The sequence below is a fragment of the Myxocyprinus asiaticus genome, chromosome 1 (assembly GCF_019703515.2).
Source record: "Myxocyprinus asiaticus isolate MX2 ecotype Aquarium Trade chromosome 1, UBuf_Myxa_2, whole genome shotgun sequence".
Classification (NCBI taxonomy): domain Eukaryota; kingdom Metazoa; phylum Chordata; class Actinopteri; order Cypriniformes; family Catostomidae; genus Myxocyprinus; species Myxocyprinus asiaticus.
The window spans coordinates 48,624,560-48,696,648 of NC_059344.1; the positions used below are offsets into that span (position 1 = coordinate 48,624,560).

Sequence of the window (72,089 nt, forward strand, 5' to 3'; positions counted from 1 at the left end):
GTCCAAGTTTCTCCATAGGAAACAGAGAAAGGGTTTGTCCTCCTGCAGCAGACCCACCTGGTGGAACATTCCTTTTACATTGCTGCTAATAGCGACGGCATGTTCTCTGAAGTGCAGAAGTACTCCTAAGAGGGTTGGTCCAAGTGTAGGGCCAGGGAGGAGATGGTCATTTAGGGTTGTTCCTTTGGGCTTAAAGAGCAGTTGAAGACGATTCTGTGCTTTTCATTGTGTTGAACAATGTGGTGTGGTATGTACCATGCGCAATGGTTTCTCTCTGTCTCCTCTGGTATCAGCTTTGCGATGTAGCCCGCTTTTTCAAGTTTCTGCACTTCATAAATGTACACTGATGCAAGATCTGTGCTCTGCAAAAGGCGTTTCTCTGTGCTTCTTAAATGAGCTGTTACCGCTTCTTTAGCTGATTGCAAAGGTGGAAGATTTCTTTCCAGAGGAGGGGTGTTGCATACCTTTTATTGTCTCTGACTGCCACCTTGATTGTTTCCTCCTCAAGAATTTGCACTGTTTCTGTCTTGCCTTGATCTTGTGATCAGTTTTTCACTCCTATATGGGAATGTGTCCATTTGCCACAATTTCTGTACATTGTTGAAGAGTTCTGCTTCTGGTGACAAAGTGGATGTGAATAGACACTGCTGTGGTGAGAGCTGACTGGCAAGGAACTTTGAGGGCCCTACAAAGTCCACCCAAGTCTGGTTTTCACAGCAGCAGGACCACCGGGAGGTCCGAGACGTACTGGTTCTGTGGCCGTGATTAAATGTGGGTAATCTGAGCCGATAAGTAAAAGTGGTTGAGCCTGATGCAGTTGGGGAATTGGCAGACCTTGCAGGTGTCTGTATTTCTTCTGCAGCAGCTTAACAGGGTAAGTGTGTTTTGCGAGGCTCAGTTCTTTGGCTGTGAAAGCTCTTTCAATGGTGAAGGGTTTGGTCGGCTGAGATACAGAAGCCACTGAGAATGAAACAGCCGCCCCATGAACAACCCATATGTCTTGTCTCACAGTACGGAGGGCTATATCTTCAGATAGTCCTTCAAGATCAAGTTGCTGTGCTGCTTCATACAGTAACATTGTCCTCTCTGAACCATCATCCAGTATGGCGTATGTGTCAAGTTCCTTCTCACCATTTCTCAAGATCACTCGGCTGACCTTCAGAAGAACTTTGCTGCTTGCAGTTGGTCTGTCCAGATACAGAGTCTCCACTTCTGAATTCAAAAGACAACTGTGCTCTGCTGAAGCTAGTGTTCCATGTTTAATTTTGGCATTGAAGTCGTGCAGTATTTCTAAATGTCTCGTCACATTTTTTGCATTTGGCTTTAAGATTACATTGTGAGATCTGGTGATCACGGCCGCACTTAAAGCACTTCTGATTTGACTTCAGCCAGGACTCCACTTGATCTTGATTCAGCAGTTTGAAGTTAGCGTACTAGTTGAAGTAATGCTGCACAGTGTTGCAAAAGGGTCAGTACTTTTTCGGTTTCTCCTTCTTGACTGCTGTAGTACTTGCCTGTTTACCCTGTTCACCAGACAGTAGCAAATAATTGAACTAGCTTTGAGTTCTTTTGCTGGTCTCTCTGCGGCTGAGAGTAGGCTCTGCTTGAATTACTAGCATACTGTGACTCCTCCTCTTGTATTCTGAGCTTGTATTCGAGCCAGTCACTGAGTTCTAGCAGTGTTGGAACTGGTTTTTGAATGGGGTTAACAAACCTTCTGAAGTTTGCTTTAAGGTCATGAGGCAGTTTGGCAAGATGACGTGAAACATGTGACCCACATTTGAGTTCTGTCCATCCTTTAGCTCCAAGTTGGTCCAGCATTCCAACTATTGTGCACACTTTGAGGGCAAACAGTCTAAAAGATTGAATGTCTCCACTCTTGGTTTTTGGGCCATCCATCAATTCTGCAATTCTTTGTAGTGCGAGTTGATGTGGTTGCCCATAAAGTGCTGTCAGAGACCTCAAAATATTGGTATATGGGTACCTGCTGTTGACATACAAGTCTGCAATGAGCAAGGCATTCTCCTGTTTCAGATGATCAACCAGTATTTGGAACTTGAAATGTTCTGTGGCCTCAACAGGTAGCAAATTCTCCAGTGCAATTTTGAGTCGTGCAAACTCTCTGGGATCCTCATTGCAAAAATTAGGAATTTTACGCACACAGTATGAACAAAAATCCATTAGAAATTGGACCAGATCAGCACGGAGATAAATACAAAACTGCCGCAGAACTTAGCAACTTCGGTACATGTCTGGACATGAACAGTCTTTGATTGACATTCAGTTCTGCTGATTTAAACCAATCAAATTACAGAAATAATAGTCATGTGATTCAGAGATAATATATATGTAAGTGCAATACAATAAATGTCCAGCGAATGGCATCAGCATCATTAAAGCTTGGCCTTTTGTACAGCTATGTTCCCAGCATGCACTGCGGCATGAAGAATTTACTTCGATTTATTTCTATTTGCTGGTTTATTTTGATATTGTTTTTGTTGTAGTCTAAGTTACTTGTATTTTAATGTTCAGCTTTTACTTTTTTACGTAAAAGTGTGTTTGTTAATTGTCACCACTGTTGCGTTTTGTATGCCGAGAGTTGATATCTGTGTGTGTCTTGTTAATAACTCCCGTTATGCTGTGAGTTCATCAAAAATATCAAACACCCAGTTTGCTGATATCATATTGCTGAAATAACCTTTATTGTTTTTGCTTTTATGTGTAATGCATCACTATTGCCACATATAGTACCATTTGCAAGGTAGAATCAGATATTCAGTCTGACCTTACATAGTACAGTGTAAAAACTTGTGTTTTTCTTATACACATATTGACTGGCTGGAATAACATAATATAATAATACTGACAGGTTTCAGCTCAATAGAACACTAATCACCATAATGGTGACTTTAAACAAAACACAACTATTGATAACAAAACAACAACACTAATTAAACTCAGACTTCTATTAAGTCTGAATAAAAACTTTTGTAAATGTTTTTTGTTTTTGATTTTTGTAGCCCCAGTGCATTGCCAAAGCAAACATGCTTATTCAAGTGCAAAGGCTTATGGGTATTTCACCATTATAACCCACAATGCAGTGTTATACTGTTATTTTACTGTGTACAGGTTGTTGTTGTTTTTTGTTTTTTCATAAAAAATACACTGTTCAATCCTGGCAAAGTTGTACATTTAATATGTACATTGCTTCAAAGTTTGATTTTTTTTTTTACTTATTATACAGACAAGTGAAGGCTGATGTGAGATGATAAAGAACAGAGTTGGTCAGAAGCATCATGAACACTAACCATGTGCCACAAACTAAAATTTTCAAATGTTAAAATATACATTTCAAAATGTCACTATAGCTTTCGCCACGATGATATCACGATTTTAAATATTAATTTTCCCCTAATGCCTTGCATAGAACAGCTATTTACCGTAAAGCTAATCACTTCACAGTGAGCCTGCTCTTGATCTCCCAGAATGCAACATTTTTAACAGCAAACTACTGTATTTAAGAATCACAGTAGATTGCTGTAGGAATTTGGCTGTAAATTTACAGTAATTTTTCACAGCTGTTGTATTTCTGTATGTACTGGAAGCTTTTGATAAGAGGCCAAATTCCGTGTGTGTGTGTGTGTGAGAGAGAGAGAGAGAGAGAGAGACAGAGAGAGAGAGAGAGAAAGAGAGAGAGAGAGAGCACATCTGGGCAATAACAATGTGATTTCTGATGGTATCAGATGGTAATACCATGGTACTTTGATATACATCTATTTATGCACCATTCTGTAGTTGCATGGTGCTTCAAAGTAATTCAAAGTATACCATGTTACTACCATGGTAATTTGAAATATGATTACCATATTCATATTTACATGGTACTTCAAGGTAATTAAAAAAATACCATGGTACTTCGCTACATTACGACATTCATATACCATTGTATTAACATGGTGCTCCCAGGTAATGGTACATGTCTAAAAAACAGTGTTTTCGTGTAGGCTAATAAGTGTTTTGATACTCTTTTGGTTGGAAAATGTATTTAATTGCAGAAGTCGTTCTCAAGCTGCACTCGTATTGAACTTTAATAAAGACTTTCTTCATCACTGGTAAATGATAGGATGTATTTGCAGGTTTGGTTTCCATTGATTGATTGTATATCCACTGCAACCAGCATCTTTATTTGCCATGTTATAAAATATTCCATGAGCTTGTTGACAAGTGAGAGCGCATGCCAAAGATTCAGTAGGGCGAATTGCCCACCCTCACTGACGTAGAAACAATCCAGGGGGCAACCACTGACTGATGGTGACAGTCCACCCCAGACTGACAGCAGAATGATTCACCCCCCCCCCCAACCCACTCACCCAAACATATGTGCCCCACCAAAGATCGAATCCTAGTACCAGCCCTGTTTTCTTCTATAAATTAAAGTATCGTTACAGTAATGTTAATTTTATGGAGTCAGATTAACAATTAAACAAGCACATCATCCTTTCATGTTCACATCCTCTATTTTCTTTTTTTCTAAATTTAGTTGGGTCATGGGAGATGTGATCCTCACAAAGTTATGCTTCAAGTTGTGATGAAAGGCAAGATGTTCTCAATAGTATAAATCCCAGAGTTCAGAGGAGGCAGACTTGCCTTTGCTCTCTGCATGGTCCTTATCATATACATATTCTACGTTGAGGTAAGTCATTTAATATTAAAATTAGACAGGAAAAAACAAGAGCAGTGGGACAGCAGTATTAATAATTTAAAGCCAGCCTTGGTAGCTTAAAAAAAGTTCTCCTCTTGTCTTTCCTTTCTACATCTTGAAGTCTGTCCCAGAAAGCTGACAGGTTTCTGAATCCAAGCTAGCTGGCTTCGAACTGCATTTGTGTGAAGTAACGAATTGACTTAAGAATTAATGCTTTAGGTGCAAGAATGCTAGAGAGTCGCAAGCAACCCAGCTTGGAAACAACCAGACACAAACAGGCACTAGAAAATCACGGATTTTACAACCCATCTATCCATCCATGCAGCAGTTCACCCACATTTCTACCAATGCACCATATAGAAAATGAAAATCCTTACATATCTGCTGTTACAGTACCCATTGTTTACATTTTTATCAGAATATGAATTAATTCTGTCAACACATGCATAAACTACTGAATTTTAGAAAACTGAACCAGGTGAAGCTAAAAAACTAATTTTGCTTTTTGAAGATGAAAGTGTTATCAGTTTGAAGTACACTATCATCTGCCTTATTGATAATGTTTATATTGTCAATAGCTTTCTTTATGCGGTATAGTCTTCCTTCCCTTCACTCCAGCAGTTATAAGACCCCACTCCCCCACCCCTGCTAAAAAAGAGAATATATTTATACAGTATACAGCATGTTTACAGTATATGGAAAGAATATACCATAGTTGAGAAAGCATTTATTTCCCTGTGTATACCCAAGGGCGTTGATCATGGTTTAAATTGGGGGGGGGGTTGTACTTGCTTGTTTTGATTATTAAAATTTGGACCCGGTCAACACAACGGACTGATGTGTTAAACATCATTTGTTTTACCAACACATATAAAGATGCAAAACAATAAAAACATCTCAACATTCGTTTTGTATTAATAAAGAAAGGAGAGGAATGATGTTCCTTTGCAAAAAAAAAAAAAAAAAAAAAAAAAAAAAATGCCTACAGTGCTTTCCAGTAGGCTATTATTACATTTGCTTGGTAGATGGCTGGCAGAGAGCATACATGTTGAGAGGGCAATGCCGGTAGGTGGCAATCCCACATCAATATATGCCGGGGGGAAAAACACACGTACACTCACGCATATTAATAAATCCAACTTATAATGTAAAAATATAATGGTCTTTCAGGATTTAGGGGAAATGCGTAGTGAAAAGACTGCGCGCGCACAAAGTAAATTTGCGTGCATTCAGCAACAGATGCCTTTCAAATGCACACAGTCTCTTGTGATAAACGAAGGAATCGTCCGTCGGTTGCTTCAGGAGCTCCTGCACACATTCTCTTCTCCTTAGACACTATTTCAGACAAGGGCTCTTTCCGTGGGCTTACACTTTTTATCTAAATTTTCTGACGAAACCTGGAGCTGTCCGGCGCAACAGCTATTTATCAGCCATTCGCGAGAGGCAAAAAAACTGCAGCGTAAACAGAACGTTGCTTTGGCAAAACAAATAAGTAACATTGACTATTTTGAAGATGAGCTGATGAGATTTATCATCAGGGGAACGTATGAAGTTGATGTCGTGATTACAAGTTTATTACGCCGATATTAAAAGAAAGGATTCAATTCCACTTAGCAACACGCACAGCAACATTATTTCAGGATTTGAGACTCATGTATTGAAAAGAGTCGACGGTTCAACTTTGAGTAGTGCTCTGCAGTGGGCATCGCTAGAGAAATGCTCAAATATCCAGGCGAGAGGAAGGAGTCCGAGTGAACGGATGCTCTGAGGTGATGCTGTAACACATTAAACAGCATTCAGCGGAGTCAGCACGCTATGTTGAATCTATGGACTGCGGTTGTGGATGTGTGCAAGATTTGAGGAGCATGGGGGCCAGTATGCATTGAAAAACGGCGGTACATCGCAATGGTTGTAAAGGGTTCATCTCGATCAGAGACAGATCGGGTCCCAATACCCACCAAGTATTAACTCTGTTGGATTTTATCCAAAGGGAATATTGGACTAGAAAGGCTTCTGAAAACCTATGTGGTTCAGGCATTGCCCCCTTGGATGTGGATGCTAGGCTATTTTACGTTTCCAGTAAAACAGATCAACGTTGGTAGATTTATCCTCTACTTCTTTCCAAAAAAAAAAGAAAAAAAAATCTTTGCTGCCCCCCCCCCCCCCCCCCCCCTTTTTTTTTTTTTTTTTTTTTTTTTTCACCTGCTATGCTTTGTCAAAGCTCACCGACCGCTTTTAGAGAGCGCCTGCCCTTACTTGCATCTCCTAAAAGCGTGCATGGATTCTACATGAACTGGGATTGTGTGAGGGATGCAGTGATGCTCCAGTTTACTAATATCGTTTCACATCTCACATTGCTTCGGAAAAATGGGTAAGAAACCGTAGCCTAATCTAACCGTTCATATTTAAAATACCTATTTTTTTGTTCTCTCCGAAGTTGAATTGATGCATCTTTTTTCACGTCTGTCTGTCTGTCTGTCCGTCTATCTATCTATGTTTATGCTGCAGGGGTTTATGATTTGCATTATTTCTTGATCTGGTAGATTGTGCAATATTTATGCAGCTCTCTTGTCCCTTTCTGTTGCTCTACTTACCATTACTTTTGCTAGAATATGGCGTTGGGTCATTCATATTCTGTTCACATGTGCAATGCTGTGCTCTAAAGAGACAAGGGGAAAGAGGCAGTGTATCCATGATGGTCGACACAACTATTCCTCATTGCTTCTAATAAACCCCCAGTGACTTCTGAGGCTTCCTGAATACTACATTAGTAAGGATTATTAGTTAGCACATTGCAACTGCACCATGTGTCATAACTCTTTATAATCCATTTATGATTTGTGATTAGAAAAAATAAAAAACAGCTCACACTGGTTTGCATTTAACATTCAACCCTCAAATGGCTTCAGAACTTCACTGTGTATAGGTGCTGGAATAGACACTTATAGACAAGGCTGATTCATTGGAAAAGCTTGAGAGCCATGTATTGGTTTTTGAGAGAGCTTACATAATTTTAGGTGGATGATTCATGGGTTCGTGGGTTGTTGCTTCACCAGTAGTTGAGGTTTGAGGAGTTGTCTTTTCTGGGAAGGTGCTGAAAACCTTTGCTGTTTTTGGTAGAAGAGAACAATATGAGATTTGTATAGGCTGCGTTTGGGTAAATCAGATCATTGCATTAAGCTCAGTTACTTATAAATGAAAACAAACCAGTTGTTTTTTAATGAGGAAAAATTACAGTTGCAATCAAGAGTCTTTATCAAATGAGCTAATTTTAGGATAGCTTTAAAGAGAAAGAAAAACCAAGCTATTTTTGATTATGTAATTTATTTGAATGGATGCCCTTAATACATAATTTCAAAAGTATTTTTGTGCTCCGCATAAGCTCCTAAACTTAAAGAGTAACAAGAATAACAGAGTAGCCGCAACAGTTGACAAACTAATGTTTACAGATATAAAAGATCCCATATAAATATTTTGTGCATTAGCTAAACATACTAGATGGGCTTTAAATTGGTCTTTCATTGCAAATAATCCATGACAGATGTTCTGAGCATTTCAGTCCACTGTGGACCATAATCATCTTATCCAGCTTAAATGAAAGAATCAAATAGCTCAATTAAAGTATAAGCAAAATTAATTTTCTCAAATTAAATGTGTGATTAAAATCACACATCCATTGGGCTCACTGTTCTTATTCATTCATGTAAATTAATTTGTAATATGCAAGATTGGAGTGGAAAGATATTTCCGATATATCACCTGATAATCATTAAACAATGTAAACTTTGAAATATTCCAATGTGTAACTTTACTCCTTTTCCATGAGATTTTAAGATGAAATTAATTCTGTGGGCTGGACATTCCTTATGCCCAGGCTCTTGTCTGATTGATAATACATCACAAACAGTCCAAAGAAACAAGGTTCAGTGTGTAATGCAGGTTATGCTGTGCTGTCATGAGAATGAGTGTTAATTTATTGAATGTGTCAACTGAGCCAAAAAGATGCCAGATACTATTCATTTCCCCCAAGGCAAGGAGGAAGAGCCTGTAAACGAGAACATTTAGCCAATATTGCACCCATTAACCTTAGTAATCTCTGCCATTTAGAGAAAAATTAAGCAGTTGAAATGTTTCTGCTCAACCTGACGCTTCATAAAGACCATCTCTAATATGGGTCAGGCTTAAAGATCATCCCGTCATGTCCTGTGCAAAATTAAAAAGTTTAATGGATTGCATAAAAAATGCTAAAAGATGCACTAGAAATTGGGAAGACTGTAATGTAGCAAACTTGTAAATGCAATTTCCTCTCAGTGCTGAAGTGGAAATGCAGTGAGGCAAAATGAATGACTGCACTGCTGGTGTACAGCACTCAGGTCAGAGGAAGCGCTGTTAGACAAGATATAATCCAGCCAGCAATGAGCCTTTCTTCTGCCAAACACACAGCTACACTCCTTAAAGGTGATGTGTGTCATTTTTACAATATTAAAATAGTAATTTCTTTTATCACACCTTAATATACAGAGATTAAGCCTTTAAGTAGGCATTTATAGGTTGACTTCAACAAAAAGTGTAAACACTGTCCCTCAAAACATTGCTTTGTTTATTTGAAAGCTCAGACCAGCCCAACATACAGTAGTAACATTGGCTCAACCAACAGACTGACCCCACAGTGAATTCGGGAACAGCAGGTTGACTTTTCTTTAGCTAAAATTCGCAACATTGCCCCCAGTGGCCAAAGCGGTAAGTGTTATGGGCACGTTTTCTGGGTGAAATGACATCGGAGGGGCGCCAAAAGTGAGTTGTTTTGAGCTGTACATGCTGTATTACAGTGGAGAGGATTGCATATTTTATAAACTCTACCCAATCCCCAAACCTAAACCTAACCATTAGTGGAGGTAAGAATACAACCTCTGAATTGTGCTCATCACAGATTATGCAAACGGTACGTGATCCCGGGTCTCCCCTGACACAACGCACCATAAGGGAAGGTAAAGCCTTTGCGGTTTGAGAATCGCACTACGTCATATCACGTTTTCAATTTAGATTAATCGTCCAGCCCTAGCGTTTGTCAGTGTGTTGGCAAAATGTGTCCGATCCTAGGGTATTGGCACTCGCAGAAACAACATGTTGAGTTCCTGAGTGATCATGTTGCAACTAATGCTATGAGTTTGGGTGGGACTATCCGTTTGTCAACTAATGGCGATTGGGGGAATTGTTTGAAAACCTATTTGAAAACAATAATTTTTGGAATTTTGTTTGGTTACACTAGAGTCTTTACTTAAAGGAATTGTTCACCCAAAAATGAAAAATCTTTCTTCATCAAAACAGAATTTTAAGATTTTTAGGATTTTATTTCAGGCCTCCTCCTTTAAACAACGCAAGTGAATGTACTCGGTCCAAAATGCATATTTAGGGTGCATCAAAATAATCCACATGACTCCTGTCGACAAATAAAGTTCTTCTGAACCCAAATGATAGATTATTCAGAGAAACAAAACAATACTTATATACTTTTTAACTACAAATGTTTGCTTCCATACATCTCTGTGACACATGCTCATGAGAGGGATGACATAAGCTCGTTGGTAAGGTCACGTGTCACGTGGAGGAGTCAGGAAGCACGTCATTGTTTACAAGAGAAACTTGCACAAACCAAAGACCAAGCGCCGTTCACAAACCAAAACAGTCCAAAACAATTTAAAAACAATATAAAATAAAAAAATCAGTTCCAAATAATAATAATAAAAAAAACATTACTGCAGTAAATAACCATCCTTTATTTCGAAGCAATGCTGTTGCGTAATCCACTTGTGCTTTTTCTTTTGCAGAAATATATAGGCTATATGAATGTCAGGAATTCAAGCCACACAAGTTGTAGTTAGTGAAACCAAGTGTGAGAGCGTTTACTGAGATTCACAGGATTTACAGGGTTTACACAGTGAGATCAGTGGTACAGGTGATATCACACAGAAGAGAAGCTTCACAAACTTATTTATGCAGGCAGTGATGAGCGAGTGAATTGAGTGCAGGTGCGGTGAATTAGAAATCGGGTGATGAGCAGAGCGCTGAGGGAGGCGTAACAATGACAAAGTTTTCACACACACATGAGTTCGCTGGAAAAACAGCACGGGCACAGCCGATAAATTCAGATATGGTCTGAAATCCTCAGGGGTAAAATGTTTGAGAGAATGTAGGTGTGTACTGATATCCAGGTTCAGCGTGATAAGCCAGAGCTTCAATCGCTCATGATCATGTATAGGCAATCGATGAAAAGTTTATATTTTTCCCGGCGTGCATTTTCTTTGGGGTTTCTGAAGGTTGAAGCATCCAGGATACACACACCAAACAACCATTTTGAACAATACACTTATACAAATACAAATCAACAGCAAAGACAATTAAAATTTTGTACAGCGCTGCTCCTCTTGTAAACAATGACATGCTTTCTGCCTCCTCCTCCACGTGACGCGTGACCTTACCAACAAGCTTACGTCATCCCTCTCATGAGCGCACGTGACAGAGATGTACGGAAGCGAACAATTAAAAAATATAGAAGTATTGTTTTGTTTCTAAAAATAATCAAACGTTTGGGTTCAGAAGAACTTTATTTGTCAACTGGAGTCGTGTGGATTATTTTGATACACTCTAAATATGCATTTTGGACCATCAAAAAATGGAGTACATTCACTTGCATTGTTTAAAGGAGGAGGCCTGAAATTAAATCCTAAAAATCTTAAATTCTGTTTTGATGAAGAAAGAAACTAAAGTTCCTCTATAGCTAAAATGTTTGACCTTTAGACCAAGAATCATTGTGCTGGGGAGATGTTCTCGTATAATCAAATATATATATATATATATATATATATATATATATATATATATATATATATATATAAATAAAATAAAAAAACTGTATACAAGACTACAAGACACATGCTGGTAGAGCAGGTTTATCCTGTAACTTTCATCAGTTAACATACTCTATCTGATCTAGTGCCCATGAAGACTGAACTACAAATATAGTAGTCACAATAGCACAAGAGTGTTTTATTCAGGCTTTATACTTATGTTTAATAAAGTAGCAGATACCTGCTGATGATAATTCTGGAATCACTGAAAGCTATTGCTAGGTCATGTGGCCTCTGTGAATGCCTGTTCACATTACTCTTTGTGAATTTGCACTGTGGTTTATTACCTGCAGTATGTAGGTTGTCACAGTAGATCTCCCTTAACAATTTAAACTGCACTGGGGTGAATGTGCTGGTAGAGTGGCATAACCTGATTCCCTGCTCATTGCCTACTTGCCTGCCTAGTAATATTGGGGTCATAGGTTCAAACCTCACTTGGAGCCAAAGCAAAATTCATCAAGCGTACTGAATATGTAATTGACTATGCTAAAGATTGACACACACTAACAATTAAATTCATTCAAGATGTCAGTCATTCCATCATCTTATTGTTGATGTTTTTTTTTTTTTTTTTTTTTTTGGCTCAAACACATTATTCTGCTGTTTCTCTTATTATCAATCAATCAACTGTTCTTGTACATATCAATCCATGTAATTAGACTGCTTGTGGCCATTAAAAGGAGCAGATTGCCTAATGTGAATTACGTTAGCAAAAAGGTGACAAATAAGTCAGTGTCTTGGGGAACAGGATGAGGCCAGAATGGCAGATGAATGAAAGAGCGAACATGCTGCACTGGTTTTTAGTTCTGCAGCAGATGTCTGATGCCATATAACACAAACACTCTGAAAAAAACAAGGAAAAAAAAACCTTTCTGAGGGACATTTGGTAGACTGGAGAAGAGCCAGTGTGTTCATAGGTGCAGAGAGGTTAGAGTTCATGCATTTTAAAAATCCCTATGGATATAGAGCCTCTGAGCAGCTTATTAATCAAACATCTTATTTCAGTGAAAATGAAAAGTGACTTCCATGCCCTCAGGCCTCAGTAACTGTGATAAATGTCTGTGCATTTGAAATACTCTGCCTTTGCAGTTCAGTCAGACCTGCCATAGAGATTGTGCTGTCACACAAAAGTGACAGCCTCTGTGTTGATAGTTAATTCAGAAATCCTATGTCAACACTGTATCCTTTATACGATCCAACTGGCATAAATTGTACCATTCACTGAGATTAGTCAGTGGAGACAGAGAGGGAGGTGTTCTTTGCTCAGCTCAGCTTATAAATATCATTTTGCCTTGATTGCACTGTATGTTTGTCATCACAGGCATGAAAGGCACAGTACAAATCTGGGTTGCTCATTATATTGGAACCCCTTTTCAAACAAGCACCCCTCCCCTCCCCTGGAGGACGTCTTCTCCCAATCTCAGCATATTTCTGATATGGTAGAGGAACTTGAAGGCAGTTGGAGTTTTCAAGCCTCTCAGTACAGTTGGCCTGGTTTTGCAAAACAGAAATGTGTCAAATAGATCCATGTCTTAGAAGCTAATAAATCACAGACATCCTTGAAAACATGCTGCTTTTAACATCTCCGGGTTGAAACGACGACATTCCTTTAACTGACAAAACTAATTAACCTGTTGGCCCCTTTAAAATTGAATTCGGTTTATGTGTGGTCATAGGTCATTGTGTTTCAGCTGTTCTACATCAGCTTCAAACTAACTGTCTGTTTAATTATTGTTCCTAAAAATATTCCTAAAAAAGTCAGATGCAGTTCTTGCATCAGAAGAGCTTCATTCTAAACCACTGCACTAGGTTTATGCAGGAGATCTCTATCATACATTATCCAAAAATAATCCAGTTGCTTATATAGAATAAGAAATAGAAAAACAGAATGAATTGAGGTAATTTACAGGCCTCCTTGGAGAGTCACTCAGGGGTTTGAAGCACACTGGATTTATGTGTATTGGCATGCTTGCAGCTGAGTGCTTCAATCGGCTAGGCTTCATGCAGAGTCAATACTAATGACGGAGGAGACTATACGGCCACAGTGAGATTATAGCTTGGAGCCCCTCAGATGCTCCTATTGTCATCTCAAGCAGGGAAAGTAATGGTTACCACTGTTTTCCTCCCCTGTTCTCTTCTGCATTGTCTGTGTTGTGCAGTCATTAAGGTTAATGACTAGGCAGATATATTTGTTTTGAACTGTGAAAAACACAGCTCACGGGAAAATGTAGGTGTGCCGAATGGAACAGCACAGAGACTTTGTGGCAGAGTGCTTTCACACAGTGTTCTTCCACCATATCCCAAACAGACAAGGGAAGTAAACTGTTGTAACACGTTCCCTTCACCTCAGCATAAACACCAGTGGAATAAGCACTGCAGCTCCAGCATACACACAACAGGAAGCTCACATTGTAATTCATGTTTTTTGTATGTGACAACACAATGTCGGTGTGACAGATACCATGGCTGAGTCGGCACTTTAGCCACATCTCATTCCCGCAAATGGATGCCGTGTGTCCGGCTGGATAATCCCTCTGCTGACAGGAGTGCAAACAAATGAGGGCATTCCGTACGTGGCTAAATTAATCAAGCAGATTGTCACCACCACCAACAGCCCATCTCATTTGAAGACTTAAACACAAGCCTTGGTACATCCACAGAGAGTCTATATGCAAAGCGCCAGCCGCTATGTGGCATACTTTTCAGAGAGCTCAGTGGAATGTTAGTAGGTGTGATAATGACACTGAACAGGGCCTTATCGATATTGAGTAGGGTGGTTGATGAGTAAAACAGTCTCACTTGGATTAATTGACCATGGGGGGCCACTTAACTGAGTGAGACTGGCCACTTTCACACACTAAGGCATGTCAGTGCATTAGAGGAGCAAAGGCTCTTTGAGTGGATTGGCTATGTAATGCAATCTGTATGCATGGGATGAGCGCCATGCTAGCTGTGGCTCCTTCATTTGTGTCCAACCGGGAGGGTCAAGCCGTCGCCTTTTTCTCTCTCTTCTTGGCTGTTCTGTTCTTGCCTTCTACAATCGTGACGTTTAATTTAAACAAAAAGTGAAACACCGAGTTCTCATGGCAACAATGAATCTGCTGCGATTACCATCTGTAGAATCTGTTTGGTGGAACGTATTACTGTCAAATGGTTCTTTTCAGTGCAATAAAATCTTGATAATTATCGCTGTTGAAATTAAGACATCCTTGCTATGAATCTGATGCCAGAAATTACTTTTGGAGTTCACAATAGAAGCACCTACCAAAGTCATTTCTGTTTAAAACAAAGATTTTCTGTTTTAATTATGACACATGCTAACTTAGCTAGTGAATAATGAATGTGGCCCTGCACTGTATGTGCTCTGACTTTTAATGCACCACTATCACTCTTTGCCTCTAACAGTCTCTCGTTTCTGCTCCATCTTTCTCTATATCTTCCAATGGCAAAGCCAGAAATCTCCAAATGGGAAGTCCTTGTTGAAACAGGGTGAACCTCTATTCTGTGCCTAATTTCATTGTGAATATAATGAAGCGTACCCCTTTCCTCAACCATTATGAGTCAATATTCAATATTTTACACAGCTTAATACTTATAATTACTGGTACAATAATTATTTGTTTTTGAACAATTATTAAGTTTATTAATAGTAATTTACCTTAATATGTAAAAAAAAATACAATATAATATAAACGATAAGATGCTATAAACATTATTATTAGACAATTTTCAGTCCTCCTGCTGTGCACAGGTTTTGGCTAGTTTCCCGAAGATCGAATGTTTAATAAGGTTGACAAACTCTCTCCTTTGGATGACGTTCTGGGTTTTGTGGAGCTGCTGCAATGTTCTAAAATATTTATTTATAGCCTATTTAAAATAAGAGGTCTGGTTAAAAACGCAAATGAATCAGATGTTCTATTGAACAGCTGACCTACAGAGTTGGGGAATGTTACTTTTAAAAGTAATGTTACATTATTTTGCTATTGAAAATGTAATAATTGTTATAATCACTTTGTATGGAAAGCAGCACATTTTGCATCATTTTTCGTTAAAATTGCTTTTTTCTCACAATCACTGTACTTGGCTGGGAGCGCTCTCTTTCAGTTTTGGCTTTTAATGGAAAATACGCAGACAGAGAATGTATAACGACTCTAAAGAGCACATCAGTATGAAAAACCTAAGCCAAATGAATCTCGGACATTTTAGGCAATTTAGAAATCCAGGCCAGACGCTCGGCCAGTAGTCCAAAAAAAGAGGACAGATTCAGGAAAAAGAGGCGGGTGAATGCCCAATTTAATGAGCCAAATTTTTATTTTTTACCAGCCACTTTCATTTTTCAATATATATTTTAACAACATTATTTTAGAAAATAAAATGTATAAATACCAGGCTATTATTATTATCATAATGATAATTTTGCAACATTCAAATGGAGGCTAAAGAGTAGAAAAGCACAGAAGAGAAACTTCGTGTTCAAGTTAAAGCCGAACCACAGAAATGCCATGTCATCTACAGAAACATCTATCACACTGCCACATAAATAATAATAAAAATAATAATTATTGACTGAAATTAAGTGAGACAAAAGGTGGATAAATTATCTTGGTGCTGATAGGATCCGCGATTGGATCTGTTTTCAGGCATGACTTTATAGCGTTACGCAGACAATAAAACATGAGAGACTTGGTGATAAGTGCACCGCAACCCATTTCAGTTCACCATAATCATATCAAAGTTTTCTTAATTGAAATAAATACAAATTTTTCTAACTATATTTACAACAAAAATATGATGATTATTTTGCATGTGAGCTATTTTGCATGCAACCAAATGCAGTTCCTTTGTATTTGCAAACTATTGGGATATTTCTGCGGTTTTAATTGGGGGGACCAGAGCTACTCTGGCCTTTATGTGGCCTCGCCCCGGTCTCTTCAGTTAGATAGAGCTAGACAGAAAATAAATAAAGAATGGATATATCTTACCATCAACTTCCCAGGAAAATGTGGATAATAGTAGATCTTAGGGCTGCACAATCCAAAAAAAATACAATTACAGCTGCCACAATTAAGTTATCGTGAAAAGTATAAGTTACAGAATTGGCCTACAATCCCCTTTTTGTGGCGGAATAAAAGTGAGTTACATTTTTTCCTTTTGGACTATCAGGATTTAAGTTACAAAATTGCTTTTAGGTATATTCTAGTCGTGTCAAAATGGTCTATTTACAGTGTGCTTTTTTGCAACATTGAGCATTGCAGCCAATCAGAGACATATCTGTTGTGCACATGAATGCAATGATGATTCAGAGTTTTTAGATGAGTCTGGACTCACACAGAATCTGGTTTTTATTTTGTATTTTTTTGGCATTTTCTGTGCTGATTTTGTTGGAAAATCTACGAAATTTCATGAATTAGATTTAAATGTGGTAAAAGTATTGAACTGAGTTGAGAGTACTATGGTCTTAATGGAGGTTAAAAGGTATTATCAAATTAGGTAAAAAAAATTGTAAAAAATTTTAAACATATTTTACCTACCAGTCATAGTAAACTTGAATGTTGCTAAATTTAGCCCCAATGACAGCAACTTTTTCTAACTCTCATGGTTTGTTTATCTGTCTCCATATCCATCTGAATCTCTGTTTCATCTCTCTCAGACACTGAACACGAGAGATGGTGTAAATGGTGAAAAGGTCCTCAGGTGTGCATATGACAAAGTGTGCCACACAGAATCGTAAATTCCCACTGCTCTTAATGCGAGATGAAAACACTCTTCTATATACTCATAATATTCTCATACTGTATACTCATATTTCTGGTTGCCAGAGCAACGCTTTATGGACTGGCTGTGCAATAGATATAACTGGAAACACTGACAAGCACTTCAAAGTGGAACTGAAATTGGTTAATCTCAGCCATTATTAAAATACAATTTTGAAGATAAAGACCATAAAAACTGTAAACAACTGTATCAATTTGCTTTTGCAATTGTTTCGTAGTGACTGTATTCGCTCTAATGCAAACCCATGAATTATTCCTAAGCAAGCTGCCTGTGTGTGTGAGAGAAAGAGAGCTGCGTGTATATAAAGCTCTGAGTCACAACTGCTGTGCAACAGAATGGACACAATGTGGGGTCCAGTCATTGAATTATAATCACAGCAACTTGAAAGAGGAAAGCCTGCATTCAATGTAGGAAAAAAAAAAAAAACATGTCACAGGTCTATGAATAACCATAGTATTTTGTGTTTTTTCCACTTTGCGAGGACCCTTGTTCTTAAATCATACTAGCTTCAAACAGGGGCCACAGCATGGCAGACAGGGCCATCTTAGCCCCATTTTTAGTCTTTTTTTAGATTTTCAACATGTCGTTGTGTTATAGATATGATTGATGAGAACAATGACGTTAACTGTTACAAGGAATACTTATTTTAATGGACACAAAAGATTTTAGCCAGAGACATTAAAGGATGAGATAGGTCACTCATATAAAAACAGAATGAATGGGAGGAATTGTTGCCCTGAATATTGTGATAAGTCCTGCCTTACAGTTGAAAGAATATTCTGGGTTCAATACAAGTTAAGCTCAATCGACAGTATTTGTAGCATAATTATAATTACCACAAAAAAATAAATAAAAAAAATAATAAAAATAAAAAAAATAAAATCTGGGTTACAGTGAGGCTCTTAAAATAGAAGTACATTTTTGTAATAATCAATATTATGACACAAATGCTGTTGATTGAGCTTAAAGGAAAAGTTCACCCAAAAATGAAAATTAGCTGGCTAACACAGTTTGCATGTGATTTCAGTTGAAGAAGCACTATTTATTTAATAGTTGTCATATTTTATTGCTATTTTGGAATACATTATCTGAATGTAAACTTGACTGACCGACTTAGGGATTTTGGTCTTTCCTATGTAGATAGGAGCTGTACTTGTATTCAAAGAAAATAGTTGCCCAGAGGCCTTACAAATATGGTCACTGAATGACCTGACTTGCCTTGAAGGGACTTTGTTTTAGAAGACAAGAGTTGGTCTGAAATTAGCTATGCAAAATATTTTACACTTACTTGCAAATACCAGTACAGCCAGGTTGGAATAGGCTATATGACATTTGCAAAGCCTTTGGATGTTAAAGGTTAAAATTAATTCCCGGTCAGTACTACTGTACACATAGATGAGACAGCAACTGCCACTGTACATACTGTATGCATTCATACCTAAATATTCCTTGAGAAAACAATCATTCAGAATATTAGTACTGCAGGATTTTTTGTTTGTGCAAGTATGAGAATATCGTGAGGTCTAGAACAGTCTTGAAAGGTGAGTCTTGATTTAACATTTAATTTTTCATGAGGTACAGTTCCTCTAAACCCCTTGTGATTATGGATTAGCCTATTGCATTAGGGTCACTGCAGTGTGCTTTTAAAGATTGCTGTCTTCTGTGTTTTAGCATGGTCAGCATACTGCCTCCCTGATTTTCAATTTGAACACTGAAGTGAACTGAAGGGGCCAAGCCCAGGAGTGATCACTCTTTTCAGATAGTCTGGATGAAGAGTGTCTTGTACTATGCCACTCTTAAAGAAATTTAGGGGCCGTTTACATGACAACGTTTTCAACTAAAAACGGAAAACATTGTATGCGTTTTGGCTGTTCGTTTACATGACAGCAGCGTTTTGGGGCCTGAAAAACGCAAACTTTTGAAAACGGGTTTCAAAGTACAAGTTTTTGAAAACGATGCCGTTATCATTTCCGTGTAAAGATACAAAAACGCGAATTTGTGAAAACGATGACGTCATGCACATGCGTATTTCGTGTTATATAAAGAATGATGGATTGATAGGCATCAATTTGAGATGTATAATTATCATATGTCTTATATGAATACAGGTGTCTGTGCAAATAATAATAATAATAATAATAATAATAATAAACAATTTACTCATTTGGAGTGTTTTGTGTGGAGTGTGAACATTGTACAATAGGCAGAACCTGCAATTTGAAAATCTTGAAATTACTGTATGGATTCAGATGGGAAAAATGTATTTGTATTTTATTTGATGTACCTTTACCCTGCAATTCATTCATCCACCACTTATGTATATAGCCTATAGACAGATATGTGATGCCATGTATTCAATGATATGCTTAAAATGTGAAAACATATGAGGCAGTGAAAATGCATGTTAGATCCAGTGTACACAAGACCTCTCTCTCCATCAGAAGATATCTATATATCAGAGTTCTGTCTGATATCCGAAACCAGTCAACATCAACAGCTTCTTATGTTAACTTACTCTTCTACCAGCCCAAGAGTCAGCAGGGGGAATACAGAAGAAGGCAGGAGACGAAGTGATGGTAAAAATGAGCAGAGTTTATTGAATCATCTTGAGAGTTCAGTCTATAGGCATGCGCGCAAGTACTTCAAAACAATGCGCGAGACATTCAAAACTACAATGGCGGACTACTGGACTGTGTTTGTGCTGCTCAAGATTGAGTTTATTGACGCTTCTCCAGCAAAGTAATAGTAATAAAGCAACCTCATCGTCCATCCAGACAAAATTGTTTGATGCTTTCACCATCTTCATTGTTTGTATTCACCGCTCTGTGGAAGAATGCTTATGTGCGCAGGCGCGTAGTGTTTCTTTACAAAGTGACATCGACTACTACTGTCCTGGCATGCATAATACAGCGTTTTTAGTCATTTTTGCAGATCCTTTGAACGGGGATCATTTTGACAACGTTGTCGTCTGTACGCGAAACTTTTCAAAAACGCAAAGGAAAAACGTTTTCGTTTTTAGTACATCGTTGTCGTGTAAACGTACCCTTAGATGTACTTTGACTTGACAGCTTTTCGGGGGGACAGGGGGCACAATAAAGGTGTTAACTGAATGTTTGTGAAGCTAATTTCTTACCTTTTTTTCCTTGCACTGCACAGCAAAAACCAGGTTCCAGCTGGTTCTTAACTCTTAATTTCTTAAATTCAGTTTTGCTAAATTTAAGACCATAAATGTTTTTAAATGTCTTAAAGTAAAAAAAAAGTCTTAATTATCGTTTGAAGAGGTCATAAATTTGGGCACAGAAAGTCAGGAATTGCTATATGGCCTATTGTGATTACTGAACTGCAAATGTCACACATACATACATATACACACACACACACATACACACACACACATATATATACACATATATATATATATATATATATATATATATATATATATATATATATTACATATATATTAGTTTGCATGCACTGCTTACTTCAAAGTGAAGATGCGGCACTGTTACACAGACTCTTAAGCATGCAGGGGCTCAGTGTTTTGAGTGGTTTAGCATTTCAGTGTGTACCAGACATTTAGCTTTGACAAGTGGTCTACTGTCATTGATTTATTGCTCATATCTGTTATATGACAATGTTTACTTTGTACATTTTTTATTGTAATTTGGTGTAAATGGTGCATATTTTATTTCCCTTATCTGTTTGTGTGAGCCAGTTTATTTTAAATTTGCATACCCTGTTTTCCTGATAAGCTCTAAGGCCTGCAATGTGCCCCAGCTTGTTCAAGTAAAATAATCTGAGATAAATTATTCATTTTGAGATTGTGGCCCCTATTTTAAGTCTTAAGCACAGTGCTATGAAATACATCATACGCGCAATGTCAGTGGGCATAGCCATGAAGTTTTGATATTTTCATGCAAGCATACGCCAAGTCTAGGTGCAAATGGGTTGGCGATAAAGCGCACACAAAGCGCTAATGGGCTGGGTCAAGTACGATTTAATTCTGAGGTTCTTCTTTGGTTATTGCATCGTCTGCGTCCTATTATACATTCCATTTCCTGTCAAGTAACGTCGATGTAAATCAAGACAGCTCATTCATAAGAATTTGGTAGTCTAAAATGGGCGGCATGCAATGCATTAGAAGAACAGAAATATGAACTAGTTGTGTCTTACGTTTTTTTGCACAATAACTACATCCTTAGTGGGAAACCGCAGATGGGAAAAGCATTTATGGCACACTTATGCCCTGCTTCTGCACATAGCTGAAAGTAACACCTTTCACTCTTACGTCCCCTCTCCCGGCTAATTCTTACATGGTCCCAGGACAAGCCGCATCAGACATGCACACCATGCCTTTTTCAGGTCTTTCAGGCAAAATCCTGGAGGACGTTGATGAGCGGAATCCCGACTTTGCACTCTTCAAAGAGTTGTGCAATGCACCTCACATTTCACGCCATTACTGTCCAAGCCATTGGAGGATCACTGGACAGTTTGGTGTCTGAGATGTGTGAAGCAAACAAAGTAAGGCTTCCTGACACTCTGTTGTCACAGCTTAGCTTGTTCAGGGATGCGAATACACTTTCTTCAAAAAACTCCAAGATCCAAAGAAGCACTCGCAGGCTATGAAACTTTTCCTGCCTATTCATGCTGCAGCCACTGAAAGATGCTTCGATCATGATTTTCGTCAGGGGCACACCCTGCCAAAACCAGTGCTCCTCCAGCTTCAGCCCCGTCAATTGGCGCCAAACTGATAGTGCCCATGACCAAGACGCAAAGCAAAGCAGCCAGGCTCGTACCACCGGTCCAGCTAAAGCTCTCCAGATTATGTCAGATCGGCAAAGAGGAAACCAGAGCTCCAACCATTGTTTGACCTGGGCCAGAAAAAGGCTTGGTTCAACCCCGCAACCACTGTCGGGAGAGAGTTGAAATCATGTGCTCTTGCTAACATAAAACAAAAATAAGGCATCTTGAAACTGTTGACCAGAGATATAATTACATACACACACACAAAAAAAAAAAAAAAAAAAAAAAGAGGGAAAGGCCAACATGGAGCGACAGCGGGAGAGAGAAAAAAAAGGGAGCTCTTTTTCCTCCTCAACTGCTGCAAACCCAATCCCCACACATTCTCGGTCTGAAACCGAGACTCTGTGCTCTCTCTTAAATGCTTTGAGCACGTTACCAGGCATTTCCAAGTGGGAACCACGACGAACGGTTACAAAGTTCAATGCACGAGTCGGCCGCCTCACTTTAACACAATTTCGTCCTCCACGATTGAGTGCAGGATACGCTTATACTGTGTTCAGAGGTGAAGAACCTCCTTATGGGTTTTTACAGCTGATACTGTCAGCCGAAGTCGACTGAATCGGACCCTAATCAGGTTTCCGTTCAAAAAGTCTAGGAGATATTTTCTTGCACTAATTTTTGCACAGTCAGGAGCTCAGAGTGACAAGCAGAAAAACATTTTGCTTGCACATCTGTAACAACTGGGGTTGAGTCAACTCAGTGAAGAGTTCTCTCACTCAACGTGCATGCATCCACAGACGCACGTAGTTAATTTTATTCTCCATCACTTAAAAGGCTTCAAGTTAGGGAGAATGGTTCCTCTGAAAGTATTCAGTGTTGGGTCGGTGCGAGAGTGATATGGAATGCATGATGTCACAAAAGGATGTCTGTGTCTTCTAATGGCATGCCGCTCTTCAGCCGCGCTGTCTACCTGAAAAAAAAAAAAGCACTCGTTCAAATGATCAAACACAGTGTGATCACCACAAACAAGTTGGCATATAAAGTGCCTAAAATAACTGGCAGTACACTATATTGCCAAAAGTATTCGCTCATCTGCCTTTAGACGCATATGAATTTAAGTGACATCCCATTCTTAATCCATAGGGTTTAATATGACGTCGGCCCACCCTTTGCAGCTATTACAGCTTCAACTCTTCTGGGAAGGCTTTTCACAAGGTTTAGGAGTGTGTTTATGGGAATTTTTGACCATTCTTCCAGAAGCGCATTTGTGAGGTTAGACACTGATGTTGGACGAGAAGGCCTGTCTCGCAGTCTTCGCTCTAATTCATCCCAATGGTGCTCTATCGGGTTGAGGTCAGGACTCTGTGCAGGCCAGTCAAGTTCTTCCACACCAAACTCGCTCATCCATGTCTTTATGGACCTTGCTTTGTGCACTGGTGCGCAGTCATGTTGGAACAGGAAGGGGCCATCCGCAAACTGTTCCCACAAAGTTGGGAGCATGGAATTGTCCAAAATCTCTTGGTATGCTGAAGTATTCAGAGTTCCTTTCACTGGAACTAAGGGGCCAAGCCCAGCTCCTGAAAAACAACCCCACACCATAATCCCCCCTCCACCAAACTTCACAGTTGGCACAATGCAGTCAGACAAGTACCGTTCTCCTGGCAACCGCCAAACCCAGACTCGTCCATCAGATTGCCAGATGGAGAAGCGTGATTCGTCACTCCAGAGAACACGTCTCCACTGCTCTAGAGTCCAGTGGCGGCGTGCTTTACACCACTGCATCCGACGCTTTGCATTGCACTTGGTGATGTATGGCTTGGATGCAGCTGCTCAGCCATGGAAACCCATTCCATGAAGCTCTCTACGCACTGTTCTTGAGCTAATCTGAAGGCCACATGAACTTTGGAGGTCTGTAGCGATTGACTCTGCAGAAAGTTGGCGACCTCTGCGCACTATGCGCCTCAGCATCCGCTGACCCCGCTCTGTCATTTTACGTGGCCTACCACTTCGTGGCTGAGTTGCTGTCATTCCCAATCGCTTCCACTTTGTTATAATACCACTGACAGTTGACTGTGTAATCATGGCCCAGCCCTGCCCTCCTCCTTGCCACACTCCTCCCTCCTTTGCTTCAGGCCGGGAAGCCCCCGGCATGACGTACATCCACCCCCCACCTTTCTGGCAGGTCTTCCCCACCTTCACGGACCTGGGAGGGAGACAAGGGGAGAAAAAAAAAAAACCCACACTCGCCGGTCCTCTGATATGCCGGAACCTGGTCCTCGGTCACTCCTCCACCCTCTAGTGGATGACAGCCGCTCCGCCGCAGGTGGATCAGAGACTTTCCTCCGGCCCCTGGCAGATGGAACGCCCCGCCGTGTTTTGGTGGATGGTAGGGGTCTCCTCCGCCCCTGGCAGCGGTTCTACGGCTCCAGGCAGTGAGCCCCTCCCCGCTCGTGGATGGCGGTCTTATCTTTAACCCCAGCGCATTTTAGCAGCTGGTAGGGGTCTCCTCCGCCCCTGGCACGGGCCCCTCCTCCTCTCGCGGTCGGCGGTCGTTCCTCCGCTTTCAGGCGGCCAGGCTCCTCATTCCCCCGGCGGATGACCGCGGCTGCTCCTTTGGGATGGATGGTAGTGGCGAGGATTCCACTACGGCGCATCCCTCCTCCTTCCCGGGATTTCAGCACCAATGTAACAGGGTACAAGGGACAGGAGGAGGCGAGAACCGGCTTGACAATATAAATAATAATTTAATGATTAACTTAAAGCAAGAGACATACAACACAAACGCATACAGGGCAGCTGCCTGTAGCTCTCTCTCCTGAACTGCCATCTCCGGCCGCCTTTATCCTTCTCGTCGGCTTGATTGGCCTGATTAGGGTCCGGGCATGCATCATCACGGCCCCGCCCTCCTCCTTGCTACAATGTGTTTCCCCATTCGCTTGATACACCAAGTGCCAACTGCCTTTATGCACTAAAGTGGCGAGTCTTTTCAGACTGGTGTTCATCACAGAATGAAAACCCAGCATATTGCTTGGAAAAAGTGATGCTTCACTTCCTGCAAGAGCGCTTGGATGAGAGTTTCTTCCCATCAACGCTAAAGGTATATGTTGCAGCTATTGCATACATACTGTATTTTGACGAGCAAGCACGATATTTTCACAAAATGTTTACGTGGTGCGAGACGTCTCAGACCCTCTCACCCTATTACTTTACCAGTGTGGGACCTGGCTCTCCATCTGAGCCACTGGAAACAATAGAATTGTGCGCTCTCACGTTAAAGACTGCATTACTACGGGCCCTCGCTTTGGTGAAGCGCATGAGAAATCTCCAAGCTCTGTGAAAATTCCGGTTTAGATTTTGTTCCAGGCTTTTCAAAAGCCATTCTGAAGCCTAAATTAGGCTACATTCCTAAGGTTTTATCCACCCCCTTCAGAGCAAAGGTGATAACCTTAAAGACTTCCTCTCCCCCTCCCTTTCAGTTGGAGGAAGAAAGTTTATTGCACACATTCTGCCCATACAAGCGTTGCGCATTTACACTGAGCATACACGCCAGCTTAGGCTGTCGAGTCAGGTCTTTGCCATTTTTGGAGGCTGGTCCAAAGGCGGTCTCTAAACAGAGGCCGTCTCACTGGATCGTAGATGCTCGTAAAGTTAGCATATGAATCACAGGGCTTGGTATGTCCTGTGGGGGTTAAAGCTCACTCCACAAGTGGCATGGCTTCCTCTAGGATGTGAATAAAAGGCCTGTCCTTATCGGACATCTGCCAGGCGGCAGTTTAGGATTCCCCAAATACTTCGCTAGATTTTACAATCTAGATGTTTCCTCATCTTCCCAGGTGTTCTGTAAAGGGAGATTAAGCTCACATCACTAATGAGTAGCGATGAAACAAATGCCTTATTGTATACCCCCCCCTTGGGCTTGTTACAACATGAATGTCTCTAGAAGGCTTCGCTTAAAAAAAAAAAAAATACACATAGAAGGTTGTTTCTTGCTGGGTAAATACCTCTGGGTCGTTAAACATGATAGCAGTTTTAATTTTAAAAAAAACTCGTGACGTCAGTCTTTTTGTACAATACCAATTAGGTTAGTTAAATTAAGAAGTCATTTCGGAAAGTTAACCCCTTCCTTACCTTTTCTCTTGGAAAACACCTGTTGTAAGAGATCAATCCTATCTCAAATTCTGCAGCACCATTGTGTCTGTGGGACAGTATGTCCTTAGGTACATGTGTTAACTGCTTCCCAGCAGTAAGCCAGTTATCCTGTTCTTTTAATCCTAAAAATTAGGAAATGTTTTCTTCTGTCTATTATAAGGAAAGTGGCTCCCCCACGGGCAAGTCCTTTTTTATTATTACCTTCAGCTATTTTCCTTCATGGAAAAACAGCTATTGTAATTATTATGTCCCTCGTCTAGTGGGTGAGGGGGTAATAAAATAAAGAGATTTCAGCCAACCGTCAGACCAAGAACATGCGACAACGAAAAGTAAATTCTTCTATTATTTATCATCAAAAATTATTCTTTAAAGTTAAGAGCAGCAGTAGTCCTTTTTTGGCTTCAGGGTAACCAAAGGTCCAAAACAACAAACAAACCCATCCACAGGTAAATACATAACCTAACGAATGAAAAGAAAATACATTCCAATTAACTACACTGACAATAAACAAAGTCAAAATAGTTCTCAAAAGAAAAGGACAGGTTACCCCTACAGATTGCTGCATTAAACTAATAACATAAACGGGTTAACATAAGAAAATAGCATAACACAAATGTCGCTGTGGCTTTTGTTGATCTGCCAGTTGGTCTGGGAGTGTGGAGATATGTGACCATCCCGAAGTCACACACAACCCACTTCCAGAGAGCAGCTCTCCCGATTATAAGCCAACCATGTCGATTAGTCAGCCAACCGTAATCACTGAGGGGTGGAGCTATTCAATCCTTCAGAACTTCTTGTGCTTTACTGCACAATTTGCATTGAAGAAAGAATGGCCAAATCTGTTTGGGCCAATGTAATGCACTCGCTGAAATAAGAATCAACATCAGCTTCTCTAAACGTAGGAACTAATCGAATTTGTCTAATAATGTTGAGATCTGAATTTTGAACAGAGGTACCGATGTAAGAGAGAAGGAACATTTGTTACACCAGCCACAGACGAGACAGGAGTTTGCAGGAGCGGACAAACGCTGTGCATTTTGAGCTCGCACTGCCGAATACGCAAAATCTGTGTGCTATGCTGTTGTCACTTGACTTCTAAATCAAGCTCTTTAGGTCTCACTGCTAATTTAAGTCCCTCTGTACTCAAACGAAAGAAACAGTACTTCCAGCTGCCGACGTTCCCCCCAAAACACCTTCAACAGGCTGTGACACAGGACTGATTTAATCCTTTTAACCCTTGGCCCAAAATTCCATTCTGTGCCAGAATATGATATTCATATAACACACACACACCTTAACTGTATATACCATATTGAAGAGAACTAGGGCTTTCAAATGATATAAATGTATTATTTAAGGCTAATAATCCTTTATCAAAAAAATGTCACACAGCAATTTTTACAAAAATCTTCTCCAGCCACCATACTTCAGACAACTGCATTTAACCATTTTAATTACAAGCTAGAGGGAAACTTAGTGTATGAAATATACATCATTTTGTGGGCAATGTAGAATAGCAGACAGATTAGAAATATAATCTATTGTTAAAAGTTATGTCCAGTCTAGTGATCAGTGGGAAAACGGAATAAAACAAACATTTAGAATGTTAAGATACATTTCACATGACCACACCTCAAAAACTCCTTTTGAGCACCTGTAATAATAAATTGAGATTGCATCTGAAATTGAAGGACACAAACAATATTCATTGTGTTCAATAAAACACTTTGAGCATTAGGACTACACGAATTACAGCAAAATACAAAATCAAACTTTTGAACAGGAAATACATTTTTAATAAAGAGTGCAGAAACAGAATACACTACCAGTCAAAAGTTTTGAAACACTCGACTGAAATGTTTCTCATGATCTTAATCTTTTGATCTGAAGGTGTATGCTTAAATGTTTGAAATTAGTTTTGTAGACAAAAATATAATTGTGCCACCATATTCATTTATTTAATTATAAATCTAAAATTTAATAAAATAAAAGTTTCTGAAATTGATGACTTGGACCAAATAATAAAGAAAAGCAGCCAATAAGTGCCCAGCATAGATGAGAACTCCTTCAATATTGTTTAAAAAGCATCCCAGGGTGATACCTCAAGAAGTTGGTTGAGAAAATGTCAGAGTACATTTCTGAAAATTCTAGGGAAAGGGTGACTACTTTGAAGATGCTAAAATATAACACAGTTTTGATTTATTTTGGATTTTGTTTAGTCACAACATAAATCCCATAGTTCCATTTATGTTATTCCATAGTTTTAATGACTTTACTATTATTCTAAAATGTGAAAAATAATAACGAGTAAGTGTTTAAAAACTTTTGACCAGTAGTGTATATAGATAAATTCATAAATACTCAACTGCAATACCTGTGGAGAGAAGGGAGGGAGAAAAGAGGGGAGGACAGCAACACCAGTAAACATGGCTAGGGATCAGGTTCCATCTCATCCTCCATCTCCTCATGTTCTGGGTCTTCCTGTTGTAGTTCCTGGTCCAGCAGACCTTCTTCCTGTGTGCTCATGCCCTAATGAGCCACGTCCTCCTCTGCTATGAACCGAAGCTCAGTCAGCTGCCTCCTCCTCTTGAGGGTGCTGAGCAGGGAGCCATAGTCTATCCATCTCAACAACAGAAAAAATGAGAACAATTGGTAGCCAGCAGAGTGTTCTTCACAAATCCATACACTGAATAGTCACCAAAGGCTTGCAGACTAACCAGAATGTCCAAATGCAGACAGCCCTCTCACACTTGCCTTGTGAACAGGAAGCTACACACAACCTATAATCATGTCTGTGTGATGGTTGGGTAAGGTTATCTGCTAAATTATAGAAAGATATCTACCATTTTTTTTTTATAACATGGGAAAATCAACAAGCTAGATAATCTAACTAGCAGGCCAGTTTCCAGGCAGGTCTGAACAGCGTCTGCTCTCTGCCTCATTACTTCAGGCAGATTTTTCACAAGTGAAAAAATTGGCCAAAAAAAATAAATTATTGATATTTAGTTAAAAATGTACATAGTATTGCTAGTTAATATTTAGCAAGTGTCACAGAAATTTGCTTAAAAATAGAGGCTAGCTGCCTGTGTGATGAACGCCGACGGTCATGTCATTTTTTTCCAGAAATATCTTGCGTTACTCCTACAAATAAATGCTTCATAACTAAAACGTTTTGACTTTCAATAGACAATATTGACAACACATGTTAAATAACTTGTCTTACCTTGAAAGATCACCTCAGTTTTCAATTTGAAGCAGCAAGTCCAACACTTAAGGTAATCTCCCAGCACATCCTCTCTAGCTCAGTTTAGGCAAATGGAGGATGATACATTTATTATTCACACCAGTAACCTCTTAACCAATCATATGTGCTCTTAGCTTATATTGTCATGAGTATCTGGCAGTTTTCAGAAATAAAATCGGTGATTGGATGGCAAAGATATTGAGACAGGAATCATGGGAATAATTGTTCCCAAATTTGAATGCTCTGGCTGCTAAGGATTAATATTCCTTCTCAACAGCTTTTCCTGGATCGCCTCTCTGATAACCCGCTTTGTATCAGATTTAGCAACAGGTACTTCATAAAAATCAGCTATCAGAAAGAAATCTGATTTTCTACAAGTCTCTAGCACCTGCCAATTTGGTGACTTTCTGAACACCTCGATACTGAATTCCATAACGAATCTTAATTCTTCACCCTCCCTTTACAAGCAAATACTGCCATTCAGAAATAACAAAAAGGTACTCATCAACAAAGAAGCACACACAATTTTTGCCATTCAAACCCCAGACAAGCCCCCAATTATTACATCCCTTGTCTATGGGGTAAAGAGATTTCAGCCAAATGCCAAACCAAGAACATGCAACAAAAAAAAATTCTTCTATTATTGATCAAAAATGATTCTTAATGTTATGAGCAGCAATAGTTCTTTTTTGGCTTCAGGGTAACCAAAGATCCAAAACAAACAAACCCACTTAGAAAAGAAAACAGGTAAAAACATAACCTAACGAATGAAAAGAAAATACATACCAATTAACCTAACTACACTGACAATAAACAAAGTCAAAATAGTTCTCAAAAGAAAAGGACAGGTTACCCCTACAGATTGCTGCATTAAATTAATAACATAAACATGTTAACATAAGAAAATAGCATAACACAAATATTGCTGTGGCTTTCGTTGGTCTGGGAGCGTCAAGATATGTGACCCGATTATAAGACAACCGTGTCAATTAGTCAGCCAACCGTAATCACTGAGGGGTGGAGCTATTCAATCCTTCTATCACCGAGTCAATCAGTGATTCAGTCCTAAGAAGTCACATAGCACACACACAGGGGAAAAAGAAACACATTAGAAAGGTAAACAAAACACAACACAACACTGGATCGTAACAGTAATCATTGTAGTCTAGTGATTTATTCCTAGATTCAGGACAGGAATTTTCCCTTCCTGTTTCTCATATTAAAAAGCGCTCCCCATGGGCGAGACTTTTTCCTTAATTGCTTCCCAATATTGGTAAAACAGTTATTGTAATCATTAATCTAGTGATTTACTCCTAGATTTCATATAGGAAGATTCAAACTCTTCATCAGGTTGGTTTAGGGTGCCCCTGCGGGCAGCTCCTTTTGTAACCATGATCGAAGAACTGTGAATTCAGTCCTCCCTCCAAACAGTTCATCACCTCACCTGACGTGAATTCTGTGGAGAAAATTGACTATCCTCGGACTATTATCTTGCCTCCTTTTAGGGAAGATATATTTATTCAGTGTCACTGATGTGTCACTCACTGTCCTGGGCTCTTCCCCACTTAGGTGCTAGTGATGGGTCGTTCATGAACGATTCGTTCATTTTGAATAAATCTTTTATGTGACTCAGAAGAACGAGTAGTCTCAGAGAGTGATTCGTTCATTTTGTGTTGGCCGCGCATGTGCATTTCACAACCTCCGTTAGTTTGTTACGTGAAAACCGCATAGGCGCTGTACAGGAAACAGAAATAATTAGTTCACCTTTCAACTCTTTTGGTCCGAGTCGTTCGTTCTTTTGTCAGCCGTATACGCTATGCATTGCTCACACAGGAAACAGAAATGATTAGTTCACCTCTCGAGTATTCTGGTCTGAGTCGTTCGTTCTTTTGTAACGTGACAGCTGTATACATTATGCATTGCTCACACAGGAAACAGAAATTATTAGTTCACCTCTCGAGACTTCTGGTCCAAGTCGTTCATTCTTTTGTCACGTGACAGCCGTATACGCTATGCACATACGTTTGTCACGTGACAAAAGAACGAATGACTCGGACAAGAAGATACCAGAAGTGAAATAATAATTTCTGTTTCTCATAGTTTGTCCTTGGCTGCATTATCAATTTTCCCTTATTGGGACTATAATCAAAGTTTGCGTAAGTAGACGTGTTGGGGGGATTTGGCTATTGAAAATGTAACGTTTTAATTTAAATCTTCTCAGATGAACGAAAGGATTTGAATAAAGATTCATTCAATTTGCTGAATGAGACTCAAAGATTCAAGTCAGTAAAATGATCCGATCTTCCCATCACTATTAGGTGTGTGTGACCAGGAGGAGGGCGTGGCCGGACCATGATGGAGCACGGCCGGCACTGAATCAGCTGATCAGCGGGAGAGCGAGATAAGGGGTGGCCGGGGACGCCGGAGACGCCGGTTCTAGAGAGGGACGCACGCGGCCACATTGCATGTGTGTCTGTTTATGTTTGTTTTAAGTTCATTTACATCATTAAAGTTTATGTTTACTGTTCAGCCGGTTCCTGCCTCCTCCTTGCCCATACTTAGACTGTTACAGTGTGGAAGCAGGCTTTCTGTGAACTTTCTACCACATTTTTGGTAGCACGCGCAGCCAAATCAGTATTGTGGGGCTGTGGTATATGGACTATATGCACTGTACATGCATTTAATGTGTTTTCTTTCAAGCTGCTTTTGGTGCAATAAACTTATAATCATAAGTATTTTGTCTTTTTCTTGCCCAAGACACAGTGGGTGGGGGGGAGGTGGGGTGATTTGAAGAATCCCATAAATGAAAAAAAAAATGCAGAATCTAATCATTAATCGAATTGAATCAAATTTCATTTTGAACTGTATCGAAGAGTTCTGAATATGCAAATAAATCATTTTGAATTGAATCAAATACCTATGAATCATGAATCGAAGGTTTTCACCCCTTATATTTGTTATGTTTTTCTGGTTAATGTTTTATGTTTAATTTCTGTACCACTTTCTTGAGCTAAGGAAATGTGCTATACAAAATAAATTTATTATTAGCATTATTGTTAATCACATTGATCTACTGACACACAAATCATGGCTTGTATTAAAAATACAATAGCTCTTTTTTTATCATCTGAGGGTAGAATCCCTAAACTGCAAATGCAGGAACTTATTTTAGATTTTGCATTGAGATTATACATAGTTTCTCAGTAAAATACGCTGGCACGAAAATTTAGCTTAGAATTAGTGCTCTCACGAAAACTAGAAAAGATGCAGAGCCCTGTGTGTGTTTGTTCAGGTATGGATATACAATATTAATTCTAAATTTGTTCAGGTCTAAACGTCTCAAAAAGTCTTAAATTTGAAATTTAAAAACTCTGCAGCAACCCTGAAAAACATTTCTTACTCAGTATTTTTTCTTGTTTTCCAGTAAAAATATATCAAAATACTTTTTTTTACCTGAGAAGCAAAATGAAACAAGATATTAAGTCTTGCTTTCACAGAAATCTAATAAAATTTTCTAAGCTTTGCTTAGAATGCTTACAAGATGACAAGCAAATTTGTTTTGTTTTTTCTTGTTTTAAGCATGAATATCACTATATTTTGTTAAATTTCTCTGAAAACAAGAATTAATGTCTTGTTTCATTTTGATTCCAAATGTATCTTGTATCTTAGGATGCTTAGATATGTTTTCTTCTTTTTGTTTTTTTTTTTACTGGATACAAGACAAATACTGAATTATGTTTTCCATTTACAGTACTTCTCACAAACAAACAGCAAGAGTTCTAAACCTTTCAAAAAAATTCTGCCCAAGCACAATGAGGGAATATGCAAGATCCCCCTCATCCCCCCAGCTGTGTATTTCCTGCGAGGCAGGCTCCTGCCAAGACTCTCTTTGTCTTGTAATTGTATTCTTACTCAACACCTTAGCCCATTACAATATGGATTTTCTCCCAGACATGTGGTTGGAAAGCAGCATATGAGTTGTATGTACACTTCCCCTCAGAAACATTATCTGCAACAATAGTCTTTTGTTATGAAGATGACTAATGTCATTATATGTGCAAACCTGATGAAGTCCTGCTGTTTCCCTTGAAGAGTGCTCTGAATAGCTAGACAGACATTTCAATACGCAGCTATTCTCAATGCCTCAGCGACATCAACTTATCAAAAGCGACTTTTGGTAACTGTGTTAACTGGTGCAACAGTGCTGTATACAAGCTTTAGCTTCATTTAATTTTCTATGGCATTACAGTTTCAGGATGAGAATATGATCAAGATGTAGATGAAATTTTCACTAACCAACATTTTTCCCTCTCCCAGCAATGCTGTGGGATGCAGTTTTGTCCTGACAGTTTAAAATTGCAGCAATATTTTTGCTAACAAGGCCCTCAAAACATCAGAAAACACCATCCCACAGCCAATAAATTACCCTCACGGCTTGATGCTGTAAACACTGCTTCTGTAGGACAGTACATGCCATATCTCATGGATAAATGATTAAAGTCAATATTTAAGGCCATTGCAAGACCATAAAACAGACTATCATGATGGGGTCTTCAAATGATTTACCAACTGGCTATAAATATAGACAATGGATTTTATTTAAATCAATATCTTTAACTCAGAGTTTCCCTTTGCAGAGCTGAGTGTAAATGGTGATTTTCCCTACGTTGTTCATTCATTGTACGTTGAAAGCTTTCCTTTTGCTGTGAATATAAATAGGTGACTAAATTAACTTTGGAAGGTCATAATTTCCCAAGCGAGGGTTGCTAATATGTTTACGAGCAATGATTGCAATTTCATTTTCTTGATTTAATAGGCACGAGCAAAATAATTAAATAGCAAGAGATTCTCTCTGTGTTTGGGCTTGTTTTTTTTTTTCAAATTCAAATTCTTGAAAGTTGCTCTCAGCAGAATGCCCGAGAGAATCTGGGCTGAGCTAATGACCAAAGGAATTCAATATAATGACCAAATATACTGTAAAAAAAGAATCGTTGAGCAAACTTAAAGATTTTACGCAACATGATGCAGTAAGGTTTGTGGGTTCTCTCAATGACTGTTTAATAATTGTCCTCAGTAACATTGCTTTGTTTAGTCAATGTGAATTTGTTTGTTCACTAAATGTAAAAATTCTTGTTTAGAGAACTACTCATTTCAATTTCAGCCAACTAACACCTCGCAATATGAGAACTTTAATTTTGCCACCATTTAAATGACTTTTATATGAAGTTACCTGCTATCTTTTCCTCTGAAGAGAGAGATTTGTCTTGCAAAGCAAGGCAGTATGTACAATAGTTTGACATAGACACACAATAGACCTCAACCCTATAACACACAAACTTTAATAACAGTGACAATCAACAAACCTCATTAAGTTAAAAGATGAGCTTCTAACTTCACCACACAACTATTAACTTACAGTGGCAACAAAAAAACACAAAAAATAGCATAAATAAAGTCTGCAAACAGCAAAAAATTGGACTATAACACTCACCACATAATTAATTCATGTTGCAATGCATGCTGGAAACACACATCAGCAACACTGTTCAGTATGAAATTATTCATTCAGACAACTCCGTTTGACTAGTTGGGACAACATTTGGGGGAATATTGTTGGTCCAACATGCATTTTTATATAGATGCAAAGTTATTTACATTTTGAGTTTCTGTGACTCAAAACCCCCCATAAGCTGGATAAAATGCAATTTCATTTTTTTTTACAGTGTATCAGTTGTAATTAATTACATGAACAAGGGCTAACTTGTTATTGTAGATATGCATAGATTTCTAGGAATTGTACCTACCATAAAGAGGACAGGAGATTCCAGTGCTATCCTTAAGTGAACATTGTAATGCATGGGCATTAGAGGTATTTGGTGGGAACATTAGATTGACAGACAAGATCTCTGTGCAGCCTGATCCACCCACACAGACGGACACAAGCGAGGGGGAAAAAGTGATTACAGCCATTTTATCTGATTATTCATCAGTGTCATTAAGATAATGGACGGAGCATAAGTTAGTTTGTCACAATCCAGTGATTATGGAGATTATACCTGGCCCTAGAAGGTGAAAGTATGGGCTTCAGTCTAAATTACTTTACAGACTAAGACTGCTATTGGATGTGCAGGGGAACTAGAAGAGCACAGGAAGATCTATGTGGGAGTGATTTGCATTACTCTCATTTTGTATCTATTTTCTCTGGCTAAACTGCTTGAAAAGCCCTTCTAAGAGGCAAGTAAGTTATTGATTTTTACTTGTTTAAACACACCAGTAGGATAGGACTTCGATCATTTGAAAGATGTGCATCACTCTGTTTAGAACACTGAAGCTTGAAAACTAAATTATATTATATACCCTTTTGAAGCTTTAATACTAATTAAATTTTATATCATGTTTCCACTTAATAAATATACTGTATTTTCATGTCCTGCCAGTATGCTGTTTAACGCAGAGGGATATAACACAGCATGAGATTTTGGTTTTATTTACTTGAGATAAAACATTTGAATCATTTTATGATTACAGAAGTGTGTGTGAAGTAATAAATAGCAAGGATCATCCTTTTTATTATATGAAACATCACACTCTTTCAAAATAAAATGGCAGTATTATCCCATTGTTTAATGTTACTGTCTACTCAAGGTGAACATGACATGTACTTGTAGTGCACTTCAGTCTTTGTAAATTTAAATAGAGGGCTTCCATTTGTAAAGTCTCTGCCTTGGCTTCAACACAGTCTTCCCATTTAAGTAAAGGCATTGGCAGGCATCCAAAAAGCAGAATCCTCTCTGTTTACTATTGTTTCCTGGTCCTGAGGAGCCAACATCATGTCTCAGGCAACTCACTTTAGTTTGTTGTTTGTCCTTTTATACTTCTTGGGCAAATAAGCAGAGCACACTCCAGAGGATTGCATTGTGTATTTGAGGGTTAACAGATCTGATGACAGATTTAGATTTAGTTACTGTAATAACTGAGTTCAATTTGATGTTGCCTCTAGCCCCAGAAAGAAAAAAAACAAATTATGTATATAGTTTGTATAAATGTATATAATTTGCAGTTTTTAACAACATGCAACATTTTAGACATTTTATTACATTGCATTACAGTAGGCATTTGTTTGCAGTGATGGCACTGTGTGAGATGCTTACTGTTTTGTACTAACAAGACAATTGTGACTTTGGGTTGCATTTGTGTGTGTATTCTTCCTTAACCTCCTGAGACCCCTGCGTGACTGCTGTGTGCATTTTCCATTTCCCTTTTTGATTTGCAACTAGTAGGACCTAATAAACAAGCAAAACAAATTTAATAAATAATAATTCTAGAGCAAATAGTTTTCATGAAAATTAGCAGGACTAAGCTGTGAAATTTTAAGTAATACCAAGCTATAGAAAGTCAGATTTGTTTCATAAAATAGTTTATTATATTGTCCAGGAGTGTTGTTTATCCATGTTTTTGAGACGTTATAGACATTACAGCTTATTTTCTATAAAGCTGAATTAATAATTCTTATTAAAAGTAATGCCAACAATATTATAATAAAATTTTGCATTATAATATTCTGAATCTATGTACTGATTACCATTCTCCCATGTCTGCCAAACATGTTGAGTGGTCCAAACATCATCTCAGCCTGAAACTGAACATTTGGTCAGATTTTAGGAGTGAATACACATAGCTGCATAGAAAGCTATAGGATGCACTCTTGCTCCCTATTTAGTGAATGACTTAACCTCCAGTGTGCTGTCTGTCTGCACTGGTTTCAGAACAGTTAGAAATGCATCTTATATTCATCCTAACTCCATATAAAGCCTCTGAAAGCAACATTTTTCAGTTTTTGCATGAATACATTTATTCTCATTGTGAAAGTGAATAGTAAATATAGAGGAATGCATTTACTAATGTTAATGAATAGAACCATATTGTACAGTGATAAAATAAAACAATAACAAAATGTATATTAAAATGAAGTGAATTGACCCACAGATGTGTTAATGTTGAAAAATGTTCAAAAAAACTAACATGTTTTTTCAACTTTTGAGGGAACGTGATGCTAATTTCAACATATGTGGACATCATGTTTATCAGCACGCTGACGTGCGAAAAATGAACGGATGTTTTAAAGCCACATATCAAAGAAACTAGAGACGCTACTCTAATAAAAAAAAAGCAATATCTTCTTATAAACAGCCATAACAAACTGGTAGCATACAATATATTACAAGTCAAACTTATACAATGGAAGTTATTTATAAAATAAGTCTCCAAATAAGATTCACAAACATTAAAGTTTATTGAATAGATTCCAGTATAGAACCAGTTTGTTTTTTTGTTTTGTTTTTTGTTTTGTTTTTATTATTATTATTATTATTATTATTATTATTATATGTGTTTACACTGAAGAAGATTGGCTACATGTGTGATCAACATACATATTTTAGAGAGTTTCTGATATATTTTAACCTTGTAACTTTACAAGTGTTTTTCGTAATATCTCAAAATGTACATTGAATGTGTGTTATATTGTATTTTGTACATGTGTAATATATATAATTTCCAGCATGAGTTGCAGGGCTGCAACGGTACACAAAATTCATTGTTCGGTATGTACCTCGGTTTTGGGGTCACAGTTCGGTACTGTTTCGATGCAGCAGGGGAAATAAAAATCTTTCTTTAAATAATTGTTTTTGAAAACATAGTGGCTGATGGGCAACCATTCTTATTGTGAAGGCTCATTTATACATGACTGCACTATGCATATTTCTTCAACAAAATTACAATATAAAACTTAAGAGCGTCTTATTGTAAATGCACATTGTATAAAAACATAAATAATAATAAAATATATAATAATAATAATTGTAACAAAATTAAGACATTAGCAGTTCAGATTTCTGCCTTTCAACTCACCACTGGTACTTATTCAATTTTCAAGTTTATAACGGGGCTCAAGCATGTTAAGCAGATGCTTAAATCCTGTGTTTTCTACGACTAAGTATTGTCGCATATCTATAGCAATAAATACTCCTATGGTGTTTGTTATTGCTTTAACACTGTCCGAGCTTGCAGCGAGAGGCTGCTTGAATGCCGTGGCGAGACTAACTTGCACAGGCTGTTTATGCTTTGCTCCCGTAAGCTCAAGAGACGTGGATGATGTCGCCACAAATGAGTCATCATGTTAGATGTGCTTCCTACATACCCGACATCGGTGAAACAGAGCCGACACACAGCCTTCATCCTGTTCACTATTTGTTGCCCAGTATTACTGTAGTTTACTGCAAAACCTTATTGCTCCATACAACAGATTTTAGAGATGGTGGTAGGTCTTCAATATCTGGCTTATTTAAGTCCGACATATTTATATTTTGTTTAGTTCCATCATACTTGGGAAAAATAGTGAGCTAGCTAGTATAAAATTCACATGCATTTATCTGATCCAGAGTTTCTAGTGTACTGTCTGGCACTCTGTTCTCTTTAGTTTTGGTTCCATGAGGTCCTGTGTTGTAATCTTTTTTTCATTTTAGTTCTCTAAGGTTTGTGTTGTTCGTTATATGTTGTTTTAATATTGGTTTCACGAATGCTAAGATATGTAATCATTCTTGTGACTGCGTGTACCGTACCGAAGGCCCTGTATCCATTCGGTTCGGCGAGGATACATGTACCGTTGAGCCTGACATTCTAACCAACACTGACGTGCAAAACAGCTAAAATAATGTGTCATGCGCCAACCATTTTGTGTCATCTGTCATGCAGATTTTTTAAACTACATATCATCACCCTTAATAAAATTCAGCTGAATGATGTTAGATATTAGAAAACAAACAAGCTTTGCTTTCAGATATTCAAATATTGTATACAGATTACTTAAACCATTAAGAGCCTAATGAAGTGTTTTAATAATAATAATATTAGTGAACAACATTAGACTGAAATGTGAAATTTAGCACTGTGGTAAGGTAGATTACCACTTTTTGAATTCCACCAATGTTTTTTTGTTTTTTTTTAACTCTGACTATGTCAAGTTCCAAATAAAGAGAAAAATATATAAGAGGATGTAGTTTTCATTTATAAAGTATTTAATTCAATGACTGGATTTTTCAAAACTAGGCATTACAGTATGGTTATTTAATATATAAACCAATTTAAATGTATTTATTATTTTATTTTTTAATTTAACAATATCGTGATATATATATCATTATCATGCTATAAAAATTGTGATATCGTGATATAAGATTTTGGTCATATCACCCACCCCATTACCAAAAAATCTCACGGTGGAGCATGCTACCAAACCCCGCTACATAATAAGGACTATGTGGCTTGATGTGTTAATGATGACAGGCTAGAAACACCCCTTGAATATGGAAAACAAAATATAGATATACTCTTATTATTATTATTTTTTCCCCATTATTTTTGAAAATCTTTGTACTTGTTTTTGTTCATAATTATAATAATAAATGGAGGGGTTGGAAGTGGATACCCTCAGCCTCTAATCTTTTGGCCTTTGCCTCAGATGTTTTGAAATCAGATGCCCCTGCATAAAAGTAGTCTGTATGACTCATGCACTAAATTCCAAGTCATTTAAAGCCATAAAATACCTTTTGTATGCGGCACAGTGGGAAATGTAAGTAGTTATTTGCTGAAAATCTTCCCCACACTGCAGCTCTTAAATCACATTCAGAAAAAAATATGAATTAAAAATGCATTTGGTCACAAGATGTGCAAAAGCCAATGGCATTTGACATCATTGTCCTGAAACCTGTCAGAACTTTTCTGGACGCAGCAGATTTTGAATGTTTACATGCGTATGAATGAGATTAAAGAGCCACAGCAGAATTGAACATTTTCAGGGAATTGCATATTTCAATCTGTTTCTCACACAAAGCTATCGTATGGCTTCAGAAGACTTTAATACACTGGAAAAAAATGATAACCTAAGAAAGTGCTTCATGTGGTAACATCTTAATTAACTGATTTTATTGTGGTAAAAAATATCATTTAACGTGTCCGAACCAACCTGACACCAACAAAACTAATTTTAAAAGGTAAGATCAGGTAGAAATAATTCATGGTGACAATTGCAGGTTACCACTTTTTACATTGTATTGTGTGCGAGTAGAATGGACAAATTTTATGGTTTGTAATTTTTGGAGTCTAGCAGTAAAAATCAGTGTTCATTGTATGGGAAAGAGCAGCTTGGACCTTCTGCCCAAAAAAAAAAAAAAAAAAAGACAGAAAATCATAGGAGTTTCAAAAGTCAATGACAGAATTTTAATGTTAACCCTAAGAGTTAAGCTTTGGATAAAATAACCAAATCCTTTGAAACAAGTTAAGCGTGGCTGTCTGAATACCATACATGAGTGCCATTTTAGTGGGGCAGAATAAAAGTCCCTAGAGTGATGTTATCTTGAGACTGTGTTTTAGGCATGGAAGATGGATGGTTGGAAGAATAGATCACCTGGAACATTAATTATTGCACTTTTAATACAGTGTATCAACCAACATGCAGCCCACTCATGTGTATTGAAGTTTCTAAGGGGGTATTACTGGTGAACTAAAAACTCTGCCTAACTTTAATCCACTACAGTTGTTGCCATACTGATTGGAAAGCTCTGTATCTCAGACTGTTTTACTTGAAAACACACCTTAATTTACTTTTGCATTGTGTTCACAGATTTAGAAATAAAATGATTTAATTACATGAAAGCTTGTTTAATCTTGTAAATGTGTAACTTATGCAATTTCCATGTGTTTTAACTTACTGAATTGTTTTGGTAATTTGACTTTTAGTTTCATAGAGCAGCAATTTTTGCCTACACCTCAACTGAACTTCGGCTGACATAAAAAAATATGCGGACGTCAGGCACACGCATTAATAGTAGTATAGCATGGGAATTGACTGAAAAGGAGTGACTTCTAGCTGCTTTGAATCATTGCTTTCCTGTTCTTGATAGATAATAATGATCAAACTGATGTCTCACTCAAGCAACCTATAGGTCAGGCTTCAGCAAATTTAAACAAGTGACAGGCAACTAAGAATCTCCTTTCGTAAAGCTTCAAAATCCTAATGAACCTTTTGTTTTGAATCAATGTTTCTATGCATGTATCACACTAGCCAAATCATGATCAATCAAGTTCACCAGCAGGTATCACCAGTGTGTGGCATTTTGAGCACTTCAATAAATAGAATCATTTAACGAAACAATTAATTCATTGGACTCAAAGTTCCAAAATGCTTTAAAATGATTCATTTCTTCAAACAGTATCACATCTAACTCAAAGGATCACTAATCTCACCCAGGGTAACTACAAAGTAAACCTATGTCATAACATGAAACGACATAATTAACATTAAAAGGAACTTAAAACATAACTATAACCCCCAGTAACTTTTAAATGTTAATTAATAACACCCCCAAACAGTCCCCATAACCTGCACAGATGTATCTAATTAATTATGCAATGACAACAGCCAACAGCAAGTCCTCAAGCATTAACAACAACAGACATTAGAGTATTTTTCCTGTTATGGACTATAATTCAATGTAGTTTTAGCATCTGATATTCATTCAAATATTTAAACCTGCCATTTTGCTCTTTGCACCCAGAAAAGTGAAAAAATGCAGACAACTGATCGATCCATATAATCACTGATCTACAAAAGCCCCGGAACCTGAATGAAAAAAGCCAGAAATTAATAAAAGTGGATGAGGGTGCGCTGGCTAGCTTTCACTGACATTCTATGTTGTTGGTAGACACGGAAATGTTCCAGTATACACACAACCATATGCTTATGTAAGTAGTTATAACTTGCATTATATGATAGTCGTAGAATGACCATATACGGTGCTGTAAAAAAGCATTTGCCCCATCCTGATTTCTTCTGTTTTTGTGTATATTTCATACTAAATGTTTTCAAAAATTCAAACAAAATCTTACATAAAACAAAGGCAATGTGAGTAAACAAAGCAAAAAAAATTATCCAATACCAACTGGGCATGTGTGAAAAAGTTTCTAATCCCTAAATCTATGAAACTGCATTCATCATGGGGTTCAGCTGGACTAGAAACACCCAGGCCTGGGTACTGCCAGCCCTGTTCAATCAAATCAACACTTAAATAGAACTTTTTCAGCAGCATGATGTTGGCTAAAAGGTCTCACCCAGTAGCACACTTTGCCATGGTTGATAGAAATTCCAGAAATTATGAGTGGAAAAGGTGATTGAAATACATCAGTCTGGTCAAAGCTATTTCAAAGGCTCTGGGACTCAAAAGAACCAAAGTGAGAGCCATTATCTCCAAATGGAGAAAACTTGGCACAGTAGTGAACCTTCCCAGAAGTAGCCAACATTCCAAAATTCCTCCAAGAGCGATGACTCATCCAGGAAGTCACAAAAAAGCCAAGGACAACATCCAAGGAACTGCAGGCCTCCCTCGCATCAATAAAGGTCACTGTTCATGACTCCACTACAAAACTCCATGGAAGGGTGGCGAGGCAAAAACCACTGCTAACCCAGAAGAACATTTATGCTTGTCTGAATTTTGCAAAAACACACCTTGATGTGGTGAACATCAGTTAAGATGGCATTCCAGGGACCAGTTTATGGCAGGGCCCCTCTCTAACTGCCAGTGTGGAAGAAGATGTGCCACACTGTGATTGGATCCTTGGTGAATGAACATAAACAAATGTTCAACAACATCAGATAAGATGCTAAGACAACTGCCAGACACCTCTTACAAGGCAGGAAGGGGGACCTTCTGCACCCACCACCATCAAGGAGAGGACTTCTCATTGGACTACAGGTTGACTTTAACCACCAAACTCATTCCTAAGGTTTAGGCAAGAACTGCCATAAAAATTCCTTCAGGACCTTCCAGATGCAGCAGCAGTGGAGGGCCACAGAGGTCTATTCATACCTATGCTTGGAGGCCTTAAATTAATATAAACTGCAACACATCCACTCCATCTTCATGCAAAGCGCAGTTTATGTTAATGGTTATTGACTGTTAACACAACAGTTCACGTGACAGACCTATTAACAGATAAACGAATGCATGGAGGATGATTTAACCGTTTCTTACCGTGTTTGGTCTCTATCTCTCTGTTTTGGTTTGGTAAAGAAATAATGCATGGGTAAAAAGTTAAAGACACTGTTTTAACACTGTACTTTATGATATGCAAATGAGTTCCACACTAGGGTGGGCAACACTGTGGCTACTTCAGACACCAGTGGCCAATCACACTCCAGGATCGGAAAGGCACCAGATTTCAATCTCCTCCTCATCAGAAAGGGATAAATATGTCCCCCGGGTAGACACACCCTTGTTCTGTGTTTCCAACTTGATGGGGAAGGAGACACTAACAGACACACCACGTCCTGAGTTTCTGACCTGATGAGGAAAGAGACTACAAGATAGTTGAGGTTAAGCTTTTGCGAGCAAAACCTTTTATATTGCTTTCGGCTGCACTCTAGCTGAAAAAGGGCCCCAGCATTGAGGGACCTTATCTGACCCTTACGGCTCCTCCAGCAGTGCAGCCCAGTCCACAAAGGACCTCTGCATCTGTATACATTGCCTGTCCCACACGGCTCCTCAGTGATGCAGCCAGCCTGCAAAGGACCCTGTGAAGATTCAACTGACCCAGCTGCCCAGTCCATTCTTTAAGGACCCTCTTGGCACAACCGAAGTTCAGCATCCTCCAGCCCAGCGTGGTAACCACTACTGGATCACAACTCTGCGCCCTTCCCACTGCATGCTACCCGCATCACCAGTGGAAGACGTCTCTACTGCCGGACTGATCACCCGACTGTGTGGAACTTAAATATAAACTTACCAAACCTCTTTCTAGAGACCTTGGCATTAGTTTATACCTGCAGCATATGTTTTTCTAACTTGCTTAGATAACAGTTACCTGGGGTCAGCTTGTTACAAATAATAGGTATATTATTTGTTTAATTATAAATAAGCATTATTTATCACCATTTTGCCAGAGCCATTTGGTGGTTTCCCATAAGGAGAATTCCCATACAATTCTCTTCCATTGCTACATTCAGTTCAACAACATTGCATTTATCCATTCTGTGTTCAAATAATTTATTTGTTTTATTGTCTAATTCAGTACTTCCTTTTTGGTTATTAGTTTATTATACTTTAGCAGTGCATATTCATTATTAGCATTATTAATCGTTGTGGTATTTACTCTTGCATATCTATTGTTAATAAATGTCATTAATTTTATTACAACTGTGTCTTCATTGTGTTGATGATCAAAGACCCTACTACTTGTCCAGACTCTCACAAATCCTGCAGATAAATTAGCTGACCAACTCCCTCTAGTTTACATTAATTCTAAATTATCGAACAGCTCTTTTGGGAATGTTCTTAAATTGTTAAGATAGTATTCTTAACTGGTGCCCCATATTGCAAAGGGGGAGGGGTCATCTGATACACTCATAAACACACCTTAAGTGACACGTGATCAAAAATCACTATGTCATCAGTGAATTGAGTAGAAATCACTATATTGATGATACTCAAAGCTTTTGGGAGAATGTTCTGTGGACTGATGAGTCGAAAGTGGAACTGGTTGGAAGACAGGGGTCCCGTTACATCTGGTGTAAATCAAACAGAATTCCACAAAAAGAACATCATACCTATGGTCAAGCGTGGTGGTAGTGTGAATGGAGTGGGGATGCTTTGATGCTTCAGGGCCATGGAATCTTGCAGTAATTGAGGGAAACATGAATTCTGCTCTCTACCAGAAAATCCTAAAGGAGAACTTCCGGTCATCAGTCCATGAGTTGAAGCTCAAGCGCAACTGGATTGCAGTAAGACAATGATCCAAAGAGTAAGCAACATGATCACACGTGAAGTTGGCATGATGTTTCTGATAGTTCCGGTACCCTAGGATTGGCAACTGTTTGCCGACGAGCTGACATGCAGGATTCTTATCAGACATGTTTGCAGTGGTTTCAGTGTGTTTACCTATACTGTTTGTATAATATCTTGTAAATCTGAAAACAACTTGCTTCACTACTAGCTTTTGGCAACCTCTCCTGGACATAAATGGAGCTGAGATGTGCCCATATGCCCTACAACACTTACTGCTTTGGCCACTGGGGGCAGTGTTTCGAAATTTCAGTCAACATACTGTATACCAATTTTGATGAAAGAAAAGTCGATCTACTCTTTCCGATTTCACTGTGAGATCAGGCTGGAGTAAGTCCACCTCTGAATGGCTCAAAAGAAGCTAAATTAAAGTTCTGGAGTGGCCTAGTCAAAGTCCTGACTTGAACCCAATTGAGATGCTGTGGCAGGACCTTAAATGGGCAGTTCATGCTCAAAAACCCTCCAATGTGGCTGAACTAAAGTAGTTCTGCAAAGAAGAGTAGGCCAAAATTCCACCACAGCATTGTGAAAGACTGATCTCCAGTTATCGGAAGTGTTTGCTTGCAGTTGTTGCTGCTAAAGGTGGCACAACCAGCTATTAAGTTTATGGGGGCAGTTAGTTTTTCACGTGGGTGATATAGGTGTTGGATTACTTTTTTTGCTTCAATAAAAATATATACACTGGCGGCCAAAAGTTTGGAATAATGTACAGATTTTGCTGTTATGGAAAGAAATTGGTACTTCTGTTCACCAAAGTGGCATTCAACTGATCACAATGTATAGTCAGGACATTAATAATGTGAAAAATTACTATTACAATTTGAAAAAACATTTCAGAACTTCTTAAACTACTTCAAAGAGTTCTCATCGAAAGATCCTCCACGTGCAGCAATGACAGCTTTGCAGATCCTTGGCATTCTAGCTGTCAGTTTGTCCAGATACTCAGGTGACATTTCACCCCACACTTCCTGTAGCACTTGCCATAGATGTGGCTGTCTTGTCGGGCACTTCTCACACACCGTCTAGCTGATCCCACAAAAGCTCAATGGGATTAAGATCCATAACACTCTTTTCCAATTATCTGTTGTCCAATGTCTGTGTTTCTTTGCCCACTCTAACCTTTTCTTTTTGTTTTTCTGTTTCAAAAGTGGCTTTTTCTTTGCAATTCTTCCCATAAGGCCTGCACCCCTGAGTCTTCTCTTTACTGTTGTACATGAAACTGGTGTTGAGCGGGTAGAATTCAATGAAGCTGTCAGCTGAGGACATGTGAGGCATCTATTTCTCAAACTAGAGACTCCGATGTATTTATCCTCTTGTTTAGTTGTACATCTGGCCTTCTACATCTCTTTCTGTCCTTGTTAGAGCCAGTTGTCCTTTGTCTTTGAAGACTGTAGTGTACACCTTTGTATGAAATCTTCAGTTTTTTGGCAATTTCAAGCATTGTATAGCCTTCATTCCTCAAAACAATGATTGACTGACAAGTTTCTAGAGAAAGCTGTTTCTTTTTTGCCATTTTTGACCTAATATTGACCTTAAGACATGCCAGTCTATTGTATACTGTGCTTCATTTAATGAACCAAATAGCTGTCAGCAGTGTTTAATATATGATTTTCTGGTACCAAATTAGTAATTTAGCATGATTACTCAAGGATAAGGTGTTGGAGTGATAGCTGCTGGAAATGGGGTCTGTCTAGATTTGATTAAAAATGACCTTTTTCAAATAGTGATGGTGCTATTTTTTACATCAGTAATGTCCTGACTATACTTTGTGTTGAGTTGAATACCACTTTGGTGAATTAAAGTACCAATTTCCTTCCGAAACAGCAAAATCTGTACATTATTCCAAACTTTTGGCCACCAGTATATATATATATATATATATATATATATATATATATATATATATATATATATATATATATATATATTTGAAAAATGTATTTTGTTTACTCATGTTGCCTTTGTTTTATGTTATATCTTGTTTGAAGATCTAAAACAATTTAATATGAAAAGTACACAAAAATAGAAGAAATCAGTAATACTTTTTCACAGCACTGTACTGTTTGTACAATGGTATTAAGCTAAATTGTTTGCACAATGTTATCAAGCTATCAAGTAAACAAACAGGTTTTAAAATCTATGTAGGTTTCGTGTTATTCTTCTTTCAAGAGGGAAATTTGACTTAATTCACAGTAATTATGATACACAACATTTGACAGCTCCTGTCTCACTCTCTGTTCAATCTGAAAAGCAAAAATAAATGGATGGTATATAAGTTTCATATGTTTATGGCACAATCTAGTGGTTATTTGTGAAAAAAAAAAAAAAAGGTTTCAATGTTTATATCAATCTATTTAAAATGGAGGCGATCTTCCGCAAAAAAATGACTCTTTATGTTGGGATAAATGACAGCTTATTTTAATAAAGTAAAAGTGACTGTAATGATTATATTGTTACTAGGGCTGCCAATCATATATAAATATTTGCTGAGAAAGGCCCTCAAATAACAATAATTCAGTATATAATGATGAAATAATTATAAATAGTAAACTTTAAATATTTACTATATATATATATATATATATATATATATATATATATATATATATATATTATATATATATATATATACTGTATATATAAAATATTATACAAAAATATTCTGATAATTAAAATGCATTACATTACTGTGGCAGAGAAGTTTGATAAGACAATACAAAAATCAGCTTTAGAATCCAATGTATTGTTTATTTGCAAATTATTGAACATAAGCTAGTCATTGGCATACAGTTCACAGCAATCCATTTTGCAACTGAATTTGTCAATCAGTCAGAGATTTATTATGAGGGCCTGTCTAAGGACCCGTCAGTGTACACCTGCATCAGACAGATGCTTTTGGAGCGTCTCACTTTGGTTGAGTCGCATAAACATAAAATTTTACGGTGGCTGTGTCAAGTTATAGGTAGTTTAATACTTAGAAGAACACATCTTGAGCTCCCTTAGTTCGGATTTGCGCTCCATCAAGCTGTGTTTTGAACGCAAGAACGTATCCTCGTGGTATGCTGTCTGCTGAAGGGTTGTTTTGTTCTCTGTATAAGCTTAGCATTGCCTATACAGCTGAGGTTTCGCTTACTGAACCCTGGAGAAAACAGGTGGTACTTCAAGCTTGAATTTCTCAGGAATCTTCCTTTTTACGGTCCGGGGACATGATTAATTGCGTAAAAAAAAATGTTTTATGCATTATTTTTTATAAAATTAATCGCACTGAATTAACGTGTTAAATCGACAGCCCTAATTGTTACTGATATTTTTAAAAAATTATTTACTGAATATAAGCAACTTATGATTGGTTAAAAAAAAAAAATTATATATTTTTTTTTTTTTTTTTTTTTTAAAGCATGTTGAAATTACATGTATTAAATATGATACAATATGTTTTTGAGGTATATCACTCAATCAACATTACATTACATCCATGCCCACTATAAAAAATAATTAATCACTGAGCTTTGAAAATTCTGACATACACTTTTTATAGAATATATTTAAAGTGTGAACTAATATTTCTGTGTATTTTCATATATGCAGCCTGCTCTGCCATTATAAAGATCGCATTATTTTACATTACAAGCTATGATGTCATCTTACCTCAGTTCCTGAGACCCAGGAAAAAAAGTTTTACAATTTCCATTTTTTAAATGTCAATATAGTGTTTGGTGCATAAAATACATATGATAAAAATTGTTTATTAAAAAAAAAAAATATTTTATTCATATTGTATTTGATATGCTGAATTGAACTGTGATACATTTCAATACATATTTTTAGGCCAAGGAGAGGAAATTGTCATGGCCAAACTCTCAAATATTTGGTATCTCTGAAAAGCCCAGGGAGTCCTCTGATAATAACTTTTTTCCCTTGTAATCTGATGTTGCTGTAATAGTTTTAATTATTTTCTTTTGAAACTAACATTATATATTTTTTTCCCTCTGAAAATTACAGGAGAGCAAACCATTCCATGATTGCTGTCATCAGAGATTCACTCTGCATTAGGTTAAGAAATTAGGGACACAGAAAATAGTTCTGAAGGCCAAAGTGATATACTTGACTAAGCTTGCTTATTTTAGATACAGTGCTGAAAATTACATCTTTCAGTCATCTGTTCTGTGCATTCTTTTTAAGTGTGGTCCTCTGTGCAGTCTCATTAAACAACTGTGACAGTAACGGTGCCAAATTTATCAGCCACATTGTAAAACTAGATTTTGCAATATACAAGTACCTTTTCGAAGCTGCAGTAATTATTTTTGTTTGACATTTATAACAATTACCAAAATGTTTCTGTAGGGCAACTTGTTAAGAAATGTACATGCAGATCCATTGGACATAAGAATTTCTGATATTTGTCTCTGACAATAGAGGTTTTCTGCATTCAGAAGATCATCTGAATTTGATGTTCGGCTTGACTGTCTTCATGCTGTTTCACACTTCAACATAGCACATTTCGCTAACAGATTTCTTTCCCTCTGTCTCTTTTTCAGACTGCCTATAAATGTTTGGGGAGAGAACATCTGTGGGCATTAAATTATGAATGTTGAACAAGATGACCTCTTACCATCAGCTCCAGATGTTGAGAGGTCCTAGATGGAAAGGGGCTTGGTTTGACCCCTTGTTTCTCCTGCTTTTAGCCCTGCAGTTGCTCGTTGTGGCTGGATTGGTGCGAGCCCAAACCTGTCCCTCTGTATGTTCCTGCAGTAACCAATTTAGTAAGGTCATCTGCACACGCAGAGGGCTAAAGGATGTCCCTGATGGCATCTCCACCAATACACGGTATCTAAACCTTCAGGATAATCAAATCCAAGTCATCAAAGTAGATAGTTTCAAGCATCTACGACACCTAGAGATTCTTCAACTTAGCAGAAACCACGTCCGCAACATTGAGATTGGCGCCTTTAATGGGCTGACCAGCCTTAACACACTGGAGCTTTTTGACAATCGCCTCACAACCATCCCAAATGGCGCCTTTGAGTATCTTTCGAAACTGAAAGAGCTGTGGCTTAGGAATAACCCTATTGAGAGCATACCGTCTGATGCCTTCAGTCGCTTGCCCTCCCTGCGGAGGCTGGACTTGGGGGAGCTAAAACGTCTCTCCTACATCTCGAGTGGAGCATTTCAGGGCTTAAGCAACCTTCGCTACCTGAATCTAGGCATGTGTAACCTCAAAGAGGTCCCCAACATTCAGCCCTTGATACGCCTGGATGAGCTGGAGATGTCCGGGAATCAGCTCACTGTGATTCAACCCAGTTCTTTTAAGGGCCTTATACACCTTCAGAAGCTGTGGATGATGCATGCCCAAGTCCAGACCATAGAGCGTAACTCCTTTGACGACCTGCAGTCGTTACGAGAACTCAACCTGGCTCACAACAACCTTACCTTTTTGCCCCATGATCTCTTCACACCTTTGCACCACCTTCAGAGAGTGCATTTGCACCACAATCCCTGGAACTGTAACTGTGACATCCTTTGGCTTAGTTGGTGGCTGAGAGAGACTGTACCAACGAACACCAGCTGTTGTGCCCGCTGTAATTCCCCATCCAGCCTCAAAGGACGCTACATTGGTGAGCTGGACCAGAGCTACTTTCATTGCTATGCGCCTGTTATTGTCGAGCCTCCTGCTGACCTCAATTTGACTGAAGGAATGGCAGCGGAGCTCAAGTGTCGGACAAATTCAGTGACCTCAGTCAGCTGGCTAACACCAAATGGCTCCATCATCACACATGGGGCACTAAAAATGCGCATCTCCGTCCAAAATGACGGAACACTAAACTTTACCAATGTCACCATCCAGGACACAGGAACCTATACTTGTATGGTAAGCAACGTGTTGGGCAACATTTCAGCCTCTGCTATCCTCAACGTGACATCCATTGACAACAGTGGCTTCAGTTACTTCACTACGGTCACCGTAGAATCAATTGAAACCCCAAACGATGGGGAGGGTCGGACGCCAGTGCAGCCATCTTTTGGCTGGGGATCCTCCTCAACCACAAGGGGAACACCGATTGCTACAGAGAGAGCATACACCATTCCTGTGACTGATATAGACATGGATGGGTCTCTCAATGGTTTGGAGGAAGTAATGAAAACCACCAAGATCATCATTGGCTGCTTTGTGGCTATCACACTCATGGCGGCTGTCATGCTCATAATATTCTATAAGATGCGCAAGCAGCACCACCAGCAGGATCACGACGGGCCGACCCGCTCCATCGAGATCATCAATGTAGACGAGGAGTTGACGAGGGTTCCAGCCATGGAGAGTCACCTGACGCTTCAGCCCCTGGAGCATGAGCATTACAACCACTATAACTCCTACAAAACTGTGTATAACCATGTGTCCGCTCTCAGCTCTTTTCATAGTTCGGTGCATGAACCTTTACTAATCCAAGCCAGCTCAAAGGATAACGTACAGGAGACACAAATATGACCATGCTTTAAGTTGGGTGATCTGAAATGTACTAATGATGTTGGAATTGTGGTTGTGGACATGCTGTCATAATGAAGATGGCAGTGTGTGTTAAGACATTCAGGGCATTAAGAGCCAGGGTGTAAGTATTATTTTAACAAGTGTCTTTACAAATCTTATTTATTTAAAGATATGTGAAGTGACTGAATCATGAAATTACAAAAAAGTTAATATCTTCTTTTTCTCCTTTTTGCTTCTACATTTTTTAAACTGGGGAATAAATTGTTTAGTTTAATGTGCTGGTAGATTTAATGTCAACTGCCATGCTTATGAGTGCAATGATACAACAGGATTTTCCATTTTGGGATATTACATCCCTTTGCTCCAATATGTTTTTTGTTTTTTGAGAAACTGAATCCTAAATTCAAAAACTGTCCACTGACAACAGCAGACTTCAAATTGCATGGAGCACTTAGATTTGAAAGGCAAGCTTGATGGATGCAGCAACTCTAAAGAGGTTTATAAATGGTTACATTTCCCCATAAAAAATCCTGTTACTGAACAAAAAAAGGAAAAACCCTTCATTGTCACAGCCTGGATTGTGCTGCAATTTCAGCTAGTGGGAACAGAAATATGTTGAGTTCTTTTAGAGGCCACTGCTTTGCACATACATCAATTAACTTAAAGGTTTAGTGCACCCAAGAATGAACATTCTTTTGCCATTTACCCCTCATGTTAGGTCCAAACCTATTTGACTTTTTTTATGTAGAATGCAAAAGGAGATGTTAAGTAGAATGTTTGGGACTGGCACCATTTACTTGTAGTATGGAAAAAAGATGCAATGAAAGTGAATGGTGACTGAGGCTAAAAGTCTCCTAAACATTTCCTTTTGTGTTGCATGGAAGAAATAAATACAGGTTTGGAACAACATATTTACATTCCAATTCCTGTCCTCAAGTTATTACAAGTCTAGCATTTTGGCATTTGAAATTCACCATTTTGTGTTTCTCAAATCTTTAAATCGGTTTGCAAGATTGTCAGTTTTTTCAGTCTATTATAAACATTAGTGCACATCAAACTAATAAAATCATTGGCTTATGCCACATGTACTATGTCACATTAATCCAAAACACTGAGATAAAATAGCATTTTATGGCATGCAAGACATGAAATAACCATGAGTGGCTGAAGACAAGGGAATATTATTTCTAAGATTGTGTGCTGGGGGGCTTCATACAAAAATGCCATGAGGAAATAAATAATGAAATATAATGTAGCCTGCTAATGTCACTATGGAAACCAATGACCTAGTAGAAAATACACTGTCTGGACAAAATTTATAATCAGAGTATTGCCCAGAGCTTAAAGGAATTTTCTGGGTTCATTATAAGTTTAGTTTAATCGACAGCATTTGTGGCATAATGTTGATTTCCATAATAAATAATTATGACGCGTCCCTCCTTTTCTTCAAAAATCAAGGTTACTGTGAGGCACTTAGTAGCCAGCAGCATGTAACCCTGCAGCTCTGGCCTGGTTACCCACTGAAGCACAGCAGGGTTGAGCCTGGCTAGTCCCTGGATGGGTGACCTCCTGGGGGAAACTAAGGTTGCTGATGGCAGATGTATTAGGGAGCACAGCAGTGGGTGCTCAACCTGCAGTCTCTGTGGGTCCTAATGCCCCAGTATAGTGACAGGGACACTATACTGTCTCACCTTCGGATGAGATGTTAAACTGAGGTCCTGACTCTCTGTGGTCATTAAAAATCCCAAGGCACTTCTCGTAAAAAGTAGGGTTGAAACCCCAGTGTCCTGGCCAAATTTGCCCACTATCTTCTATCCATCATGGCCTCATAATGGCCCAATCCTAATAATCCCCTTTATATATGAATTGACTACATCACTGTACTCTCCTCTCCACTAATAGCTGGTGTGTGGTGGGTGTTGTTGCGCACTATGGCTGCCGCCACATCATCCAGGTGGATGCTGCACACTGGTAGTGATGAGGAGAGTCCCTTTTCTGAGTGGGTATTTTAATGTTTTAGCCCTGTCCACTTCCATTGTGAGTGCCTCACTGCAATGTTGATTTTTGCTTCTTCTTTTTTTTTTTAAGAAAACAAGTTGAAACTAACTTTTGTGGTAATCAAAATAATGCCACAAATGTCTACCATGTACACTGGTGACTAAAATGACTTTACCATGTGTGTAGAATGTGTGGCGAGGGCATGTTGTATGCTGTCTGAGAACCCTTTACATAAAACCACACTGTTTTTCACAGGTGTGGTTTCACTTCTCCCTTGAAATCATTTTGGATAGCATGATAAGGAGATGTGATGCTGGTCTCACCAGTCAACTCCTTAAAAAAACCTAATAGGTTAATATGTCAAAGGCTTAAGAAAGGTAAATGACAGATATACATCTAATTCATCACATGCTGACTAGTTTCATTTTAAAAAGATATGTCATCAGAAAACATATTGAGTGAAGATTACAATCAATCTTTAATTTAAGCACTGACTTCGTCTTCTACTGAATGTGACTTGTGCTTATCGGATCCTCTGCAGTAAAGTAAACAAATGTTATTTTCTTTAAATCTTTTTTTCCCCATTTAATTTTCCTTTAGTTATACATGCTTATTTCTTTGTTGGCCCCAGCCTTTCACATTCACCCTCATTGCCATTCATAAATGGAAGATAATTTTTAATCACATGTTGAGTATTACAAAGTGATAAACTGTTGCTTCCCAGTATTTATGTTATTATTATTATTATTATTATTATTATTATTATTATACATTTTTGTATCCACTTTTATTGTACATAATATGTGGGATAAATTGGGACAATAGAAAAACAGCATTGAGCCATTTAAAAAAATAAATAAATAGATGAACATGTCTGTGTTTTCAGAGGGTCTGTACATGAATGCTAGCTTGCTCCTATCTGCTTCAGTGTTCCTGAGCACTGCATCAGTCCCAGAAGCTCCTATGACTAGATAATTGATCATTGATCATGGCCCACATAGAAAATTTGTGATGCTGAACTAAACTGATTCTCTTTATTTTTCTTCTTGTGATTTGTTTGTTATTGGTGACTCATTTTAGATTTCTATGCTGAACTGTAGTGATTTATTATTATTATTATTATTATTTGGCAAGGGAATGTCTCTTTATTGGCATATTTCTACAAGAACTGTTATTGAAAATAACCAATAATATTTCTGTCAAACTACACATTTGCTGATCGGTTCATATTGATATGGGAATACAACTAACTATGCGTTAACCATGGACAAAAAAAATAAATAAATAAATAAATACCAGAGATTGTAGTTCATACAGTACATGCTGTAAAGGAAAATAAAATGTTTTTCTAAAGTGTAAAGTGTGGGGACTTTTAAACTTTATATTTTCAGTATTTTAAATTATATGCTGGAGACTAATGATCATTTAAACAAAACCTATAATGTCTGTATTTCTTCATTTGATTTTCTCCAACCTATACAAAAAAAAAAAAAAAAAACATGAATTGTAATTTTTTTTTTTTAGATGAATAACAGCCGGATCACACTCAGAACAGCCATACTTTAGAAAGGCTTTTGCTCTCAGGGGTAGATGTTAACCTCATCTAAGTATTGAACTACAGTTTATACCCTCTATAATAAGCTATTTCAAAGTCAGGGTAATATTTAACATAAATGGGAATGTTTCCGACTCATGTCCTAAACATTCGCAGGTAGTGTGAGATGTAAATGGGACCTGAAATGCATAAGCTCTAACTATTTATTAAAAGTAGTTCACCCAAAAATAAAAATTCTCTCATAATTTACTCACCCTCATTCCATCATATATGTGTATGACTTTCTTTCTTCTACTGAACACAAACAAAGATTTTTGGAAGAATATTTAAGCTCTGTTGGTCCTCAAAATAAAATTTAATTGGTACCAAAATTTTCAATTTCCAAAAAGCACATAAAGGCAGCATAAAAGTAATCTATACGACTCCAGTGGTTAAATCTATATCTTCAGATGCATTATGATTAGTGTGGGTGAATAACAGATTAATAACTCTGTGTAACAAATTTATTTTTATTTTTTTTAATTTATTTTTTTTTTGGTTCCTGGGTAGTAAGTGTTATTTCCTAATTGCTTATGCCTCAAAAATATAGAAAATTGCTAATATTCCCCACAAACTTTGCTTTTGTGACCAGGACAGTGATTTTTTTAAATGTACCTATTTTCCAGAACATTCCAGATAGATTCAGTGCTGAGTAAACTTGGAGTAACTTCTAGAACATTCTAGAACTTTCCAGTAATATAAATAGTAGTATAAATACAGGGGCCTTAAGCCCACCAGTTCAGTTTAGTTCTAGCTGCCTAAGTGAATACATATCTGCATTTTTCTGAGATGGCATCAAGAGGCTGCAAGCATCCGGCAGACGCATTTTGCTATGTCTGTGGCCAATTTATCAAGACAAGAGCGAAAAAGTACTCCGTGGAAGCATCTGCTAAGATGTGTGAGGCCTACAAGGCATATTTCGGCATGCCTGTTGGGGATTAAGACAAACCCTGGGCACCTCATTTCACCTGCAAGCACTGCAAAAAAACTCTGGAAGGTAAGATGGACAATTGTTGCTCGGACTTTTATGTTATAAAATTTTTACATTGTAAAAGTTTTTAATTTTAAAATGTTTTAAAATTTTCAGTGCTATTGAAAAAATATATATGAAAAATGAATCGAGAATCTCTTACACATTCGTCATGGGTGAAATACATTTATTTTTGTAGGATGGTACAGAGGGGAAAGGAGAGCCATGAAGTTCGCTATCCCAAGAATTTTGCGGGAACCCACAGACTACTCAAGCAACTGCTACTTCTGCATGGTGGACCCTTCCAAATGTCGGACCGGCAAGAATGCACCTGCTATCATGTATCCAGACCTTCTTTCATCCATCGCCCCGGTGCCACACTGCCAGCCGTCTTTAGAAGAGAGCAGCAAGTCAGAGAGCAAGGAAGATGTTGTAGATTCAGATGACAATTTCAGATGGAGCTGAGGAGAGAAACCTATACTACCCCAACCAAAAGACCTCAACGACTTGATTAGAGATCTTGGTCTCATTAAGTCTAATGTCGAGCTTTTGATGTCTAGGCTCAAGCAGTGGAACTTGTTGGATGAAAGTGTGCAAGTCGCAGATCAGAGGAAGTGTCACCAACCTTTTTCCAGCTTCTTCACCCATCAAGATGGGCTCTGCTTCTGCCACAATGTGACCAGTCTGTTCGAGGCAATCGGAATCGCCTGTAACCAGAATGAGTGGTGCCTATTCATTGACAGCTCATCCAGGAGCCTTAAAGCCGTGCTGTTCCATAATGGTAACAACTACCCATCTCTTCCCCTGGCTCACTTGGTGCACCTCAAAGAAGACCTTGCTGGATGCCTTGAAGTATGATGAGTACATTTGGGAGCTGATTCGTGAAAGTGATTTACAGTATAATTGTAAATCTCGAAAAACTACTCACTTCTAAATCTTTTGTAGTCATTTTTGTATTACTTTAGTATAAATATATGTTAATTTGGATTCATATGTTGTTTTTTCTGACTTTATGTGAACAAAAAGACAAATTCGCCTGTTTTCTCATTGGAAATAGGTAAATTTCAAAATATCACTGTCCTGGTCACAAAAGCAAAGTTTGTGGGGAATAATAGCCATTTTCTATACTTTTGAGGCATAAGAAATTAGGAAATAACACTTACTACCCAGGAACAAAAATTGTGTTACATAGTGTAATTAAGTCCTTTTTTTACTATAAATTATCCTTCCTGCCCAGTAGATGGAGATGTGCATGAAGAATGTGAATCACCAAAAACAAAGTGAAAGTGGAGATTGATAGCAAAAAGGACATACAAATTTATATGTTTTTCACTCACACTTATCATATTGCTTCTGAAAATATGAATTTATCCACTGGAGTTCATGCTGCCTGTTGTTACTGTGTTGATTTGTATTAAAGGGGTCATGACATACTCTTTTTTTTTTTATTTATTTATTTTTAATAAATTTATAATGTTCCCTGAGGTCCACTGATAACGCAAGTAATTATTATTTTTTTTTTCATAGTCATAAGTTAGAAATATAAAACATAATATAATTTTCCACCCTGTATCTGGCCCTCTGTCTGAAAGGCTCTGTTTTGGTGCCTCCTTTAAACTTCAATGTAAATGCCCACTGTCCTGATTGGGTAACATCATGCACCCCCTTGAATACAGCCATATTTGAAACTCAGTCTGAAGAGAATGAACAAGCTCCACAACATTATAAAGCTAAATTACAGGGTTTACACATAACGCACACCAAACACATTGCATCTGAATATATTAATCTGTTCACTCAAGCACAGCAGCAACATAGACTAACAAACAGTCATGACATTTGAAATATTAATGAATGAAACTGTTTACTTACGGTTTTGCGATCGGATCCAATAGTGTTTTTAACTGCCCCATCCTTCAATAACAGTTCCTTTGCAAAGCTTGAATCATATTATGACTGATTCACAAGCAATCCATGCTTATATGAGCCAAAAAAATGCACATGCATAGTCCAAAGCACAGTGAAACAAGGCACACACATACAGTATCATCTTGCACTGATTCACACATTGCCGGAAACGCATCAGAACGGTCAAAGATGTCCATCTAGTGTATGTTTTCACACACCAACAATGAAAAATAGCACAGATGGGTGCAAGAACGCGCCCAGGACACATTTGTGCTCAAAACAGCAAGAGGCAGTGCAGCTGAATGAAACAGAACGAGGTCTCCTTTTTAGAGCTGTAACTTAACACTGCATCTTTTAAAAATGGCATGAGATGCATGACAATGATCAAAGATGTCTGTCTAGTACATGTTTATATACAAAAATAATTCAACATAGTTCAGGAAGTCAGTAAGCTACACTATACCTGTCCGTCCTGCTCTCAATCCGTTTTCGAACTGAGCACCAGTGGGCGGGGCCAAGGGTGCGATGACGTAAAGCAGGCATTGATGTTGTTGCTGTAGAGACGGATGTGAATTAATGAGCCTCCTAATGATGTAGGGAAGTTACAGAAGTAGAGAATGAGCCATTTTTGCAGTTTGGTTTCAATAAATGCTTTTATTGCATTAGGGATTAAGTTTTGAGTTATTAAATTTACAGTATGCTTTTATAGAAGAATGACCTCATATATCAAAATATCAAGGAAAATTTGATTCCTCTTAGCATGACATGGGCAGTCAAAGCCACACAAGGCTTTGAGCATACAAAATGTATCCGGACAACGCAACCCAATATATGATGTCACGCGTGAAGGCTTCTGGTTTTAGTAAATAACACTTCACAAATAATATTAAAACTTTTCAAATATGTTTTCTACTCACTTTGCATCAACAATAAAAGCATGCAGCTTTGAAATATGTATCCTTTGAATTGGGCCAATAGGTCAGTGTGTGTCCTCTCGTCATGCAGATTCGCTGTTCAGAGTTTACCAAATTTGAACTTTCGTACGTAGCGTTGTATGAAATTTCTTCACATGATCTTGCATTTCCAGTCTCACATTACACAGAACCGTACAGACCCGTCGCTCTTAGGCACTAGAACAACCGGGCTGGACCAATTGCTGTGGGATTCCTCTATAAACCCCATATCAAGCATTGCATCCAATTCTTCCCAAACTATTTTCTTTTTGTGTTCGGGCAAGTGATAGGGATGGCTACATACCACCACTGCTGGTTCGGTCTCAATGTGGTGCTGGTTGAGGTTCGTAGGACCCGGTAGAGGGGAGAACACATCTGCAATTTCTTGTTGCAACTTGGCAACCCCTGTGAGCTGATACAGCGAGAGGTGGTCTCCGCAAGTGATCGGGGTGTTATGATTAGGTTTTATATTCACCTCCGGCCTGAGCTCCGCCCTCTCTGGAACTACCTTAGCCAACATCACAGGGACCACCTCCCTCCACAATTTCAGGAGGTTGAGGTAATATATTTGACGTGGGCCCCCTCTATCGGTTCGCTTTACCTCATTATCGAGATTCCCCACTCATTGTGTGACCTCAAAGGGTCCTTGCCACTTGGCGAGTAATTTGGAGCTCGATGTGGGTAGTAATACAAGTACTTTATCACCCGGTGCGAATTCCCACAGCCGAGCACCCCTGTTATACAGTCGGCTCTGTCGTTCTTGAGCTTGGAATAAATTCTCCTGTGTTAGTTGCCCCAAGGTGTGGAGTTTGCTCTAAGATCAAGAACGTACTGAATTTCATTCTTGCTATCTGAAGGTCCCTCCTCCCAAGCTTCGCGGATGACGAACGCAGCTTGAATAGGGAAAAGCCAGTGGAGGCTTGCAGGACCTCTCGTACTGCAAATAACAGGGGGTCGAGCCATTTATCCCAATTCCTAGCATCCTCGTGCACGAACTTACGAATCATGTTCTTAAGGGTTTTATTAAAATGCTCTACCAGGCCATCTGTCTGTGGGTGGTAGACACTGGTGCATATCGCCTTAATGCCCAATAATTCGTAAAGCTTACGTAGTGTCCGTGACATAAAAGTTGTACCCTGGTCGGTGAGGATTTCTTTTGGAATCCCCACCCGGGAGATTATCTTGAAGAGTGTCTCCACCACACTGCATGCTGAGATGCTGTGCAGAGGCACTGCTTCTGGATATTGCATTGCATAATCCACTAGGACTAACACAAAGCGATGTCCGCATGCTGACCGCTCTAATGTCCCAATGAGGTCCATGCCAATTCTCTCGAAGGGGACCTCGATCAATGGTAGGGGGTGCAATGCCGCTTTTGGGGTGGCCAGTGGATTCACCAGCTGACATTCACTGCACGCCGCACATCATCTGCGGACATCGCCGCCAATGCCTGGCCAATAAAAACGGGCTATTAAACGGTTCAGTGTCTCCCTTTCCCCTAGGTGTCCCGCCATCGGATTACAGTGAGCCGCCTGGAATAGCATATCCCGGCGGCTCCACGGTATTAGGAGCTGGGTTGTATCTTCTTTTGTTTGAGTGTCCTGCATCACTCTATACAACCGCTCATTTATAATTGTAAAATAGGGATATGAAAGTGCGACACCCGGCCGGAGTGGTTGACCATCAATTACTCTCACTTGGTCGAAGACGTGCTTGAGGGTCTTGTCTCGTGATTGCTCCAGAGGGAAATCCTCTTCGGGAAATCCCCTGAAGATGGGAGGGGCGGCAGCCTCATCTTGATGTGGAGCTGACAAAGATGGCCCTGGCTCCGCCTCCCCTGCCAGAGCATCGTACACTTCACATCTCCACACTTTCATGCAGGACCCCTCCGCACATATTCCCTTTAATGCGTTTCTGAGTTCAGGCCAATTAGTCCACAAAATCACTAAGGAACTAACCGTGGCCTCCACTCTATGTTTTGTTCCCCGAAATTTAATCACCAGGGTCACCAGAGGGTATTTGTGAATATCCCCATGCACACACCTCACCCTCACCGTTTTAGCGGTGCCCAATGCCTCGCATTGAACCAAGCATTGGTGGACCGTGGTTTGATTACAGCCTGTGTCCACCAGTGCTTGGTGAGTATCCCCCTTGATTCTTACCAGTATCCAGTACGCTCCGGCTCAGTCGGGGGCAGCCTGCGGGGTGTCAGGGACCCGGACCACCGTCCCCAGCTCCATCACCGGGCATTGATCCCGGAAGTGCCCCTGGTCCCCGCAACCCCAGCAGACCGGCCCAGATGCCATGCCCGCACCTGCGTCGGCAGGCACTTCCACCTGAGGGGGAGAGTGACTGGCACTGTAGAGGCAGGGATTGCTGTCCACCTCCTCAGGTGAGGAACTGGCCTTGGTGGCAGAGCTCCCCACCTCCGTGGCACAGGAACGGTCTCTGGGGAGAGAGCAAAGTGAGAGGGATGGGGGGAACACACAGAGGGAGGGTGTAGAGAAGGGGAGAGAGAGGAGGGCTCTTCCGCCCTTGGGAATGCCACCAAGTGGTCCTCCGCAAACTGGACAGCTTCCTCCAGTGACGCCGGGCGGTGGCACTGGATACACTCCACTGTCCCCGGCAGCAGTCGATGAATCAGCTGTTCCAGTACCACCTGGTCGATCACTCTCCCGACGTCACAATTCCCCGCCAGCAGCCATTTCCGGCATGCATCTCTTTTTTGAGGTCATCATAGGCCAGGAGATTAGCCGCTGGCAACTGTTGGGCCGCAAGCTGGGCTTCCCTGGACAGTAGGTGGAGGAGCCTGGCCCCCCACTGGTCACGCGGCCAGCCCCAGATCTCCGCGGTCCTCTCAAACAAATCAAGGAAGGCCTTGGCATCATCCTCTGTGCCCATCTTCAGGAGTGTGGGGGAGGCAGTTGACTGCGGTGGTCCGGGGTCGCTGCTTGCTCTCTCTCTTGGCCGAGGAGGCTCCGGATCACTAGCCGGTCTTCTGCTTGAGCTCGCAGGATCTCAAAAAACCACCGTTCCTGGTCTTGGCACAGTTCAAGCAGGTATTGCTGGTTGGTCTGATGCATGATGGTGAGGGACTGGAGGATCTCGGCCACCTGGGAGGACTCCATGGGGCGTACTTCAAATGTCCCGGGTTTCGGCACCAGTGTGAAGGTTGCATGGGAAAGGACGAGTACCGTAAAAGTAAGGCTTTTATTTTCCACTCTCTGCCAGGCCTATACACTCTCTCTTGTGTTTTCCTGGGTTCACTCAGATAGCTTCATCAATAACAAAATTCTCCATAAACATAAACATAAACGTCTTAAAAGACATGCAGCTTTTTGACATTCAGGACACACGCCAACACTGGACTGAAGTGTCGTTTTCTCTCTGCCTTCTGACGGTGGCGTGGCTGTTCCCTATCTGTCACTCACTCGATGTTGGTGTCGATGTAGTGACACTAGGGGTCACTCTTGGGAGCCCAAGACACCTCTGGTCTTTGATAAAAGGCCAATGAAAATTGGCGAGTTGTATTTGCATGCCACTCCCCCAAACATATGGGTATAAAAGGAGCTGGTATGCAACCACTCATTCAGATTTTCTCTTTGGAGCCGAACGGTCATGCTCATTGAGCTGAATACTACTGTTCATTCACCTCTGCTGGATCTGACGGCGCATTTCAGCGGCTTCCCCCTCCTCTGCACTGGTGCACTGCAGAGAACGCTCCTGGGCGCTTCGGCAGAAAAACTAGAGAGTATATTTTCTGAAAGAGCATTTTTCCCCTCTAAAAGAGTATATATTTCTCTAAAAGAGCGCACACACGGAACGTCTTTTTAAAGATGCATTTCCGATTGTGTGTTATTCCTGGTTGTGCTCATTATCTCTCGCCTTCTAACGGTCACGATCACTGTCTTTCGTGTCTGGGTACTGCTCACGCGGAGACAGCGTTCGTGGATGGTCATGTTCTCATTGCGAGAATATGTCCATGGCAACGTTGCGGTCACGGCTCGCCTTCGTAAGAAAGCGAGCTACCCCAGAGGCTCCCGCCTCGGTCATTGTACCCACGGGTTTGAGGCCAGCGCTGCTAGCACTGGGGGCGATTTGGGGACCCCAATGGGACCGCCTCTCCGGGTTGATGCATATGAGGCCGCTTCAGCACTGGCTCCAGACTCGAGTCCCAAGACAGGCATGGCGCCACGGGACACCGCGTGGCCATTATGTCAGTCTGTCACCGTCTTTTCAGCCCCTGGACCGACCTCTCGTTTCTATGAGCAGGTGTTCCCCTAGAACTGGTCTCCAGGCGCGTCGTGGTCACGACAAACACCTCCAAAACGGGCTGGGGCGCTGTTTGCAACGGGCACGCAGCCGCCGGCCTCTGGACGGGTCCGCGACTGCATTGGCACATCAACTGCCTCGAGTTACTGGCAATTCTGCTCACCCTGCGGAGGTTTCGGCCGTTGATCCAGGGCAAGCACGTGTTAGTTCAGACGGACAACACGACAATGGTAGCATATGTCAACCGCCAAGGTGGTTTGCGCTCTCATTGTATGTCACAACTCACCCGCCGTCTCCTCCTCTGGAGTCAGCAGCACCTCAAGTTGCTGCAAGCCACTCACATCCCGGGCAACGTCAACACTACGGTGGACGTGCCGTCACAACAGATTACCCTCAAGGGAGAGTGGAGACTCCACCTTCAGGTGGTCCAGCTGATTTGGAATCGATTCGACAGGCACAGGTGCACCTGTTCGCCTCCCAAGAATCCTCCCCACTGCCCGCCTCGGCATAGACATGCTGGCACACAGCTGGCCCCCTGGCATTCACAAATATGCGTTTCCCCCAGTGAGCCTGCTTGCACAGACCCTGTGCAAGGTCAGGGAGGACGAGGAGCAGGTCATCCTGGTAGCACCCTACTGGCCCGCCCAGACGTGGTGCTCGGACCTCACGCTCCTCGCGACAGCTCCCCCCTGGCAAATTCCCCTGAGGAAGGACCTTCTTTCTCAGGGAAGGGGCACCATCTGGCACCCGCGCCAAGACCTCTGGAATCTCCATGTCTGGCCCCTGGACGGGACGTGGAAGACCTAAGCTGTCTCCCACCTGCGATGGTAGACATGATCACTCAGGCTAGGGCTCCCTCTACGAGGCGCCTGTATGCCTTTAAGTGGCGTCTGTTCGCTAAGTGGCAGAGATGCGCAGTCAGATCAGTGCTTTCCTTTCTGCAAGAGAGGTTGGAAGGGAGGCTGTCCCCTTCCACCTTGAAGGTGTACGTTGCTGCCATAGCAGCACACCACGACGCAGTCGACGGTAAGTCCTTAGGGAAGCACGACCTGATCATCAGGTTCCTAAGAGGTGCCAGGAGGCTGAATCCCTCCAGGCCGTGCCTCGTTCCCTCATCGGACCTCTGTAGTTCTTCAGGGTCTACAGAGAGCCCCCTCTGAGCCTTTGCAGTCAGCCGAGCTTAAGGCACTCTCCTTGAAGACTGCCCTCCTGAATGCGCTCACATCCATCAAGAGGGTAGGTGACCTGCAAGCGTTCTCTGTCAGCGAAACATGCCTGGAGGTCGGTCCAGGTTACTCTCACGTGATCCTGAGACCCTGACCGGGCTTTGTGCCCAAGGTTCCCACCACCCCTTTAGGGACTAGGTGGTGAACCTGCAAGTGCTGCCCCAGGAGGAGGCAGACCCAGCCCTGTCGTCGCTGTGTCCAGTGCGTGCTTTACGCATCTATTTGGATTGCACGCAGAGCTTTAGAATCTCTGAGCAGCTCTTTGTCTGCTTTTGGTGCACAGCGGAAAGGAAGCGCTGTCTCCAAGCAGAGGATCGCCCACTGGCTCGTTGATGCCATAACTATGGCATATCTCGCCCAAAACATGCCGCCCCCGGTAGGGCTACGAGCCCATTCTACCCGTGGTGTAGCGGCTTCTTGGGCCTTGGCCAGAGGTGCCTCTCTAACAGACATTTGCAGAGCAGCGGGCTGGGCAACACCCAACACCTTTGCAAGGTTCTACAACCTCCGGGTGGAACCGGTTTCGTCCAAGGTAGTGGCACGCAACACAAGCGGATAAGCCCGGGATAGCCGGCCGGGTGTATCGCTTGCACATAGCGCCTTCCACCTCCTTTTGAGCTGAAGACATGCACCGTTAATTCCCAGTAGTGTTCACAAAATTTGTTCCCTGGTTGACTTCCTCCGAGCCCTGTGGCAGTCGAGTTTTCGGAGAGACTCGCTGCCGGCCCAGTGCACGTGCTAACTAAGAGCCCGGTTCTGGGGTAGGTGCTCCGCATGTGGCGGTTCCCTGTAAGGCTAACCCCATGCGATCTATATCTTCCGCTAATTCGTTTCCCTGCTGGCAAACTGCGTCTTCCTTGGGCAGAGCCCCTCTGCCCCAGTCTCCATGTTTGTAGTAACTCCTCCCCCATTGGGCAGGATCTACCTTGAAGGCTCTCCACATGGTTGGAAAGACCATGTGACGTATTCTTCCACTTAAATATCCCCCCCTCTCTTGGGGCGAGGTGTGGTCTCCGCGGTGTCCTCCACTTGGGAGGGACACCCCCTGACTAGACCTGGCGGCCCAGTCGGATAATCCCCCTTCTTTTTTAGGGAGTGGAAAAAGAGAAGGGGAAAGAGGCCACGACTGGGTTAAGCCTGTCTCTATCTTTGGGTAGTCGACTTGTCCCCAAAAAGGGCCGTTCGACACTCATAACTGTGTTGGGGGAGGTTACATGTCGACCTGGTGTTCTGGCTATGAGGCACACAGCAAGTCTGCCCACCACACACCGCCAGTTCACGTAACACAGTTCAGCCTTGTGGCGTTTTGTATAGGGACCCCTAGTGTCACTACATCGACACCAATGTCGAGTGAGTGACAGATAGGGAACGTCATGGTTACTGGTGTAAACTCCGTTCCCTGATGGAGGGAACGAGACGTTGGTCCCTCCTGCCACAACGCTGAACTACCCGCTGAAATGGCTGGACCTTATATTGGCTCCTCAGCATAAAACCTGAATGAGTGGTTGCATACCAGCTCCTTTTATACCCGTATGTCCAGGGGAGTGGCATGCAAATAGCATTCGCCAATTTTCATTGGCCTTTTATCAAAGACCAGAGGTGTCTCGGGCTCCCAAGAGTGACCCCTAGTGTCACTACATTGACACCAATGTCTCGTTCCCTCCATCAGGGAACGGAGGTTACACCAGTAATCATGACGTTATGATCTATACTGGTGGATTGGCAGGGGAGAGGCTTTGAAATATGGAGATATATTGATAATATATTATATATTTGTCAGGGTTGTATGTGTTGTTGTTCATGTCTTTTACTTTGATAAATTTTTTCCATGCCATGTTTGTTCCTGTTTCCTTGTCATTTGATCTCGTCATGTGTTTCCCATGTTCTTGTGTCTTGTCCCCATTGGTTAATTGTTTCATTGGGTTGTTATTAGTCTCATTATCTTGTTTAAAATTCTAAGTGTTCATTGCTTTTCATTGTCATGTGTTCTCCCTAGTCCAAGTATTTAACCCTCATGTTTGTCATTGTCCATTGTCGAGTATTGTTGGTGTAATGTTGGTTCTATTGTCAAGTCATGTTTACATTTTGTTTCATAGTCAAGCCAAGTCATGTCAAGTCAAGTTAAGTCAAGTTCATGTTTATGTTTTGTTCACGTTTAAAGTTAGGGTTCTTGGATATCACTTTTGTAAATAAACTGCACTTGGGATCATCGCACTTCATTGTCATCGTATCTACGTCTACCCTGTTACCAGCCAACGTTACAATATTTTATTCCCTCTGGCAGGAAGTCCACTCTCTCCTCCCTCAGCTAAAACGTTTAGGTGTCATATCAATTAAGCTAGTGTGGATGTCAGAGATGCAGAGAAGGCTCAGGAATCAAATGCAGAGTGGAAAACAAAAGCTTTTATAAATACAAAACAGCCGTGAGCACTGGCAGCTGCAACTGGGGAACGGCATTTATGGCCCTGTGCACTGGCAGAGACTGGGGAATGGCCTCCGTGGCCGTGGGCACTGGCAGCGGCAAGGGAGCGACCTCCATGGTTGTGAGCACAGGCAGTGACAGGGGAACGGCCTCCGTGGCCGTGAGCACTGGTAGTGACAGGGGAACAGCCTCCGTGACTGTGAACACAGGCAGAGACTGGGGAATGGCCTCCGTGGCCATGGGCACTGGCAGCGGCAAGGGAGCAACCTCTGTGGTTGTGAGCACAAGCAGTGACAGGGGAACAGCCTCCGTGGCCGTGAGCACAGGCAGTGACAGTGGAACGACCTCCATGGTCGTGGGCACTGGCAGTGACAGGGTAACTACCTCCATGGTCGTGGGCACAGGCAGTGACAGGGGAACGACTTCCGTGGTCGTGGGCATTGGCAGTGACAGGGGAATGACTTCCGTGGCCGTGAGCACTGGCAGTGACAGGGGAACAGCCTCCGTGGCCGTGAGCACAGGCAGTGACAGGGTAAGTACCTCTATGGTCGTGGGCACAAGTAGTGACAGGGGAAAGACTTCCATGGCTGTGAGCACAGGCAGTGACAGGGGAATGACCTCTGTGGTCATGGGCACTGGCATTGACAGGGGAACGACCTCCATAGTCATGGGCACAGGCAGTGACAGGGGAAGGTTTTATTAATACAAAAAAGGAAAAAACTGAAACTACCCCGAAGGGGAAAAAACGAAGGAAGTAGGGCTGGGGCGGACATAACAGGAAACCAGGACCGACCGGACCGAACAGGAACAGGGATTAATTAGATTGACATGAGACAAGAAACAAGACCGAAGAACAAAACGAACTGGCACTGGACAGCACACACGAGGTGACTAAATAGGGAGAGAAATCAAAAAGGTTAACAGACAGGGCAGATGTGATTAATGTCAAGTCATTTTTATTTGTATAGCGCTTTTCACAACACACATAATTTCAAAGCAGCTTTACAGGAAATCATGCATTAACAAAAAAAATGAAACTGTAATATCTATAAAGTCTTTGAGTGATCATTGTGTAGTTGGATTACATATGATTGTAAATTGTGTATAAAAATTAAATAATTAAATAATAATTGTATTTAGAACCCCTGTGAGCAAGCTGAAGGCGACTGTGACAAGGAACATAAAACTCCATAAGATGTTTGTTAATGGAGAAAAATAATCTTGGTAGAAACCAGGCTCAGTGTAAGAGCCAGTTCCCCTCTGACTAAATAACATGAATATAATGCCAATATTAGTTATTTGTGTGCAGTGCAAGTTTTAAATTTGTAAATTAAGTTAGCGTTAAGGTCTAGTGTTTAAAAAAAAAGATTTTTATGAACTTTAAGATTAATGATTAATGTCTTTGAAGTCCATCCTGGATTAACTGCAGAAGTTCACATAGATGCATTGTCCTTTGTTAGTTGGCTGATGAAGGCTTTTGTTGGCAATTAAATGATAGTCTATGTATTCCATTTCAAGAGTGTAGTCCATCAATAGACAAAGGTGATGCGGGCAGAGATCAATGAGGTGCATCGCAGTTCAACCGGCAGGTCATTTCGGTGAGGTTCGGTGGGGTCCATCCTAAATCCAAGGTTCAGGCAGTGGCATATGAAATATCCGATGTCTTACAGTTGGAGTTGGCATCAGTTCATCCTCTGAAGTCAAAAGACTGAAGTGATGTCTGGCTAGCACTGGCTGTAGTTTGTCATTATCACTCAGCAACACGTAGCAGTGGAGTCCGACACCAAGTAGGAATGGAGCTGGATCTGGCCGGCTCTGGTAACCTCGGGATATGAAGAGGAGGCCTCTATTCCAGAGGAGAAGACAGCACCGATACACTGAATGTCTAGATAACTTATGTCTCTGAATTATTTACAGTTATTGTACCCTCTCAAATGTGAATTTGCCATAGTCGAAAACAACTTCCAAGGATTTTAATTGCTCCCCTTGGTACCCATTTTACGTAAAGGAATAAGGAGTAGCCATAACTGATAGCTAACCTCTGATATCTGACCATAAGTTTGTTTGAACCAAGGATGGGACCTCGATTCATGTTGTGGCTAACGATTTTTGTTTGCATGAAGATGGAAACAGTCCATATTTGTAATATGTTAAATTGTTTGAAACAGTTGACCTACCAGAATGCTAGAAATTGTGGTACGATGACACCCTTAATGTAATTTGCATATGACTATAATTGCTTTGGAAAGCTTGTAAAACTTCACTTTGAATTTCTGTCTTTCTAACTGTTGTATCTCATTAACTCGTGTTGCCTATTGAACCTGCAGAGAACAATCAGTAAAATATCTCTCATTTGATTATTGCAAAACCTGACTCTGAGTTTTATTCTTCAATACACATATTGAAGACCCAGCTGTTACCCCCTACAAAGGAAACAAGCGCAATACACTCACGCCAAGACAAGACATGGAACATGAGTGTCCGGATCCCAACACCAAAACCGAAACCGAACCAGACAGAAGGCTCAGGATCCAGACACCATGCTCCGGACACAAGACACGAGACTGACCGAAGAGCACACGGCAGGGAAATACAAACCCGAAGCTGTGCACTCAAGCAAAGACAGACAGAACATGGAGCATGAGTGTCCGGATCACGACACAGACTGAAACAGAACCAGACAGGGGAGTCAGGATCCAAACACCATGCTCCAGACATGAAACAAGACAGAATGAAGAGTGCGCAGCAGGGAAATCAAACAAAACTGTGCGCTCACACAAAGACAGAAGGGACGATGATGCCATGGTCCTGTCACACAAAAACCCAGACTGACAGAGTGACAGGCCCGTGACAGTGGAGTTATTTCAAAAGAGAAATCTACCAAAATTACAAAAGGTAAATTTAAATGTCATTTTTTTGCTGTTGTTTATTAGAATTATTTTATAATGGTTTATAATGGTCAGTGTTGGGGAAACTTATTGGTTTTACCATGGTTTTACTAGAGTAACTATGCTTGCTATAGTCATGGTTACTACAATATTGCTACAGTGGTCAATGTTCCTAAGGGTTAAACAAATAGTGTGACAACATTAAATTGAACATAAAATTATACAGTATTTGTAAACTAGAAAACACACTATTTTATATAGCTTAAACATAATGATAAACTAAGTGATAAACAGCAGCAACTAAAGAATTAGTTCACCCAAAATGAAAATTCTCTCATCATTTAATCACACTCATACCATCCCAGATGTGTATGACTGATTTTCTTCTGCTGAACATAAACAAAGATTTTTGGAAGAATATTTTAACTCTGTAGGCCCATGAAATGCAAGTGAATGCGTGCCAATTTTTTTAAGCTCCAAAAAGCACATATAGCCATTATAAAAGAAATCCAAATGACTCCAGCAGATTAATTAATGTCTTCTGAAGCAAAACGCTAGGTGAGTGTGAGAAATAGGTCAATATTGAAAACGTTTTTTACCAAAAATTCATGAAGGTCGAGGTCACAGCCTCTTGCGTGACGTAAGCATTGCATTGGAAACTGACACATGAAATACAGAAAAATACGGAAGCGCGGTGTTGTTTACAACAGAGGAGCATAGACATTTATACATAGATGCCTTATTCGGCTGGTTTGGATACATCAACTGTGGCGCCATCTTGGAACGGTCAACAAGGAGAGCTGTTTGAATCAGTTTGAATGTAATTGAATGGAGGAGATGCCTCAGACCAAGCTCCTTGCTCAGACTGCTGCATAAACTGCTTTTGTGTGGAAACAGTATCGTGGTCAATAGGAACAGTTGCTAATAAGTTATCTATGTATGAATATCTATGCAGAGGAGGCTTACACGCTTATGTCATGCAAGAGGCATGGTTTGAACATGGCTGGCCGGAAGCAAAACGTTTAAGAAAAAAAAGTTTTACATTTTGATCTATTTCTTACACACACTGAGCATTTAGCTTTAGAAGACATTAATTCATCCACTGGAGTTGTATGGGTTACTTTTATGATGGCTATATGTGTTTTTTGGAGCTTCAAAAAGTTGGCACCCATTCACTTACCTACAGAGCTGAAATATTCTTCCAAAAATCTTTGCTTGTGTTCTGCTGAAAAATAAAGTCATACACATCTGGGATGGCATGAGTGTGAGTAAATAGTGAATTTTCATTTTTGGGTGTACTATTCCTTTTAACCAAATGTATTTAATTTTTTTTATTCATTTAAAAAAAGAAGTCAAAGTCCCTTTAAGTTTGCACAGGGCTTTATTTAAGTGAACTAGTTCATTTACATGAACCGTCGGAAAGAACTGGCTCATTATAATGAATTTGAGTTCTCTACACTAAATATAAGGGAATCATTTATTTTAACCGGTTCATTTACATGAACTGTCCAAAAGAACCGATTCATTTAAATAATTACATTTTCCCACTGCTATAATAGAGAGAGAGAGGATGGAGGTGAGCGTATAATTAATCTTTAAGCTCCATTGCTACATTCGCAATATAATGTGACAAACTTAGCATTTTGATACACTACAGCGCTAATTGATGAATATTTTGCTTGTTTCTAGAGAAGCTATACTTTAATGAAAATAGCTGAGCTACTGTCACGCTACTGAAAAATGTTTTTAAATTAATAGCGTCGCTATTTGACTACTTAACTACTCCCTAGCACTGATCACGGTAAATGGTTAGCAAATAAACCAGTGAAGGTATTTATTCCCTGTTATTCTCTGCTTTACCACAAATCTCCATGCTGATAAGTTTACAGTAGGCAATTTTCTAAATGTTTTGTTTGTATTTATTTTACAGCACGTTCAATGAGGAAAAGCTGTCTCA

At 39.9% G+C, this 72,089-nt stretch overlaps 1 protein-coding gene across 2 annotated transcripts; it reads left to right on the forward strand.

Annotated features, from left to right (window-relative positions):
- Positions 1–6,942: 6,942 nt before the first annotated feature.
- Positions 6,943–55,247, forward strand: LOC127448362 (leucine-rich repeat-containing protein 4C-like). 2 transcript variants are annotated; one of them, XM_051710834.1, is made up of 2 exons: positions 6,943–7,073; positions 49,956–55,247. In XM_051710834.1, the coding sequence occupies exon 2, from the start codon at positions 50,006–50,008 to the stop codon at positions 51,899–51,901; it is 1,896 nt and encodes a 631-aa protein (XP_051566794.1). In that variant the 5' UTR covers positions 6,943–7,073; positions 49,956–50,005; the 3' UTR covers positions 51,902–55,247. The 2 variants fall into 2 exon arrangements, 1 of the variants encoding a protein (XP_051566794.1); XR_007898511.1 differs by lacking the exon at positions 49,956–55,247 and adding an exon at positions 31,843–32,175 and having other exon boundaries at positions 6,946–7,073.
- The last annotated feature ends 16,842 nt before the right edge of the window (positions 55,248–72,089 follow it).

What these genes read in the sequence shown, in the direction of transcription:
- LOC127448362 (XM_051710834.1), top strand. Translation starts at nt 50,006, where the DNA reads ATGTTGAACAAGATGACCTCTTACCATCAGCTCCAGATGTTGAGAGGT.